Source organism: Triticum urartu, chromosome 5A, assembly GCF_056163025.1.
Source record: "Triticum urartu cultivar PI428250 chromosome 5A, HENAU_Tu73, whole genome shotgun sequence".
Classification (NCBI taxonomy): Eukaryota; Viridiplantae; Streptophyta; class Magnoliopsida; order Poales; family Poaceae; genus Triticum; species Triticum urartu.
The window spans coordinates 319,934,512-320,006,600 of record NC_141877.1 but is presented as its reverse complement, the minus strand read 5'-3'; the positions used below and the strand labels follow the sequence as shown (position 1 = coordinate 320,006,600).

Below are 72,089 nucleotides of genomic sequence, written 5' to 3'. Positions count from 1 at the left end.
CGGTGGCTATCGTTATGTTCTCACCCTCATTGATGACTTGAGTAGATATGGGTATGTCTACTTAATGAAACACAAGCCTGAGACCTTTGAAAAGTTCAAGGAATTTCAGAGTGAGGTTGAGAATCAACGTGACAGGAAAATCAAGTTCTTGCGATCAGATCGTGGGGGAGAATACTTGAGTCACGAATTTGGCACACACTTAAGAAAATGTGGAATAGTTTCACAACTAACGCCGCCTGGAACACCTCAGCGTAATGGTGTGTCCGAACGTTGTAATCACACTCTATTAGATATGGTGCGATCTATGATGTCTCTTACCGATTTACCGCTATCATTTTGGGGCTATGCTTTAGAGACTGCCGCATTCACTTTAAATAGGGCTCCGTCGAAATCCGTTGAGACGACACCGTATGAATTATGGTTTGGGAAGAAACCTAAGCTGTCGTTTCTAAAAGTTTGGGGATGCGATGCTTATGTCAAGAAACTTCAACCTGAAAAGCTCGAACCCAAGTCGGAAAAATGCGTCTTCATAGGATACCCTAAAGAAACTGTTGGGTATACCTTCTACCTCAGATCCGAAGGCAAGATCTTTGTTGCCAAGAATGGGTCCTTTCTAGAGAAAGAGTTTCTCTCGAAAGAAATAAGTGGGAGGAAGGTAGAACTTGATGAAGTATTACCTCTTGAACCGGTAAGTGGCGCAGCTCAAGAAAATGTTCCTGAGGTGCCTGCACCGACTAGAGAGGAAGTTGATGATGATGATCATGAAACTTCAGATCAAGTTGCTACTGAACTTCGTAGGTCCACAAGGACATGTTCCGCACCAGAGTGGTACGGCAACCCTGTCTTGGAAATCATGTTGTTAGACAACGGTGAACCTTCGAACTATGAAGAAGCGATGGCGGGCCCGGATTCCTACAAATGGCTGGAAGCCATGAAATCCGAGATAGGATCCATGTATGAAAAACGAAGTATGGACTTTGACTGACTTGCCCGTTGATCGGCGAGCCATAGAAAATAAATGGATCTTTAAGAAGAAGACAGACGCGGATGGTAATGTGACCATCTATAAAGCTCGGCTTGTCGCTAAGGGTTATCGACAAGTTCAAGGGGTTGACTACGATGAGACTTTCTCACCCGTAGCGAAGCTGAAGTCCGTCCGAATCATGTTAGCAATTGCCGCATTCTATGATTATGAGATATGGCAAATGGACATCAAAATGGCATTCCTTAATGGTTTCCTTAAGGAAGAATTGTATATGATGCAGCCGGAAGGTTTTGTCGATCCTAAGAATGCTGACAAGGTGTGCAAGCTCCAACGCTCGATTTATGGGCTGGTGCAAGCATCTCAGAGTTGGAACATTCGCTTTGATGAGATGTTCAAAGTGTTTGGGTTTATGCAGACTTATGGAGAAGCCTGCATTTACAAGAAAGTGAGTGGGAGCTCTGTAGCATTTCTCATATTGTATGTGGATGACATACTGTTGATGGGAATGATATAGAATTCTTGGAAAGCATAAAGGCCTATTTGAACAAGTGTTTTTCAATGAAGGACCTTGGAGAAGCTGCTTATATATTAGGCATCAAGATCTATAGAGATAGATCGAGACGCCTCATTGGTCTTTCACAGAGTACGTACCTTGACAAGATATTGAAGAAGTTCAAAATGGATCAGTCAAAGAAGGGGTTCTTGCCTGTATTGCAAGGTACGAGATTGAGCATGGCTCAATGCCCGACCACGGCAGAAGATAGAGAATAGATGAGTGTCGTCCCCTATGCCTCGTCCATAGGGTCTATCATGTATGCTATGCTGTGTACCAGACCTGATGTAAACCTTGCCGTGAGTTTGGTATGAAGGTACCAAAGTAATCCCGGCATGGAACACTGGACAGCGGTCAAGAATATCCTGAAGTACCTGAAAAGGACCAAGGAAATGTTTCTCGTTTATGGAGGTGACGAAGAGCTCGTCGTAAAGGGTTACGTCGATGCTAGCTTCGACGCAGATCTGGATGACTCTAAGTAACAAACCGGATACGTGTATATTTTGAATGGTGGGGCAGTAAGCTGGTGCAGTTGCAAGCAAAGCGTTGTGGCGGGATCTACATGTGAAGCGGAGTACATGGCAGCCTCGGTAGCAGCACACGAAGCAGTATGGGTGAAGGAGTTCATTACCGACCTAGGAGTCATACCCAATGCGTCGGGGCCGATGACTCTCTTATGTGACAACACTGGAGCTATTGCCCTTGCCAAGGAGCCCAGGTTTCACAGGAAGACCAGGCATATCAAGCGTCGCTTCAACTCCATTCGTGAAAGTGTTCAAAATGGAGACATAGAAATTTGTAAAGTACATACGGACCCGAATGTAGCAGATCCGTTGACTAAACCTCTCCCTAGAGCAAAACATGATCAACACCAGAATTCCATGGGTGTTCGATTCATCACAATGTAACTAGATGATTGACTCTAGTGCAAGTGGGAGACTATTGGAAATATGCCCTAGAGGCAATAATAAAATGATTATTATATTTCCTTGTTCATGATAATTGTCTATTATTCATGCTGTAATTGTATTATCCGGAAATCGGAATACATGTCGGAATACATAGACCACAATGTGTCCCTAGTGAGCCTCTAGTTGACTAGCTCGTTGATCAACACATAGTCACGGTTTCCTGGCTATGGACATGGGGATGTCATTGATAACGGGATCACATCATTAGGAGAATGATGTGATGGACAAGACCCAATCCTAAGCTTAGCTCAAAGATCGTGTAGTTCATTTGCTGTAGCTTTTCTGAATGTCAAGTATCATTTCTTTAGACCATGAGATTGTGCAACTCCCTAATACCATAGGAGTGCTTTGGGTGTGCCAGACGTCACAACGTAACTGGGTGACTATAAAGGTACATTACAGGTGTCTCCGAAAGTGTCTGTTGGGTTGGCATGAATCGAGACTGGGATTTGTCACTCCGTATGACGGAGAGGTATCTCTGGGCCCACTCGGTAATGCATAATCATAATGAGCTCAATGTGATCAAGTGGTTGATCACGGGATCATGCATTACGTACGAGTAAAGTGACTTGCCGGTTACGAGACTGAACAAGGTATTGGGATACCGACGATCGAGTCTCGGGCAAGTAACGTACCGATTGACAAAGGGAATTGAATACGGGATTGATTAAGTCCTCGACATCCTGGTTCATCCGATGAGATCATCGAGGAGCATGTGGGAGCCAACATGGGTATCCAGATCCCACTGTTGGTTATTGGCCGGAGAGCCGTCTCGGTGATGTCTACGTGTCTCCCGAACCCGTAGGGTCTACACACTTAAGGTTCGGTGACGCTAGGGTTGTAGACATATGAGTATGCAGTAATCCGAAAGTTGTTCGGAGTCCCCGATGAGATCCTGGACGTCACGAGGATTTCCGGAATGGTCCGGAGGTGAAGAATTATATATAGGAAGTGTAGTTTCGGCCATCGGGAAAGATTCGGGGTCACCGGTATTGTACCGGGACCACCGGATGGGTCCCGGGGGTCCACCGGGTGGGGCCACCCATCCCGGAGGGCCCCGTGGGATGAAGTGGGGAGGGGAACCAGCCCATAGTGGGCTGGTGCGCCCCCCCCCCCTTGGGCCCCCTGCGCCTAGGGTTGGAAACCCTAGGGTGGGGGGCGCCTCCACTTGCCTTGGAGGGCACTCCACCCCCTTGGCCGCCGCCCCCCTTGGGAGATCCCATCTCCAGGGCTGCCCCCCCCTAAGGGGGCCTATATAAAGGGGGGAGGGAGGGCAGCCGCACCTGAAGTCTTGGCGCCTCCCTCTCCCCTGCTACACCTCTCCCTCTCGCAGAAGCTCGGCGAAGCCCTGCTGCGATCATTGCTACATCCATCACCATGCCGCCGTGCTGCTGGATCTTCATCAACATCTCCTTCCCCCTTGCTGGATCAAGAAGGAGGATACGTCATCCGCTCCGTACGTGTGTTGAACGTGGAGGTGCCGTCCGTTCGGCACTTGGTCATCGGTGATTTGGATCACGGCGAGTACGACTCCATCATCCTCGTTCTCTTGAACGCTTCCGCTCGTGATCTACAAGGGTATGTAGATGCACTCTCCTCTCGTTGCTAGTTGACTCCATAGATTGATCTTGGTGAAACGTAGGAAATTTTTTTGTTTTCTGCAACGTTCCCCAACAAATGGATGTACGATGACCGATGCTCTCCTGAGTTCATTAATGGCGTGCAAACTTTTCTGCATGCGGCTGAGGCAAACAAGCAGGCGGATGGTTTTATGCCTTGTCCATGTGTTGGTTGTAAGAATGATCTAAATTACTCTAAGTCAAGAACCATTCACGTCCACCTGTTTAAGTCCGATTTCGTTCCCCACTATAATGTTTGGACTAAGCACGGAGAAAGAGGGGTTATGATGGAAGACAATGAAGAAGAAGAGGACGACGACAGCTATCCTGGCCATGTGTTCCCTGAATACGATGATACAACAATGGGGGAAGAAGCTGAGCCGGTAATGCGGGAAGAAGCTGAGCCGGCAATGCGGGAAGAAGCTAAAGAAGAGGCATCAGATGAGCCCGTTGATGATCTAGGTCGGGCCATTGCCGATGCAAAGAGAAACTGCGCAAGTTATTTGGAGAAGAATAAGTTGTAGCGCATGTTAGAGGATCACAAAAAAATTGTTGTAGCCGAATTGTGTAGGTGACAAGAAAAAGTTGGGCACCACACTGGAATTGCTGCAATGGAAGGCAGAGAATGGTGTATCTGACAAGGGATTTGGAAAGTTGCTGGTAATGATAAAGAATATGCTTCCAAAGGACAGCGAATTGCCCGAGAGTACGTACAAAGCAAAGAAGGTTGTCTGCCCTCTAGGGTTAGAGGTGCAGAAGATACATGCATGCCCTAATGATTGCATCCTCTACCGCGTTGAGTATGAGGATTTGAATGCTTGCTCGGTATGCGGTGCATTGCACTATAAGATCAGCCGCGATGACAATGGTGATGTCGAGGGCGAGCGGCCCAGGAAGAATATTCCTGCCAAGGTGATGTGGTATGCTCCTATAATACCATGGTTGAAACATTTGTTCCAAAACAAAGAGCATGCCAAGGCGATGCGATGGCACAAAGAAGACCGTAAGAAAGATGGAAAGTTGGGAGTACCCGCTGACGGGTCGTAGTGGAGAAAAATCGAGAGAAAGTACGGGAAAGAGTTTGCAGATGACGCAAGGAACGTATGGTTTGGTCTAAGCGCAGATGGCATTAATCCTTTTGGGGAGCAGAGCAGCAACCATAGCACCTGGCCTGTGACTCTATGTTTGTATAACCTTCCTCCCTGGTTGTGCATGAAGCGGAAGTTCATTATGATGCCAGTGCTCATCCAAGGCTCTAAGCAACCCGGCAACGATATTGCTGTGTACCTAAGCCCATTATTTGAAGAACTCTTACAGCTGTGGAATGGAACAGGTGTACGTGCGTGGGATGAGCACATGGGGGAAGAATTTGACCTAAAGGCATTGCTATTCGTGACCATCAATGATTGCCCTGCTCTCAGTAACCTTTCAGGACAGAAAAACAATGAATACCGCGCATGCACGCACTATTTGGACAATACCGACAGTATATATTTGGCTAATTGTAAGAAGAATGTGTACCTGGGACATCGTTGATTTCTTCCGAGCAGGCATGCCATAAGAAAGAAAGGCAAGCATTTCAAAGGTGAGGCGGATCACCGGACGACGCCTCGCCCCCGTACTGGTGCTGATGTACATGATATGGTCAAGGATTTGAAGGTAGTCTTTGGAAAGGGTCCTGGCGGACAACCTGTTCCGAATGACGCTGACGGACGTGCACCCATGTGGAAGAAGAAATCTATATTTTGGGACCTGCCCTATTGGAAAGACCTAGAGGTCCGCTCCACAATCGACGTGATGCACGTGACGAAGAATCTTTGCGTGACCCTGCTTGGCTTCTTGGGCGTGTATGGGAAGACAAAAGATACACCTGAGGCACGGGAGGACTAGCAACATATGCACGGAAAAGACGGAATACATCAGGGTCATGCCAGCTACGCTCTTACCAAAGAAGAGATGGAAATATTTTTTGAATGCATGCTCAGTATTAAGGTACCGTCTGGCTTCTCGTCAAATATAAAGGGAATAATAAACATGGCAGAGAAAAAGTTCCAGAACCTAAAGTCTCATGACTGCCACATGATTATGACACAACTGCTTCCGGTTGCATTGAGGGGGCTTCTACCGGAAAACGTTCGATTAGCCATTGTGAAGCTATGTGCATTCCTCAATGCAATCTCTCAGAAGGTAATCGATCCAGAAATCATACCAAGGTTAGAGAATGATTTGGTGCAATGTCTTGTCAGTTTCGAGTTGGTGTTCCCACCATCCTTCTTCAACATCATGACGCGCGTCCTAGTTCACCTATGTGAAGAGATTAACGTTTTGGGTCCTGTATTTCTACACAATAGGCTCCCCTTTGAGAGGTTCATGGGAGTCTTAAAGAAATGTGTTCATAACCGTGCTAGGCCAGAAGGAAGCATCTCCAAGGGCCATGAAAATGAGGAGGTCATTGAGTTTTGTATTGACTTTATTCCTAACCTTAAGCCGATTGGTGTTCCCGAATTATGGCATAAGTGCAGACTGGATGGAAAAGGCACGCTTCGAGGGGATCAAATAATATGTATGGACGGACATTCTCTCACTTAAGCACACTACACAGTTCTACAGAATTCCGCCTTGGTGGCTCCGTATATGGACGAACACAAGAATTTTCTACGCTCCAAACACCCGGAGCGGTCTGATGACTGGATTACACGTGAACAAACCAGGAGTTTCGCCGGCTGGTTGCAGACACGTACCATGCATGACGCCTCTAGTGAAGATGACATATACTCGCTATCCCAGTTACCATCTTTGAATATAATGACTTTCAAAGGGTACGAGATAAATGGTAATACATTTTACACGATCGCCCAAGATAAGAAGAGCACCAACCAAAACAGTGGTGTCCGCTTTGATGCAGCAACCAAGACGGGAAAGGAAACATATTATGGTTATATACAGGACATATGGAAACTTGACTATGGATGTGGTTTGAAGATCTCTTTGTTTCGGTGCAAATGGGTCAATATGACACGAGGCAGGGTAACGGAAGACCCGTAGTACGGAATGACAACAGTGGATCTCAACAATCTTGCGTATGCAGACGAACCATTCGTCCTAGCCAATGATGTGGCACCGGTTTTCTATGTGAAGGACATGTCTACCAAGCCAAGAAAAAGAAAAGATAAGGAAGTGAATGCATCATACGATGAGCCAAAGCGGCACATAGTTCTTTCTGGGAAGAGAAACATCATGGGAGTGGATGACAAGATAGACATGTCAGGAGATTATGAAAAGTTTGATGAAATTGCTCCATTCACAGTGAATATTGACCCGAGCATCCCGTTAAATGATGAAGATTTTCCATGGTTACGGTGCAAAGGGACACACGTGAAGAAAAAGTTTCACACCCAAAGATCTGGGATGTGATCGGCTTCACTATCATCACTTTCTGCTGTGTTTCACACCCAGGAGGGAATCTCTATAATAGTTAGGGTAGTTATGTGTTTTGGCATTTGAAACACAAAGAAATTTTATGTGCAAACAAACTCTTTCATGCATTTACTGATTTTTTAGCTAAATTGAAAAACACTTCAAATGAACTCCGAAAAGGTTGAAAGTTGGCATGGTATCATAATTTCACCCACATAGCATGTGCAAAAAAGTAGAGAGGGTTACGGCAAAAACTGGATGCACTTCGTGTACAAAATGGACAATCTCTTTCGAACTATCAGGGTTTCGGACGAAAACTCATCTGTTACAAAGACATTTCAATTTTTAAATAACCTAAGTATTACCAAATTGAATATAATGATAAAACACACTAATATTAAACATAATAAAAAGAATCACTCAAAAATGTATTTTTAAAGTTAAGTTATTCACAAACTAGTGATTCACACAAATTTGAAATAATTCAAAATTTAAACTATTCAAATTTGAAAACTACCGGTACTAACTGAAAGTTTAAATTTTTTTTGTACCTAAAGCAAAAATATTCACAAAGAAACTCTAAATACAGCAAAAACACAACTAAAAATAAATAAAAGAAAATAAATAAAGCAGAAAAGAAAAAACTAAATGAAAAAAGCCCACCTACTGGGCCACAGCGGCCTGCATACGACTAGAAACCCAAATTCTGATTGGGCCAGGATGCAGGCCCGGCCCGCTAGCCCAATAGGCCCATCAGGGCATAGCAGCAGATGTAGGCCCGGAAGGCCTGCTTAAGAGAGGAGCTCGAGAGAGCTACCGCACTGGGGATTATAAACCAGTGCGGGCGCCCCTCGGCTAGCGAGGTGGGACTAAACTTGCCGCACCGCACCTGCGCCAGTGCACCACCTTTAGTACCGGTTGGTGGCTGGAACCGGTACTAAAGTGTTGGTCTTTAGTACCGGTTCCAGCCACCACCCGGTACTAAAGGTGTGCTCTTCCCGCCGCTTGGCCTGGCCAAATTTGACGTTTAGTACCGGTTGGTGGCTCCAACCGGTACTAAAGGCTCCTCCTATATATAGCACTTACAAAAATTTCGTCTCCTCTCACTTCTCTCTGCTTCATCGCTGTCGCCCCGTCCCACGCCCTCGCCGCCGCCGTCGCGCGGTCCCCATCGACTCTGCGCCACCCTCGTCCTCGTCGCGCCGCCCCCGTCGCGCCGTCCGCATCGCCGGCCCGTCCCCGTCCCTGCACCGGCCCGCGTCCCCGTCCCCGCACCGGCCCACGTCGCCGTTGCCGTCGCCGTTGCCTCGACCTCGCCCGCGCTGTGAGCCTCAGTCCCCCCTCTCCTCCCTCAAATCGAAGCCGCCGCGCGCCGCCGGCGCCGTCGATCGCCTTGGCTCGCCGTCGCGGGCGTCCCCGTCCCCGTCCCCGCACCGTCGCCTGCACACACAACACACACACATACAGAATTTTTTGTTCTATTTTTAGTTTTTAGTTTTTCTGTTTTTAGTTTTTAGTTTTCTGTTATTAGTTATTAGTTATTAGTTTTTCTGTATTAATGTTATAGAAATGTTAGTTATATATAGAAATGTTAGTATAGAAATGTTAGTTTTTTCCGTATTAATGTTATAGAAATTTTAGAAATGTTAAAGAAAAAATTTGTTATAGAAATGTTAGAAATGTTAGTTTTAGATATGGTCAATGTTTTTTTAGTTTATTATATTTTTAGTTATAAAATTTAGAATTTGCATATATGAAATCACAATCCATCATTTAAAAAATATTACTTTACTTTTGCGGCATATAGTATTTGTTGTCGACGATTATATTTGATGATGCTTCTTATGTACTATGAGTGATTCAGTTTTTCCTTATTAATTGATTTCATCCATGCATTGTAATTTGAATATATTTCTTTTGGATTAGTTAAATAAAAGCTATGCCGGACAATACCGGCAGAGAGGGAGAAGAGGCCCTGTTCAATATCATACGCAATCCTCGTGGGCCAGATGATGATCAGAATGAAGAAGATTATGACGGCTCCGAATATCTAAACAACACCGGGGAGGGTGATATGATATTCGATCGCGACGACCGAATTGATGAAGTCATGAACTATGAACATGACAAAGAAAATGTTGATCTTGAAACAACAAAGACCGGCGAGGTATATTTATATAAGCAGGCATCTGGTGATCATCACATGTTTTAAATGACTTGAAGATATATTAACGAATCGATCTTTCTTCTTTCAGCCATCCGGATCGAGCAAATCTTCAGGCAACAGGACAGTACGAGGCCCAAACAAAGAGTTGAAGGAGGGCGTAAAGTACAATATCGAGGCCATCAAACCTAATGGCGAACCATTAGTGCCTAAGAAGATTGCGGACAAGTTCATTCGTCAGTGCGGAGTTCTTGTGAAGGACCAACTCTCGATCTCCCTTCAAGAATGGAGAGAGCCAGCAAAGCCACGTCCAGATCTTACTTTTGTCGGCGACAGACAAAAAGTTCTGCTTTGGGAAACTCTCATGGAACATTTCACCCTACCAGATCATTTCACAGATGCAGATGTGGAGAAAGTCAAGGACGCTGCTCTTAGGAAGATGGCGGTTGCATTCAACAACCACAAGAAATGTGTATGGGACCAGTACGTGAAGGGAGGAAAGAAGACTCCAGTATTCAAGGGAACACTAGAGAAGCAAAGTGCTCATTGGGACGATTTCGTGAAATTCAAGGAATCGGAATTATCTAAGGAACGGTCGAGAATAAACAAGGCCAATGCCGCAAAAAAGGATAAGTTCCATAAGCTGGGGCCAGGTGGCTACGCGGTGGCAATGCCTAAGTGGGATAAGTCTGGGAAAGAGATGGAGGATGCAGGTGTCACTCTAGTTACATTGAGCTGGCCCCCCAGGTGCAGGACTTGGTTCTATGCGCATGGGGGGGAGTTGGACCCAAAGATAGGCTTAATTTCGAAGAAGGCATGTATGAACGGAGCCAAAAATAAGATACTTGTTGCAATAGAAGAGGCTCGATCGGGGGTGTTCGAGCCCAACTGAGAGAACGACGAGCTTACGCGTGCCCTGGGAAATCCTGAACACCCGGGAAGAACACGAGGCAAGGGCGTTATTCCATGGTATGAGGGGTTTTCGGACTGGAACGCCGACTACAGAAAACGTGCGAGAAGGAAGATTGCAGAGGAGAAGAAGAGGAAGATGGAGGAGGAGCAGAGGAAGCGGGACTATGAACGCCTTCAAGGCCTAGAATCAACGCACGCGGACTTGGCATTCAAATTTCAGCGGCAGCAGGAGCAGATTGACTCACTTAGCCAGCAAATGGGGTCTCAGTAGCGACAGCAGCTAGCGGATGATCCAGCATTGGATAGCACCGTCCCATCCATGCCGAGAAGCAACGTGGGTTCCGCCCCGGGCGACGCATTGCTGGATACATACCCCGTGGATGACATCATGGAGAACACTAACTGCGAGCTACACTTTAAAATAAAGAACATATCCATGAAGCTGGCGGACGCCGTTGCTTTTACAAATCCCCCCGAGGCAACCTTCCATTGCAACCCGATTCCAGCGGGCTATGCTCGTGTCTTGGTTGATGAGGTGGTGGACCAATATTCGGGGCTAGAGCTTGACATTCCTGGAGATGACGAGGAGCACACACTGGGAGAGGCCAAACATCGTATCATCCTATGGAGAAAGGATTGCATCATCTTTCGAAGGCCACCGACACCGCGTCAGCCGACTCCTCGTCGAAGTCCGCCATCGAGTCAGCAGACTCCCGCTCCTCCAAGTCCACCAACGCGTCAGGCCACTCCTCCTCCTCCAAGTCTGGCAAAGCGTCAGGCCACTCCTCCTCCAAGTCCGACACAGTGTCAGACCACTCCTCCTCCAAGTCCGGCACAACTTCAGGCCACTCCTCCTCCAAGTCCGGCACAGCTTCAGGCCACTCCTCCTCCTCCAACTCAGCCACGTCAGCCGTCTCCGCCGCCTCAGCAATCACGGAAGAGAGCCGCCGCAGCTATGGTGCGTAGCGGTACAAGTCGAGGTAGTACGGGAGGTACAGGCGGAGGCAAGCGATTTCAATATGGTCCAAGCCCCGCGCCTCTTCCGCAAAGGCCTTACGACAAGTCCAAGGAGGAAAACGCAGCCATAGTGAAGGCCCATGTGGAAGCCCATTTTGCACCGAAACCGCCACCGCCGCCAAGGAAGAAAGTGCCTGAGGAAAATATTGACCACTTCATTCGTATGGCTAGAGCACCAGCTCCCAAGCCTGTTGACACAGACTATGAGCGCCACCTCAGGAAGTTAAATCGAGCATGTCTACAAAATGAGGCGAGCTCGAGCTCGAGCAAATCAGCTGGCAAAAGGAGCGGTAAAACCATTCCCCAACTGGGAGAACAGGCGGCGCAATCAATCCCCCCGCTTGTTGTGCCAACAACACATGAGAGTACGCGCGCCCAATATTATTATGGGCAAACCATTAACGTTCCCGAGCTGGGCGATGTGGTAATAACCGATGAGCATATTGAGCAGGCTGAAAGGCTCATAATCACTGTTGGACAACTCCTCGATATCGAGCCCATGTCTCCGTTTAGAGAGGAGGAAATAAAACGGAAATATTTTCGGGGCCAACCTTTGGTCGAGCCAGACGAGGTCAAGAAGCTCCCAATGAGAATGTATGAATTGCATCAATGGTACATGAACATTACCAAGATTTCCAATCGAGAGTCCCTCATGGTGAATGTCAAGAAGGATCATTACTTTCATGAGAAAGTTGTGTCCGTTGAGTATTCAGAACTATTTCGGTTATACAATCAAGACGCACTTGACACATCTATCGTCAGTTGCTATTGTCTGTAAGTGGTTTCTTTCTGTAATTTAAGTCTCAAGCTAGCTGTAGTGATCATTTTGATCAATCATTACATGTAATTATCCTCACTATATTCTTTTCCGTGGTATTATGCAGGATGAAGATGTATGAAATGAAAAAAGGTGCACCTATGGCATTGGGTTCATTGACCCAAATACCATTAATGAATACACATGGAACTTAGATACATATTATCGAGCAAGTGTAGAGGAAAGCATGCTAGAGTTCTTCAAGCGCCTCAAATACAATGAAGATATACTACTTCCTTACAACTTCCTGTGAGTCACATTGTCTTGTACTACAAATTCTGTTTTTGCTTACTAGGTAGCTACATGTTTTTGCTTACATATATATGCCCGCTTAATTAAGACATGCAAACGTGTGTGCATGCAGTTTTCACTGGATCTTGTTAATCATTAAAGTTGATGAAGGAACAGTTGAAGTACTGGACTCACTACTTAAGAAACAAAGTGACTACACCATCGTGAATGGGATAGTAAACAGGTAATTTCAATCATTATTAACTATATCTCGGCCTATTTAATTAGTTCGTCATTTCCTGATAACAACTTTTTGATAACCCCTTTATTCATTTTCTTTGTCGGCGGGTAGGGCTTGGGCAAAATTCATCAACGTCACTCCAGGCCAATGAAAACAAAACCTGAAATGGTATCGACCCAATGTAAGTAATTAAGTAGTACTAGCTAGCTAGCTGCCATCTCTTTAATTATCATGCTTGATTAATTATTATCTGATCAAATTCCATTCTCGTAAAGGCCCTGAAGCAGGCGCCGGGGAATGATCTGTGTGGATACTACGTTTGCGAGAACATTCACATGATGGCGTCCGAAAGGAGCAGATCTCAAAGACAGGAATGGGTACGTTTGTCAGAACACTATTCACAATTTTTACACCATTATCGATATCTAGTCACACAACTAATACACATGCATATTGATCTCCTTCTTAACAGTTTAGAGAGGTGCGGGACAAGCTCCTACCAACGGAGCGCATACAAGCAATTCAAGAGGAAATAGCAGGATTTTTGCTCGACCAGGTCATAGATATGAACAGAGAATACTATTACCCGCTACCGCCCCCATGAACCACTTTCAATTGTCATCGTGCTTCGAAGGCACCAATTAGGCTAATGTCACTGGCTCCGAAGACACCAATTAGGAGAAAATGTATATATATATATATATATATATATATATATATATATATATATGATCGGTTCTACTCAAAATTCTATTTATATATATGCATAACGTGTACAATATGCAGTATCGTAAAATACCAGCAAACGAAAAATAATTAAATGGAAAACACAAAATTAAATGAAAAATAAATCATAAACCCAAAACCCTCCAACCTTTTAATAACGGTTGGTGTCACCAACCGGTACTAAAGGGCTCCCTGCCCCCGGAGCTGACTCGTGCCATGTGGTTGCCCTTTAGCACCGGTTCGTGCGGAACCGGTACTAAAGGGTGGGGGGACCTTTAGTCCCCACACTTTAGTGCCGGTTACCGAACCGGCACTAAAGGGCCTTACGAACCGGTGCTATAGCCCGGTTCTGCACTAGTGGATGGGAGCGTCCAAAGGTGGGGCGGTGGCCCCTAGAATGGGCCGGGCGCGTGTGCAGGCTGCGACGACGAGGAGGCGGTGGTGCTGGTGGTGGTGACCACGGCGCCCATGTGCGCTCCTCCGTGGGCTCCTCCTTCACCTCCTGCTTGACGTCTAGCTCCGGCACGTACACATCTTCGGAGGCCGACAGCTCGAGCATCTGCTGCAGGACCACCCATTCCTCCTCCTGTTGGCGCCTATACTCCCGTTCGGAGTCCTCCATGACGGCATGTAGGACCTGCTCCTCCTCCTCGGCCGCCATGGCAAGAGGTTGTGGGGGTGGCAGCGGCAAGGATGGAGACGGCGGCAGCGTCAGGCCGCGCACCCGTGTGCGGCCGTGCACTCTTGGCGGGCTCGGTGCGCGCACACGGGGTGCACTCTGGGGGCACACAGGCTGGGCTACGACCACGGTCGGCAAAAAAGGTTTGTCGGCGCATGTTGTGCTCATCCTGGAACCATGTGTCCCAGAGGGGCGAGTCGACGTCGTACATGCGGTCAACGAGGACCTAGCGCGGAATCCTGGCGCAACGATGGGCGATCTCCTGGAGGAGGGCATGGCCGCTCATCGAGACGGGGGGAATGGCCACCTGATCCAGGCTTAGATGACACCCATTGGGAAGGTGGGCATCTGACCACGGCAGCGGGGTGTCGGTCTCCCAGTACCGGCGGCAGACTTGACCTTCACGTATGGCCTGTAGCGTGGCGCGACCGTGGAGGGGAAATGTAGAAAGACGCTGGCGAGGTGGAGTGCCTAGTCGCACTTCCAGACGAGGCGGGCGACGACCCCGCCTCGTGATCGTGCTTGGTCTTCTTGCTGAGGTGCCACTTCCAGCAGCCCATGGTCGGTGGGGAGCGAGGTCGACGACGGCTAGGGTTTGGTCTCTGGTGGAGGGGGCAATGGTGGGGAAGTGGATGGGGATGGGAAAGTGGATGGGGATGAGGAAGTGGAAGTGGCAGTGGCAGTGGAAGTCCACGGTTTTCGCATAAAAAAGGACATGGTCGGGGGTCGTCTGGGTCGCTGACTTGTGGGTCCAACCATCTGTGCGCATTGACTAGGGTCGGTGGGAGATGGTTGGATGACCGACGCGCGGGCCCAAGACGGACGCCGAGACGCCGCGTGCCCGTCCGTTCGTTGTCCGCATGACCGCAAAGCTCGTTTAACTATGCGCCTGGAATAGGTCGAGCCAGACAAAAAACAGACACATTTAAGGATGAGGATGCGCATTGAGCCGGCTCGTCTGTTCATTTACGCCCAAACTGACATGGTCGAATCATTTGGAGTCTGCGTTGGAGTTGGCCTAATCCACTGCCAATCCGCGCAAAGTAGTTTCACCAAACATTGCCAGTCACCTCGTCGTCTTTTGGCTCACAATCCCACTCTGAGCCCACCATCGCCCAAAACAGCTGGTCTGACTGCACTACTCTAACGAGCCTACCCCACCGTCGCTTGCGAGCCGCCGATCCGCGCAAAGTAGTTTCACCAAACACTGCCAGTCACCTCGTCGTCTTTTGGCTCACAATCCCACTCTGAGCCCACCATCGCCCAAACCAGCTGGTCTGACTGCACTACTCTAATGGGCCTACCCCACCGTCGCTTGCGAGCCGCCGTGGAAAACGCCTCCTTAGTCGCGAGAGCGATTCCGTACAGAAAACAGTTCACCATCTTCTTTTTTTCTTTTTTTGCGGGGGACCGTCTGTTTTTTTCGTATGGGTATTTTTTTTGCGGGGGAAAAAGGATTTCTATTAATCAACCTGAATCAAGCTGATCCAGTACACAAAGATTTACAATCCCTTCAAGGCCAGAACCCAGCCAAACTGCAGTTTTTATATCTGTACGAGCTATACGAGCAAGCTCGTGACTAACCTGATTCCTCTCACGTTTAATAGCCTTCACCTGGACCCTCCTATCACCCCTGGTTAGCATTTTGATCTCCTGGACTAGTGCTGCATCCTTAGATCGATCAACAGCAGCTTGGCTGATCATCATTGTAACCACTGAGCTGTCCGTTTCAATGATAAAAGGCAACGAACTCCATTCCAGCGCAAGAGAAATTCCCTCTTTGCACGCCTCCAACTCAGCTCGTAGTGCATTATCACATGCAAACAAGTGTCTGCATGAAGTGAAGATAATGTTGCCGTCGCTGTTCCTCAGGACCATACCAGCTCCACCATTACCTGCGTGCTCGGAGAAGGCACCGTCGACGTTCAGCTTTAGCCATCCATCAGGGGGAGGCTCCCACTTCTTTGTTGGTCGCGGATCTGCGCCTCTCGTGCTCGGCGCCGGCGCAGCAACTACACCAGCTAGGCATGCCGGGTCTGTGAGCACCATTTTGCCTTTTACAACATCTCCCGTTGGGTGCTGCTGAATACAGAGAAGTGAAGAAATATAGCTATGCAAGAATCTGCAGGAAACTTCTGTGGGGGGCGGTTCCTTGTCATGAATGATCTCATTACGAACGTGCCATGATCTCTAGAATATCATTAGGGCCACCATGCGAGAAGTATCTGAGAGGGGCTCCAGAACACCGAATAACCACTCCGGCCCCGTGTTCTGGATCAAACTGATGTCCGGAAGAATCCAGTCCTTCGCCATCGCGCCCCATAGGTCCTTTGCCCGTGGACATCTGCACATAGCATGGAAGACATCCTCGCGTTCCACACCATAAAGTATTTAAGCTGCATTGATCTATGAAAGAGATTTGAAGAATTCCCCACTCAAAGAGAGATCAAGTGTCAAACTTTGACAATTCTAAACAAGATTTGTCCAGTTTAGAGTATGCGATTGCATGCTGGTACAATGTCTTTTTTTTTCTTTTTCTTTTAGTTTAGTCTTTGGGTGATTGGTGGGTTGTTTGTGCTGGATTACATCCATAAGTTTTATTTACATTCGTAAGTTTCACATTTTTGGAAAAATAATCTCATCACAGTTGGTACCCACACCATATTGAAATCTGGTTTACTTACAAATAATGTCGCATTTGCTGTACCAATGTGCTACATGTCCAAGTAAATGCGTGAAACACTTTTGCTATACAATAATGTTCTTTGAACAAATGATTTTCGGTCCATAACGCCAGGAACAGTTAAGTACTCCCTCCGTTCATAAATATAAGATATTATAATAGCTTTTCTTTGAATCTGATGTATATAGACACATTTTAGTGTGTTTATTTACTCATTTCAGTTCCTATATAGTCCATGCGCATTGCTATTCCTATGTACTTGTTTATGAAAAATCCAACGCACTAGTTCAAAGCGCTGACCGTTATCGGAAATCATTTTTGCTCTAGGGAGCACATGCTCCTGCGTGCCAAAAAAGGAATTTACAAATGTCAAAATAAAAGAGAAAAATAGAAATGTTCATTGTCACACCCAAATGGTACAAACAAATTTTCAGGGAAAAAACTTAAGCACTTTGATTTGTGCAAAAGAAAAAGAAAACAAGTCGAACGCCAAATGTTACACTTAATTATGTTTTTTCATCGACAAAACACTGCTATCCCATATGGCATGAAAATTGTCAAACACACTTGGTACACTAATATGAACATTTACAAAAAGTTTCAGAATTTTTAAAACTTACTGTATTTATTATTTATTTTGATTTTGCCGAAAAAGGCTTTCACCCCGCTTTATATATAAAGCAAAGATCACCAACAACCCAGTACAACACACGCACACACCCAAGGCAGGATACATAGACACTAAGCGCAGCAACACCACCCCTAGCACTACAAGAGCCCTCGGGGCCTCAACCGTGAACACGCCACCGTGTAGAGAAGAAGCTACATATGACGCACCGTGGGCTCCAAGGCGGTACCTACAGGAAGGTTACGACACCGAAGCGCCGCCACCGCCCGACCCAAGGATCAGAGTTTCCCCCGGAGCAACACGACGGGCAGCAAGAGTCGCGGGGACGCCTTCAAGAAGGGAACGAGCTTCGCCGTCGCCGGTCAATCCGAAGATAGAACAGGTTTTCACCCCGACCAATATTCACCGCCACCGAACGCCACACCCTGGCTACCACGCCGACCACACGGCCATGGCCACCAGGCAGCACCAAGTCACGGGCTTTGCCCAAGAGCACCGCGACACCACCACCAGGGCCGCCGCCCTAGCATCCAAGACCTTGACGCCACCTCACCCTCCACCCACCGCTACCCCAACCAAAGATATGGGCAGAAAAGGACCCGCCTTTTGCACCCCTGAGCCGCTCCCAATGCCGAAACCCAATAGGCCGGCCAAAACTGGCTGCCATCGGCCCGTCCAAGACACTGGCGCGAGACGAGCACTGTCCTACTGCCGGGCGTGAGACAAGCATGGTCCTACTGCCGGGCGTGAGACGAGACACTGGCGCGAGACGAGCACTGTGCTACTGCCGGGCGTGAGACAAGCATGGTCCTACTGCCGGGCGCGAGACGAGGCCGGTCCTGCTGTCGGGCGCGAGACAACCTTGGTCCTGCTACCCGGCGCGAGACAAGCTCAGTCCTGCTGCCAGGCGTGAAACGAACGATGGCCCATAGTCAGGGAAGGGTCGAACCTTCGACGAAGGTAGCATCCGGACGACGAGGAGAGGGATCGAAGGTCGACACACGCCGCCTGCGGGCCAGCCGACGCCGGAACATGCCTGCCGCTGCCGCAGTCGACCTGCCAAGCCACCATGGTGAAGGAAATATGCCCTAGAGGCAATAATAAAGTTATTATTTATTTCCTTATATCATGATAAATGTTTATTATTCATGCTAGAATTGTATTAACCGAAAACATAATACATGTGTGAATACATAGACAAACAGAGTGTCACTAGTATGCCTCTACTTGACTAGCTCATTGATCGAAGATGGTTATGTTTCCTAACCATAGACATGAGTTGTCATTTGATTAGAGGGATCACATCATTAGGAGAATGATGTGATTGACTTGACCCATTTCGTTAGCTTAGCACTTGATCGTTTAGTTTGTTGCTATTGCTTTCTTCATTACTTATACATGTTCCTATGACTATGAGATTATGCAACTCCCGTTTACCGGAGGAACACTTTGTGTGCCATCAAACGTCACAACGTAACTGGGTGATTATAAAGGTGCTCTATAGGTGTCTCCAAAGGTACTTGTTGGGTTGGCGTATTTCGAGATTAGGATTTGTCACTCCGATTGTCGAAGAGGTATCTCTAGGCCCACTCGGTAATGCACATCACTATAAGCCTTGCAAGCATTGCAACTAATGAGTTAGTTGCGGGATGGTGTATTACGGAACGAGTAAAGAGACTTGCCGGTAACAAGATTGAACTAGGTATTGCGATACCGACGATCGAATCTCGGGCAAGTAACATACCGATGACAAAGGGAACAACGTATGTTGTTATGCGGTCTGGCCGATAAAGATCTTCGTAGAATATGTAGGAGCCAATATGGGCATCCAGGTCTCGCTATTGGTTATTGACCAGAGAGGTGTCTCGGTCATATCTACATAGTTCTCGAACCCGTAGGGTCTGCACGCTTAACGTTCGTTGACGATATAGTACTATATGAGTTATGTATGTTGGTGACCGAATGTTGTTCGGAGTCTGGGATGAGATCACGGACATGACGAGGAACTCCGGAATGGTCCGGAGATGAAGTTTGATATATGGGATAATAGTGTTTGGTCACCGGAAGGGTTCCGGAATTCACCGGAAGGGGTTCCGGATGTTTCCCGAAATGTTTGGGTACGAGAACACTTTATTTGGGCCAAAGGGGAAAGCCCACAATGTTTTTGGAAAGCGTAAAAGGAAGTTTTGCGGAATCCAGGGGCCAGACGCCACGGTCCCTGGCGTCTGGGTCCAGACGCCAGGAACCCTGGCGTCTGGCCCTGGAGTCCGAGAAGGACTCTTGCCTTTCGGGCGAAACCAACTTTGTGGAGGCTTTTACTCCAAGTTTCGACCCCAAGACTCAACATATAAATAGAGGGGTAGGGCTAGCACCCAAGACATCAAGAAACACCAAGCCATGTGCCGGCAACCCCGTCCCCTCTAGTTTACCCTCCGTCCTAGTTTTCGTAGTGCTTAGGCGAAGCCCTGCGGAGATTGTTCTTCACCAACACCGTCACCACGCCGTCGTGCTGTCGGAACTCATCTACTACTTTGCCCCTCTTGCTGGATCGAGAAGGCGAGGACGTCACCGAGCCGAACGTGTGCAGAACTCAGAGGTGCCATGCTTTCGGTACTTGGATCAGTCGGATCGTGAAGACGTATGACTACATCAACCGCGTTGATATAACGCTTCCGCGAACGGTCTACAAGGGTATGTAGACAACACTCTCCCCTATCGTTGCTATGCATCACCATGATCCTGCGTGTGCGTAGGAATTTTTTTGAAATTACTGTGTTTCCCAACAGTGGCATCCGAGCCAGGTTTTATGCGTTGATGTAATATGCACGAGTAGAACACAAGTGAGTTGTGGGCGATATAAGTCATACTGCTTACCAGCATGTCACACTTTGGTTCAGCGGTATTGTTGGATGAAGCGGCCCGGACCGACATTACACGTATGCTTACGCGAGACTCGTTTTACCGCTGTGCTATGCACACAGGTGACTAGCTGGTGCCAGTTTCTCCAACTTTAGTTGAACCGAGTGTGGCTACGCCCGGTCCTTGAGAAGTTTAAAACAGCACTAACTTGACAAACTATCGTTGTGGTTTTGATGTGTAGGTAAGAACGGTTCTTGCTCAGCCCGTAGCAGCCATGTAAAACTTGCAACAACAAAGTAGAGGACGTCTAACTTGTTTTTGCAGGGCATGTTGTGATGTGATATGGTCAAGACGTGATGAGATATAAGTTGTTGTATAAGATGATCATGTTTTGTTGAAGTTATCGGCAACTGGCAAAAGCATTATGGTTGTCTCTTTATTGCATAAGATGCAAGCGCCAAATAATTGCTTTACTTTATCGCTATGCGATAGCAATAGTTGTAAGAGCAATAGTCGGCGAGACGACCATGTGACGACACATTGATATAGATCAAGATGATGGAGAGCATGGTGTCATGCCGGTGACGATGGAAATCATGACGATGCTTTGGACATGGAGATCAAAGGCACAATATGATGATGGCCATATCATGTCACATATTTTGATTGCATGTCATGTTTATCTTTTATACATCTTATTTTGCTTAGTTCGACGGTAGCTTTATAAGATGATCTCTCACTAATTATCAAGGTACAAGTGTTCTCCCTGAGTATGCACCGTTGCGAAAGTTCTTCGTGTTGAGACACCATGTGATGATCGGGTGTGATAGGCTCTACGTTCAAATACAACGGGTGCAAAACAGTTGCACACGCGGAATACTCAGGTTAAACTTGACGAGCCTAGCATATAATAGATATGGCCTCGGAACATGGAGACCGAAAGGTCGAGCGTGAATCATATAGTAGATATGATCAACATAGTGATGTTCACCATTGAAACTACTCCATCTCACATGATGATCGGACATGGTTTAGTTGATATGGATCACGTGATCACTTAGAAGATTAGAGGGATGTCTATCTAAGTGGGAGTTCTTAAGTAATATGATTAATTGAACTTAAATTTATCATGAACTTAGTCCTGGTAGTATTAGCATATCTATGTTGTAGATCAATAGCTCGCGTTTAGCTCCCCTGTTTTTTTTGATATGTTCCTAGAGAAAACTAAGTTGAAAGATGTTAGTAGCAATGATGCGGATTGGATCCGTGATCTGAGGATCATCCTCATTGCTGCACAGAAGAATTATGTCCTTGATGCACCGCTAGGTGACAGACCTATTGCAGGAGCAGATGCAGACGTTATGAACGTTTGGCTAGCTCAATATGATGACTACTTAATAGTTTAGTGCACAATGTTTAACAGCTTAGAATTGGGACTTCAAAAACGTTTTGAACGTCATGGACCATATGAGATGTTCCAGGAGTTGAAGTTAATATTTCAAGCAAATACCCGAGTTGAGAGATATAAAGTATCCAACTAGTTCTATAGCTAAAAGATGGAGGAGAATAGCTCAAGCAGTGAGCATGTGCTCAGATTGTCTGGGTACTACAATCACTTGAATCAAGTGGGAGTTAATCTTCCAGATAAAATAGTGATTGAAAAAATTCTGTAGTCACCATCACCAAGTTAGTAGAACTTCGTGATGAACTATAATATGCAAGGGATAACGAAAACGATTCCCAAGCTCTTTGTGATGCTGAAATCGACGAAGGTAGAAATCAAGAAAAGCATCAAGTGTTGATGGTAAACAAAACCACTAGTTTCAAGTAAAGGGACAAAGGGAAGAAAGGGGAACTTCAATAAGAATGGCAAGCAAGATGCTGCTCAAGTGAAAAACCCAAGTCTGGACCTAAGCCTGAAACTGAGTGCTTCTACTTCAAAGGGACTGGTCACTGGAAGCGGAACTACCCCAAGTAATTGGCGGATAATTAAGAAGGATGACAAAGTGAACATAGGTATATTTGATATACATGTTATTGATGTGTACTTTACTAGTGTTTATAGCAACCCCTCAGTATTTGATACTAGTTCAGTTGTTAAGAATAGTTACTCAAAACGGGAGTTGCAGAATGAACAGAGACTAGTTAAGAGTGAAGTGACGATGTGTATTGGAAATGGTTCCAAGATTGATATGATCATCATCGCACACTCCCTATACTTTCAGGATTAGTGTTAAACCTAAAATAAATGTTATTTAGTGTTTGCGTTGAGCATGAATATGATTGGATCATGTTTATTGCAATACGGCTATTCATGTAAGTTAGAGAATAATTGTTGTTATGTTTACATGAATAAAACCTTTTATGGTCATACACCCAATGAAAGCGGTTTGTTGGATCTCAATCGTGGTGATACACATTTTCATAATATTGAAGCCAAAAGATGCAAAGTTAATAATGATAGTGCAACTTATTTGTGGCACTGCCATTTATGTCATATTGGTGTAGAGCGCATGAAGAGAATCCATGTTGATGGGCTTTTGGAATCACTTGATTATGAATCAGTTGATGCTTGCGAACCATGCCTCATGGGCAAGATGAATAAGACTCCGTTCTCCGGAACAATGGAGCGAGTAACAGATTTGTTGGAAATCATACATACTGATGTATGTGGTCCGATGAATATTGAGGCTCGCGACAGGTATCATTATTTTCTGATCTTCACAGATGATTTGAGCAGATATGAGTATATCTACTTGATGAAACACAACTCTGAAACATTTGAAAAGTTCAAAGAATTTCAGAGTGAAGTGGAGAATCATCATAACAAAAAAAAGTTTCTACGATATGATCGCAGAAGTAAAATATTTGAGTTACGAGTTTGGCCTTCTGTTAAAAATAATGTGAAATAGTTTCACTACTCACGCCACCTGGAACACCACAATGTAATGGTGTGTCCGAACGTAGTAACCGTACTTCATTAGATATGGTGCGATCTATGATGTCTCTTACCGATTTACCACTATCTTTTTGGGGTTATGCATTAGAGACAGCTACATTCACGTTAAATAGGGCACCATCTAAATCCATTGAGACGACACCGTATGAACTATGGTTTGGCAAGAAACCTAAGCTGTCGTTTATTAAATTTTGAGGTTGCAATGCTTATGTGAAAAAGTTTCAACCTGATAAGCTCAAACCCAACTCGGAGAAGTGCGTCTTCATAGGATACCCAAAAGAAAATGTTGGGTACACCTTCTATCACAGATCCAAAGGCAAGTTATCCATTGCTGAGAATGGATCCTTTCTAGAGAAGGAGTTTCTCTTAAAAGAAGTGAGTGGGAGGAAAGTAGAACTTGATGAGGTAACTGTACCTGCTCCCTTATTGGAAAGTAGTTCATCACGGAAATCTGTTCTGTGACTACTACACCAATTAGTGAGGAAGCTAATGATGATGATCATGTAACTTCACGTCAAGTTACTACCGAACCTCGTAGGTAAACCAGAGTGAGATCCGCACCAGAGTGGTACGGTCATCCTGTTCTGGAGGTCATGTTACTTGACCATGACGAACCTACGAACTATGAGGAAGCGATGATGAGCCCAGATTCCGCGAAATGGCTTGAGGCCATGAAATCTGAGATGAGATCCATGTATAAGAACAAAGTATGGACTTTGATTGACTTGCCCAAAGATCGGCGAGCCATTGAGATTAAATGGATCTTCAAGAGGAAGACGGACGCTGATAGTAGTGTTACTATCTACAAAGCTAGAATTGTCGCAAAAGGTTTTCGACAAGTTCAAGGTGTTGACTACGATGAGAGTTTCTCACTCGTATCTATGCTTAAGTCTGTCCGAATCATGTTAGAAATTGCCACATTTTATGAAATCTGGCAAATGGATAAACAAAACTAAATTTCTTAATGGATTTATTAAAGAAGAGTTGTATATGATGCAACAAGAAAGTTTTGTAAATCCTAAAGGTGCTAACAAAATATGCAAGTTCCAGCGATCCATCTATGGACTGGTGCAAGCATCTCGAAGTTGGAATATACGCTTTGATAAGTTGATCAAAGCATATAGTTTTATACAGACTTGCGGTGAAGCCTGTATTTACAAGAAAGTGAGTGAGAGCACTACAGCATTTCTGATAAGTATATGTGAATGACATATTGTTGATCGGAGATAATGTAGAATTATTCTGCAAAGCATAAAGGAGTGTTTGAAAGGAGTTTTTCAAAGAAAGACCTCGGTGAAGCTTCTTGCATATTGAGCATCAAGATCTATAGAGATAGATTAAGACGCTTGATAAGTTTTTCCAATGAGTACATACCTTGACAAGATTTTGAAGTAGTTCAAAATAGGACAGTCAAAGAAAGAGTTCTTGCATGTGTTACAAGGTGTGAAACTGAGTAAGACTCAAAGCCCGACCACGGCAGAAGATAGAAAGAGAATGAAAGTCATTCCCTATGCCTTGGCCATAGGTTCTATAAAATATGTCATGTTGTGTACCTGATCTATTGTATACCCTACACTGTTTTTGGCAAGGGAGTACAATAGTGATCTAGGAGTAGATCACTGGACAATGGTCAAAATTATCCTTAGTGGAATAAGGATATGTTTCTCGATTATGGAGGTGACAAAAAGGTTCGTCGTAAAGGGTTACGTCAATGCAAATTTTGACACTGATCCAGATGACTCTAAATCTCAAACTGGATATATTTTGAAAGTAGGAGCAATTAGTTAGAGTAGCTCCATGTAGAGCATTGTTGACATAGAAATTTGCAAAATACATACGGATCTGAATGTGGCAAACCCGTAGACTAAACTTCTCTCACAAGCAAAACATGATCATACCTTAGTACTCTTTGGGTGTTAATCACATAGCGATGTGAACTAGATTGTTGACTCTAGTAAACCCTTTGGGTGTTGGTCACATGACGATGTGAACTATTGGTGTTAAATCACATGGAGATGTGAACTAGACTATTGACTCTAGTGCAAGTGGGAGACTGAAGGAAATATGCCCTAGAGGCAATAATAAAGTTATTATTTATTTCCTTATATCATGATAAATGTTTATTATTCATGCTAGAATTGTATTAACCGAAAACATAATACATGTGTGAATACATAGACAAACAGAGTGTCACTAGTATGCCTCTACTTGACTAGCTCATTGATCGAAGATGGTTATGTTTCCTAACCATAGATATGAGTTGTCATTTGATTAACGGGATCACATCATTAGGAGAATGATGTGATTGACTTGACCCATTTCGTTAGCTTAGCACTTGATCGTTTAGTTTGTTGCTATTGCTTTCTTCATGACTTATACATGTTCCTATGACTATGAGATTATGCAACTCCCGTTTACCGGAGGAACACTTTGTGTGCCATCAAACGTCACAACGTAACTGGGTGATTATAAAGGTGCTCTATAGGTGTCTCCAAAGGTACTTGTTGGGTTGGCGTATTTCGAGATTAGGATTTGTCACTCCGATTGTCGAAGAGGTATCTCTAGGCCCACTCGGTAATGCACATCACTATAAGCCTTGCAAGCATTGCAACTAATGAGTTAGTTGCGGGATGGTGTATTGCGGAACGAGTAAAGAGACTTGCCGGTAACAAGATTGAACTAGGTATTGCGATACCGACGATCGAATCTCGGGCAAGTAACATACCGATGACAAAGGGAACAACGTATGTTGTTATGCGGTCTGGCCGATAAAGATCTTCGTAGAATATGTAGGAGCCAATATGGGCATCCAGGTCTCGCTATTGGTTATTGACCAGAGAGGTGTCTCGGTCATGTCTACATAGTTCTCGAACCCGTAGGGTCCGCACGCTTAACGTTCGTTGACGATATAGTACTATATGAGTTATGTATGTTGGTGACCGAATGTTGTTCGGAGTCCGGGATGAGATCACGGACATGACGAGGAACTCCGGAATGGTCCGGAGATAAAGTTTGATATATGGGATAATAGTGTTTGGTTACCGGAAGGGTTTCGGAATTCACCGGAAGGGGTTCCGGATGTTTCCCGAAATGTTTGGGTACGAGAACACTTTATTTGGGCCAAAGGGGAAAGCCCACAAGGTTTTTAGAAAGCGCAAAAAGAAGTTTTGCGGAGTCTAGGGGCCAGACGCCAGTGTCCCTGGCGTCTGGGTCCAGACGCCGGGAACCCTGGCGTCTGGCCCTGGAGTCCGAGAAGGACTCTTGCCTTTCGGGTGAAACCGACTTTGTGGAGGCTTTTACTCCAAGTTTCGACCCCAAGGCTCAACATATAAATAGAGGGGTAGGGCTAGCACCCAAGACATCGAGAAAAACCAAGCCGTGTGCCGGCAACCCCGTCCCCTCTAGTTTATCCTCCGTCCTAGTTTTCGTAGTGCTTAGGCGAAGCCCTGCGGAGATTTTTCTTCACCAACACCGTCAACACGCCGTCGTGCTGCAGGAACTCATCTACTACTTCACCCCTCTTGCTGGATCGAGAAGGCGAGGACGTCACCGAGCCGAACATGTGCAGAACTCGGAGGTGCCGTGCTTTCGGTACTTGGATCGGTCGGATCGTGAAGACGTATGACTACATCAACCGCATTGATATAACGCTTCCGCGAACGGTCTACAAGGGTATGTAGACAACACTCTCCCCTATCGTTGTTATGCATCACCGTAATCCTGCGTGTGCGTAAGAATTTTTTTGAAATTACTGCGTTTCCCAACACGTGGAGCCATCCACGGCCAGAGCCGCGACCACACCGGGCTGCTGCCCAACCCGCGTCGCCCGACGAGCTCCAAGCGTTGGAGCCGCCGGGTACGCACCCGCGCGACCAGCCGCTGTTGCAGACCGCCACGGGCCACCACCACACCGAGCCTGCACCAGATCCGCGGCACCGGCCCTCCACCATCCACCAACGGACCGACGCCGGGAGAGAGTAGCGCCAGACCCACCACCGGCAGCGCCACCTACACCATGCAGAGGCCACTGGCCTGGGGAGACTAGCAGCCCCAGCCAGCACCACGCTAGCCAGGGCACACCACTGCACCTCGCCAAACACCAGCCCGGCCGAGAGGGTCGTCTCCGGCCAGGCAGGATGGGATCAGCAACTCCATCGCCGCCAACCAGAGCCGCCGGAGCCTCCACCACGCGCAGCCGCCCTGCCACCCACGCGGCCCAGGACGGCCAGCACTGCCGCATCCCGCCGACGGCGCGCGCCCGCCAGATCCGAGCAGAAAAGCCTCGATCCGCCGCCAACACGGTCAGCAGCCGCTCCTCCACCGCGAGGAAGACAGAGAGGAGGGGGCCGCCGCTCCCTGGGGCCGCCGCCCCAGCAGCCAGCACCACCGCGCCGCAGAAGAGGCCGGAGGGCCAGATCCGCGCCGGCGCGAAGCTCCACGACGCACGGCGCGCCGTCCAGGGCTGGCCTCCACGCGAGACGAGAGAGAAAAGACCCGCCGCCGCCGGCAGCCGCACGGGCTTTGCCCAGCGGGGACGCCCGACGGCGGCGAGGGGGGAGGGAGCATGAGGGGGTGGCGACGGCGAGGGGGGAGGGAGCATGAGGGGGTGGCGGCGGCGGCGGGGTTAGGTCACCCGAGCCGCTCCCCTGGAGAGCGACGCGGGTGCTTCCTGATTATGATCAAACATCTATTTTTTGATTTTTACTGTTATCCGAGAGTATATGTTTCCAGAGCCAAAAATCCAATGCCGTTATTCCCTTGTTTTTTCTCATAACGGTTACTGCCTCTCTCACGCACGCTATGTAAAGTTTTCGTAGAAGTTATCCGTAGGAATAGCAATTTTGATAATCCATATTGAAATGTCCAAAATATCTTATGTTTGTAAACGGGGAGAGTACTTTTACAAAATAAAGATGCTTACACAACATGTTTTCACGTATCGACTATTTAACTCATCCATGGACGTGATCAGAATTTTATTATTACCAGCCTCCAAACTTTTGGAGCCCATGCCCGCTCACATCCGTCGCCCAGGCCGTCCCCAAATCCAACGGCGAAAACGAATCCACGTCAAACAGCTGATCATACTGGTTCACCTCTGGAGTAGCCAAGTCTCCCGCCATGTCGAGCAGGTTGCAACTGCTCTCGAGGGACGCCGCCGTCGTCGTCTGGTGGTGGTCAACGACAATCGAAGAGCAAGTCACTGAGATATTGCTGCACTGGCTGTTGCTCCGTGCATGCTCCTCTCCCCCGCCTTCACCGCACCTACCGGTGCTTGCTGTCTCGACGACGGCAGCATCGGTCTGGCCGGGCTTGCAGGTGTGTTGACCGTAGTAGACGACGGCGTACATGGCGGGGTCATCGTCGACGCCGGCGTCTTGTTGCTGCTGTTGCACCGTCTTCGTTGCTCTGCAGTCCTGTTCTTGCTTGTAGGTGCATTTGTAGTAACTCCTGCTCAACCAAAACCACGCCAGTGAGTTGTTGTACCACGAAGGTATTCTTTTTGCATTTCCATTTGTGATCTTTGATGTATACGCAACAAAAATTATGCGTATATCTACTTGTATACCTTGGATGCTTTGTGTGGTTGATAATCTTCTGACCATACTTCCTCCATTGGTGGCCATCGTAGTGAGGAACAGGCGTTTCAAGCGCCACGGAGTCATCGGCTAATCTCCTGCTCACAGCATAAAAACCATTAGCTGTTTTTTTCTCGATTATTCAACATACCCAAATATGCAGTGCTCCTCACCTTCTCTTGCGCTGACGGCGAAGGGGCTTGGCATTGTCGTCGCCGTCCTTCTCTCCGTCACCAGTGACGATCTTCCTGACTCTCGTCTTGTCGTCCACCATCGCCGTCGGCAGCACCGCATCATCAACTTGAGAATGATCGAGACGAAGAAGCTTCAGCGTGGCTATGGCCTTGGCCGAGCAGTCCAGTATGCTCTCGAACATCTGGGCGACGACCTCGGCGCGCTCGCCGCCGGCTAGCTGGATCGCCGGCAGCACGACAGCGCGCAGCTGCGTCACCAGGGACTGCTCCCTGGCCATCTCCTTCAACGCCGCCGCCGAACGGTCGTCGCCGCAGACAAGCCTGGACGAGCTGCTGCTTTTCTTGATGTGCTTCATCTCTCTCAAGTTCTCAACTAACTTTCCTCGCCTCGATCTCAGAGTCAGATTAAGCAGCTAACTGTGCGTCCACGGTTTTAGTATATATGGTACCCCTATGTAACCGCGTAAACTAATGGGGCCTGCCACTTGCACATAAAATTGCGCCTTATAAGTTATAAAATCAGCTGCATGCGACGTAGGCAAGAGGGGTCAGGGGATGGATCGGCATCGAGCACATGCGATAATTGAGATGGCAACTAAACAAAACGACTGACACATACACATCGAGTACATCGGCAGCTAGGTTTTGATTTCATCTCTATGAGTGCATGCATGGTCAATGTCGTTTGTGTTCACCAGTTACCCTGTGAACAAATTAAGCAAGTATCTGGCCAGTAATCCATCGTGCTCAAGAGTTAATTATACGCACTCATGCACGCACGTTAGTGGCGTCAGGCTGGCAGAGGCAATCTCATGTCACCACGACCTCGTCACCACCATATGTGGCCATGCTCCAGATCGGGGTAAAATGGTAAAGTCCCATCGACGCCATCGGTCGTGCCAAATGTAAGTCGTTTTCATCCATATATGAGCTCGGTCTGCAAGCGTGTGTGGACTAATTGGAATAGCGCGCATTGCATAGTGTACTTATTTCTGTAGTGTACTGTAATTAACACGTTTACATGGTCCTTCTTTGCTCCTTCCGATTGATCGATCGACGGATTAAACTGTGAGCCCGAGCTCAGTGGCCACCTTCTTTTGCCACAATTTTCCATGAACCACAACAACGACCAAACCTAAGTACATTGACTTCGCCTGGACTAGCAATGCAGTCGGTATAAAATAGTACTATATGAATGAGCAAACACCGTGGATACCACCAGGGGATACCTGCCCCTCCCCCTTTCGCAAAAGAATTCGCGTGTTCCAAGCAGGGGCTAAATAATTGTGCCCATATTCTAGTATGCAAGTGTGGAAATTCATCTTTTTGCTAGGTTCTTTTTCACCTGGTGTGCAGTGGGTGGGACAGCTAGCCCTGCGAGCACAATCATAAAATACGAATGCGTAACGACCTAATAATTCAAAGTTATATATATTTTTGCATCAAAGGAGCTACGGTCACCATTTATGAAATCGCAGTTATGAAGCTTGTGGTCAAGTTTAATAATGAAACAGAGAGCAGGCAAAGAAGCATGTAATACACCTGATAAAGTCTAGCAAATGTTAGGTAATTATTATTGAAAAAACATAGATAATTGTGAACGAAAATTAAGAAGACACCATTTCAGCGAAAAAAATTCTGGCAATAAAAGGTTTATTGACCACAAAAGTACTCTCTCCGTTCCAAAATTTTTGTCTTAGATTTGTTTAGATATGGATAGTACGATGCACACTACCAAAACCAGCGGAACTCGGTTATCTACAGTTTGTCAAACAAATTTTCATAAATCATATTGGAGAAAACATCACAATTAGTGGCAGAAACTTTTACCTTATGGTTTTTCCCTCATCACCATGGCGTGTTCCCGCCACAAATTAGCCACCCTCTCCGTTTAAAAAAAAACTAATTAACCACCCTAGCTAAGCTATCATTTCTTTCCAAGTGGGGCCTACTGGCCGCCACAACCTTGTCGTATATGGCCGTGGATAATGATATTTGATCCAGACGACTTAATTAATTTGTAGCAGATGTATGATGTATAGATTCGTGTGCCTGGTCGACGCTGCCTGCGGCACATGCAGTGACAGAATGCACGACAACCAATTGTAGCAGACCTGAGCCTGAGCGTACATAATCCAACCGGCCGGGAATAGTCAACTATATATTTTTCTGGCCCTACCTTTCTGAAGGAACTTGCATGTGGTGATGGAAAAGGGAGTGGCATGGAGCTTGATCCGGGGGAGTATTACAATCAATAAGACAACAAGAAAATATGCTATTTGTGTATGTCCTAAATTATGCGCCTAACACACAGTATGATTAGGCCTAAACTAACCATATTTAGCACTAACAGTTGAGGCTGCCGATAAGATCAGCAACACCCAGGGACCAGGGTACCCGTGACATCCTATATACCTAATACCTAGAGCTGGTAATAGTGGGAACTAACTTGGGACGTTTTCAAGCCGACCCTCAAACAGCCTATATCTGTTCGGAGGCAACTCTTCAGACCCCGCAAGCCATTCATCTCAAAGGGCCATAGGCCTTTCTTTTATTAGAAGGAAGGGGAATACAAAAGGCAAGACAGTCTAGACGCTCTAGAGCTGTCTGCTGCCCATAAGCCATTCAATGGTGACCCAATTGATTCACAGAGCAGTTTAAACCGTCATTTCTGGCAAACACGAAACAAAACAGTGGGCTTTGAGGAAGTCCAGACACTAGCCACGTCAAATTTTGACACCCTAGACCCATCCAAAACTAAGGCGGAGCCACGCTTTGTAGCTGGCCACACTGTTTTCGCGGTAAAATCCCTCACTCTTCTCTTTCATCTTGCCGCTCTCCATCCAATTCCTATCCTTTTTCTCCGCCGCCGATGCATGGACCCATACGAGAACGTGCCTGAGAAGAATGTGTAGTATCATGCAAAGCCTTCATCTGTTTGGATGAAGACTCATTTTTCCATGAAATGCATTAATCATAATAACATATTATGTTACCAGAAACATCTCTCTCCTCATTAATGAGATGAACATAAGCAAACTTATTTTAAGGTGCATTATGTTACTACTCCCTCCATCCCGATGTATAGGACATGCACGTAGTTCTAGGTAATCTATTTAACTAGGTAAATATGCACTACTAGGGAAAAGTCTAGCAGTAGCGCAGGTATTTAGTGTATCTGTAGCGTGGGTACCCACGCTACTGATAAGGCGCTACAGCTAACATTTAGCAGTAGCGCGTTTTGATATGCGCTACTGCTATACCTACTTAGCAGTAGCGTTTTTTATACCAGCTATACTGCTAAGTGCTTTAGTAGTAGCGTTTTCCTGTCCAACGCTAAAGAGTGCTACTACTATATTTTCTCCTATCTTTTTTTGCTACGTATTTGCGATGTTTCTGTACAAGTTTCATACAGTATTCTATTCATATCATAAACATGCAATATGCTCATCATATCATACACATAATAGTCTCATCATATCATCTAACACAAATCATGTCGTCACATCATAATCACGCGATATAGCTATACAAGTTACATGGCATGTCTCATCATACATAATGTAGTACTTCTTGAGGCGTTGGTTCGTATCCCTGCTCCAATTGACGATAGCCGGAAGCAACACACCATACGAAGCTGTCATTTCCTCTTTTGCGGCAGCTACCACTGCTTTGACTGTCTCAGTTGATTTCTTATCAACCGCAATCGCAACCTTCTTATCGATGTTTTCTTCAGTTAACCTTCGTCTTTCCTTTCTCTCCTCCTGATCTCACGGTAGTACTTCTTCCACGTGGTGTCGTCTCCGACGTCGTGCACGTGCCCATACGAAGGCCGAGTGTCCAGCGGGAGTTCTTTCAATATGTTCAAGGCCCGGTTGAATGGGGTGTCCCACTTGGGCCTCGCCAACGCCTTTCGGCCGCGATCCTATGCTGCTCTCTCCGTAAAAGGAACAAGGATCGTTTATAAATATGACTAAACGTGCAGTCGAATTGATCAGAAACTAAAATTAGGGGGTAAATTTAAAATTACCAGCAGTCTCATGAACTCCTCGTGACCGCGTTCGTCTCGAAAACCTTCTTGACTGGGTCCCAATGGTACCGGGCTCTGAGAACGTCACGCTCCTGTGGGGCAGTGAACTCCGCCAAGGGGTTTGGGATGCCCAGACTTTCGCGTTCCGCGTCCTCCTTGGCCCATATGGACCTCTTCCCCGCGTAACCACGGCTTCCGAGGTGGTGGCACCCCATGTTCCTCTCTTGAACCCCTTCATATACTCCGACTTTTTTTGGCAGCTTCAGCAACGCAAGCCACCTTGAATATTTCAAACTGCTCTTTCGTAATTATCGGATTATCCTTTACAATCTCGGAGTAGGGTTCTTTTTTTGTCAATGATCCTTGCTTTCACCCTTACTTTCCAGACGGAGAACGCGCCGCTAAACTTGCCACTCCCGGGTCTGTTTATCTTCTTCATTGTCGAGTCTTTATCTGGATTTTTATATTTGCTTTCATCCCGGCCCGGGAATAAGAACACCTGGTGCAGCTTCGTTAGGAGGGACTTCTTCATATCTGGTATCTTCCTTAGTTTCACATAGTTGATGGTGGCGGTTGCCCGTAGGATACAGCCTATTTGATTGTCGTAGCACGAGCGTGCTTCCGCAGGCTCTTTTGACTTAAAATTGCCGTCGTCCACCTCCGTGACCACCACTCTAGTAGTGATGAGCTGGTTTGGGCGTCGTTGCCTCTTTGGTTTCGGTTCTATACCGGCTTCACGAGTCTCGGTGTCGGTCTCGGCGCCGGTGTCAGTCTCAGCGCCGGTCTCGATGTCAGTCTCAGTCTCGGATGTGACAGGTGGTCCCTGCAACAACCGTTGCTCATCGAGAAGGTTCAAATAGGCGTCTGTCGCCGCGTAGACATTGCAATCACCAGAACCCTGTCCTTCATCGTTGCTAGCCATGTTTCCTATGATTAAATCTAGTCAATTAATTCTAGACCTAATAAAATGAATAATGACACAAAAAGGCAAATGTTTCGTAGGAATGTTGATTCATTCCTGTTGTGGTAAATCCCGAGCACTCGATATGTCCTAGTTTGTAGCACAAGTCATGGCGAAATTCATGGAAAATTTTGGCAGGACCTTTGCTACAAACTGGACAAATAGAGCCTGAAATTTGCCAGAATGGAAATGAATCAACATTCCGGTAAAACATAGGCCACTCGGAATCATTACAACAAAGGGCCACTTGGGCACAATCGAACCACTTCAATGTTGCATATAATAGGACCAATTAAGAACATGTACATGAGCAACTACAACAGTAGATAAACATGAGCATACACTATTGAGGAATTTGCATATAACGTGGCCACTTCAAATTTGCATCTCCTAGTGTTTGACACTTCAAGAAAATCTACACAAATCTCATGCTCTCTCAAACTCAATTCAAAAACCAAATATAGATGGATGAACCCTAGAAACCTAGAACCTTTACATATTTTTGTCCTAATAAAAATTATCTCCTAGTAAATATTATGAACCCTGGAACTCAATTTCTGTCCTAATAAAAATTATGAACCCTAGAGCTCAAATTATGTCCTAAATTTTTGTCCTAATAAAAATTCACTAAAAAATAAGAATCTACTAGACTTGCGGCACTAATAGAAATTTATATTTTTATATTATTTTTTCTCTAAACTAAATCCTACTATACCCTAGTTAACATCTAGTTAAACCTTACTTTCCTAACATTTGTAATTAAGCCCTACAACCCTAACCCTACCGCCCTAGTTAAGCATATACAATTTTTTTCTAAAAATTATATTTAGTTAACTACTGAACTAAATTTTACTCTAAACTAAACCCTATTGCCCTAATTAACATCTAGTTAAACAAACTCAATTCAAAAACTAAACCCTACTGAACTAAATCTACATTATCTACTACTTAACATCTATTATTACCCTAACTAAAAAACTTCTACTATTAACCCTACTACCCTAGTTAACTAGTACCACCACCACTACTAATTAACATCTATTACTACTAAGAAACATTATCTATGAACCTTACTACTAATTAACATCTACTACTACTACTACTAAAAAACATGGTAGGAAGAACATGCAGAGGGAGAGGAGGGGTGGGGGCTTACAGAGAGTGGAGATACGGTGGCGGGGAGGTGCTCGGCGACGGAGGCAGGGGCGGCAAGGGCGCGCGGCTCCGCTGGCGGCGACGGAGGCAGTGGCGACGAGGGAGGCAGGGAGGCGAGGAGCGGACGAGGGAAGTAGTGGCAGCGATGGAGGTAGGGGCGTCGAGGGCGCACGGCTCCGGTGGAGTAGGGCCGGCGAGGGAACGACGGCGGCAAGGGAGCAGGGGCGGCGAGGAAGAGGCGGTGATGGAGGAGATCGATGGGGATTGGGGGAAAGGAGTTAGCAAAATTTTGAGCCCGCGCGAAGTTAAGTCAAAATAGCAGTAGCGCTGGTGGGCAAAAGCGCTATAGCTAAGTTAGCTATAGCGCTTTCCACGAAAATGCGTTACTGCTATAGGAAGTAGTTATTTATTTTCCTTTTTATTTTCTTTTTATCTAAGAAATGTAGCTATAGCGCGGGCCTATAAAACGCGCTACTCCTACAGTAACTACAATGCTTTGTGGCAACAAGCGCTACTGCTATGCCTTTCTCTTTTATTTTTATTTTTCTTTTGTTTATATTTATATTTTATTTTATTTCATTTCTCCTTTTTCTACTTCTTTCATTTTCATTTATTTTTCTATATTTTTTCCATTTTATTTTCCTTTTTTAGCAGTAGCGCTCTATGCAGGAAACGCGCTACTACAAGGAACTTAGTGATAGCGTGCTTTTTGCAGCCTCGCTATTACTATTCCTATCCTACCGGCAACAATGTAAGAATTACAGTAGTAACGCTTTTACGTGCAGACGCGCTACTGCTACAACCATAGCTGTAGCGCGCTTTATTGACACGCGCTACTACTAAGTAGCAGTAGCGCTCTGTTCTAACCAGCGCTACTGCTATACCTCTGTGTATAAGGTTTTCCCTAGTAATGATGTATCATATGTAACAAAAAGAAATATAAACTACATTTGCATATGTACCCAATGATATGATTTTGATGACATATAACACATTTTCAGTTAGTCAACTGGACGACCTACAACTACGCGCATGTCCTATGCACGGGAGGAAGTAGCTAACTAAATTACTCCCACTATGGCCAGCTTAAGATAGTCATCCCCACCAATTTATTTATCTCAACATGCAAGTATACCAACTCACCATAAAACTATGAATAGGATAAGGCTCACCTCACCATGCAATCATGAATAAGAAAATACTCACCACAAAATTAAAGCATGTATGAAAAATGTTCCCATTCAGTTATACTACTTATGTAAAATAAATATTGTTCCAAGTATATATAATCAATTATAATAAGTCGTATGTGTTTTAAATTTTTATTCTCATGTCATCAATCTAAATTTTTATGAACCAATTCAGGCAGTAACACATGGGGTATCATATAGTTTTAGAAAATCTCATCCACATCCATCATTAGGGATGGCAATGAGGACAATCCCCTATGAGGATACCTACAACACCCTCATCCCATCTATTCCCCATCATCCCCATCCCCTATTACATGACTGGGAATGAAATTTCCCCATACCCATGCCCCACTAGGAACTGGCCCAATTAGGGTCCCCATCCCCATAAACAAATACTCATATACATTGTATGACACCCTATAATCAACATATATACATGATGTTGTCCTTGTCCTTCTAATGCCGATCTAGGTTGTACTGACTTCTTGGCCATGGTGACAGCTGAGGTGAGGATGTGAGATAGGTTTAAGGTTTCGTTAAGGGCCTTTTTGTTTTGGCAAGTTTGTTTGTGAATATTTTAAGGTTGACAGCAGTGTCATAGTTAAAAACCGGGTCGCCGATGGCTATTGGGTATCGGGAATAGGATATCGTCCCCATCCCTGTTCTACCCTAATGGAATAAATTAGTTTGGTAAATATTCCCATGGGGATGTGTTTCGCTCATCCCCGCCCCCTAATATATGAAGTCCCCATGGGTTTGGCGTGTATGGGGCCCCGTTGCCATCCCTACCCTCATCAAGCATATGGTGTGATGTCGTTGCCGAAGGTTTCCTGCATTTTTCAGAAGAAGAAAAAACACACAAACAAGGCAACTACGGAACCTTGTTTGGTATGTTTTGTTATTTATCTCAACATGCAAGCATTCCACCTCACTATACAACTATGAATAGGATAAGGAACGCTTCAACATGCAATCATGCAGGGGAAAAGACACACCACAACATTCAAGCATGCATGGAAACATGTTTCCCATTGATCAGTTATACGACTTATATTAAATAAATATTGTTACAACTATACATGATCAATCATAATAAGTCATATGTAATTTCATTTTTTTTGTTCTCATGTTATCAATCCAAACTTTTATCAACCGATTCCCAGAGCAATGTGTGGGGTATCCTCTAGTTTTAGAAACCCCCCAAATAAGCATATGATGAGATGTAGTTGCTGGAGATTTCTCGCCATTTTCAAAAGAAAACAAGTACACAAACAAGGAAACAGTGGAACCTTGTTGGCTATGTTTCTTTTCCTTCTGTTCGAATCTTCTTTTGTACATATTTTTCTTTCACAGTGGGTCCATCCACCAGTTGTATATTTTATTATTTTGATAAAAGCGTGGCTTGCTATGTTACAAATTAATAATCAACAATAAAGTACTAACGCTTCATTACTTGGATAGATCATCATCTTTAAGTCTCTCTCTCTCTCTGCAACTCACAATGCAAACTTTACTCTATATATAGTTCTTTTTCCTCTTTCTCATTTGTGCAAATATTTACCTACTTTGCAGTAAGATTATAGTATGACCTTGCCTTACTATTTTGGATAATAATAATAAATACTAACAGACAGAGTTCAAATCCAAACTCTGCATAACAAGATGCACACATGGCTAGACATCCAAAAACAAGAAAAAAATATGTGTGCCATGATTTCACAAAAGAGTAAGGCCACCTAGGATGCTGGAGTAAACCATGTGTAGACTAAACAGCCGTCTATGCGGGGTAAATACATCCATGGTTCTATGATCCAACTATGTACATATCATGTAAACAACTCCCTGTAAGCAGGCTGATGCAAAGTCGACTAGGTACAAGGTCTATGACTACGAAAATGTATATATAACATGCGAAGAAGAAGTCTTTTATTCATAAAAAAAGAATTTCATTTCTCTCACTCTCTGCAACAATTAGTATGCACACAACCTTTGAAAACATTATAAATTTTGTGCTGAGAATATAGCTTCACCTAATCTCAATCTACACATATCCTTTGAAACGTGGATACAAAAAAATTTATCTTGGTTGGTGGAGTAGTTTTGAAAAGTGCATCCCCAACCATTGTATATTTGAGTAATACAATACTATTGTACCCTCTATCTAGACCATTCAGTTTGCGTCAAGATTTGTGTTGTCCTTATATAGAAATCTATCTTTTTTGTTATTCCAAACAAGAGAACATTTGACCTTAAAGCTTTGAAGATCAAGTATACACAAGTGCCACTATTTGTATAAAATGTTTCCAATTGTTTTGATGATTTTTTTTGTCAAATTTCAAATTTCGGATGAGTTGTATCATCTTTAAAAATTTATGTTGTGCCAAAAAATCTGAACACATTTATGCACATCGTAGTACTTGTGTGATATTTATCTGCAAAGTTTCGAGTGCAAATGTTTCTTTTGTTGGGAGAAACAAATAAGAGAAGTTTGCTTGCATGAACTTTGATGTAAAAATGGGCGGTCGAGACAGAAGGTACAGTGGTATGGTATAGTACAATCCCTTCTTTCCCATTTGAGTATTATTCATTCTTCTTCAGTTCGTCCAAACATTCCCTGTCTTTCCCATGGACTTGGAGAAGGAGAGAGCATCTTGCATTTTCAAGTGACTGAGCATGCTTGCATTTTAAAGTTAAAAACGTATTGTTCTAGATCTATTATCTGGACCCAATTTATTTAGGAATTTTTTTGAACCAATTTATTTAGGAAATATACCATAGACAAAAGGCATAACTCGATCTATTAGTACTTCTTTTATTGCGACAATTCCCATGGGAACTAGGAAAACCCCAATGTTCCAAATAGAGAGTTGAATCTGGTCAATATGTAGAAGACACGAATCGGCGAAGTCGACAAATGAATATCTAGAGACCATGGAAAAACTTCAAATAAAATAAATGCCAATTTAATTGGAAGCAGGTTTAGTTTAATAAAGGAGTTTATCAAACCATAGGTTCCCTTTTTATTGAACCTTTGATTATAGGCATGTTGAGTAAGATATTTGCTAGCATTGCAAATTCGCAATCAATATTCATCAAGAACTTGGCATAACTTAGATGGTTAGCTTTCCTGTGGTGAAACCAACGTCCTAGACATGGCAGGGATGCTCGCATTATTATTTTTTGAAACAAGGCAAAAGGCTTGCCATTTTCATTGAATAAGAAGAAGGTTTAAGAGTCTTGGCCAAAAGACCAGATTACAAGCATCACTCTCGCGGCATTATATTGCACAAATATTTCGCCCCGGCAAGGCACCACAGCGAAGCTTCCGCTTTGACGCGAGTCACAAGCACCCCGACCGGAATTGCCGTGCTGCGGAACACACGTGCATTTCGCTCTTTTCAAATTTCCCAAGAGATAAGAAGCATAAGGGAAAGAAGTGCCCTTCGAGATTGTGACCTCCCGGAAGCTATGTTGCGCCACCACTCCTTGACGGAAACCATGCCTCTCCAATCCGTAGGATGGACATCGTGTAAACCTAGCCATGTTTTGGTCATTCCCCAAACTCTAACCGTGTAACGACATTGGCCTAGCCATGTTTTGATCATTCCCCAAACTTTTGGGATGCTCGCATTATTAACTGTATTTATTTCAGGCTTTGTGGTAATATTTTTTTTACCCATATGACATGCCCGTCGACTATAAGGTGATTGTGACTACTTCGTCAATCTCAAGAGATGTCGGCTCGGTCTCTCGGAGATGCTCATGAATACAGCTTTTATGTGTGCATTCATAGGGTTGTGTATGCATGCGTGTTGTAAACGTATGTGTCGGTACTGTGTTTCTAAAGAATCATTCATCAAGAACCATTGAAATAATTTACCATCAAATTTGAGCACTCACCCAAACATGCTTAAGTTAAACAAATATGTCTACTAACTGGCTAGCATACGACCTCCCAATTCAGCTGAGAATTGTTGAACACCTCTAGCAGAGCCGGCACATCTAATTCCATGTCGAACTCTGAAATTTCTGCCGTTACTCGCTCTGTTTCACCCCTCCGAAGATCTATATCTACAAGATTGGGCAGATGATCGATAATGTTGTTACTGATGTTGTCGCCGGCCTTGCATGTGTGATCACCGTAGTACACGACAGTGTACTTTGCACCCTGATCCTCACCAGCGTCTGCGGAATAAATAGAACCGCCGCCATCTCGATCTTGTTGCTGAACTGTCTTAGTTGCTGAGCAGTTCCGTTCTGTGTAGGTGCATCTGTAGTAGCTCCTGTTTAATCACAAGTTTAATCTTAGCGCATGATTGGTTGTCCATAACCAGCTATACTCTTCTGCTAACGAAAGATGTACTCCCTCCGTCCACGAATAAGTGTACATCTAGGTTTTCTCCTAAGTTAAAGTTTTAAAACTTTAACCTAGCGCATGATTGGTTGTCCATAACCAGCTATACTCTTCTGCTAACGAAAGATGTACTCTCTCCGTCCACGAATAAGTGTACATCTAGGTTTTCTCCTAAGTCAAAATTTTAAAACTTTGACCAATTTTATAGAAAAAAGTAGCAGCATTTAAGGCACCAAATTAGTATCGCTAGATTGGTTTTGAAATGTACTTTCATAATGTATCAATTAGATGTCATACATGCTATTATTCTTTTCTATAAAGTTGGTCAAAATTTTAAAATTTTGACTTAAAACAAAAGCTAGATGTACACTTATTCGTGGACGAAGAGAGTATGTGTGTTTTGTTTAGTGTAATTAGTTACCTAGCATGTTGCCTTCCGTTGATGTTCTTCTGCCCATATTTTCTCCACTGGTGACCATCATAATGCGGAACATTGGTCACGAGTGATCTTGATCGCTTGCCGTCGTTCCTCCTACAAGATATGAGGTATTTGTTTAGAAGTGATCTTGATCATGCGAATTGAAGATATATAACATGTCCCAATTGAATTTAGAATCGATTAGCCTGATCGACGACCTACTATTGTGTGCATGCACGAGCCATGAGATTAACTGGAAACGATGAATATCCATGCATATCACATATACACGCACCTTCTCTTTCGACCAACGATGCAGCTAGGCTTCGCCTGTTCGTCCATCTTGTCATCGATAGCAGCAGCAGCAGCAGTACTAGGGCTTTTCTTCCTCACTAAGGACTTGTCGTCGATGAGCTCGATGGTCGCTCCACTTCCAGCAGTGAAGAGCTTAGATACGACGCTGGTGCTGCAGCCGATCACGTCGTCGAAGAGCTGGGCGGCGAGCTCGGCCGACCCGCTATCCACGTTGTGGAGTTGTGGAAGGATGAGCGCTCGGAGCTGCGTCACGAGCTCCTGCTCCCGACGCAGCAGCGCTTCGATCTCTGCCAGGCCATGGTCGCAGTTCTTGCTGTGATCCATATGTTTTGCCGTTGCGTTTTCTAGGGTAGTGCGGGTGTCAGGCTGCTTGCAAGCTCTTGATAGCTATATATGGGAGAGAAACACCAGCGGAATATATCGGTCGATTTGTACCTTCTGTGTATTTGATGTGTACCTTTGAGTTTAAACTGTAAAGAACAAGTGAGGAGTCCGTTTCACAGTGTGAGTGCATGGCATGTTGGCAACGCGTTAGTGAGACTGGGTGAGCACGAGGGGGTGGAGTGAGACTTTTGACCAGGGCGAGGGTTTGTGGCTAGCTACGTACGAATATTTTCTTCTGATGGAAAGAATAAAGAAAGAGCTGGAAAATTGGACCAGAGACCCATCATGTTGACATAGAGCTAGAAGGGGTGTGTCTATGGTTAGCGCACAAAATTGCCAGATACATGCATCTTTGTTGTCCTACCTGGCTACCTCTATGCATGGATTGTTAATTTGTGACTGAAGCTAACACCGCATGGGGAAATTCAACCTGGCACGTTGTAGTAGATACTGAGCTTAATGGTAGTCAACATGCTAGTCAATTAAGGAGCATGCATGGACGGAATTGCAGAATTTGGCAGCTTCGACGTACTCGTCTGCGGCACCGAGATCAGTATTTTTCATGGACTATTATGTGTCTATAATGACTTCGTCAATCTTAAGATGTTATGTCGGTTCAATAACTAGAGGTGCTCATATAGATAAGATGTGCATGCGTGCATTTATAAATGAGTGTATGTGCGTGTATGATGAGCATCTATGATTGTACTGTGTTAGAAAAGACACGTGACACTTTTATGGTATTGAGGACGGACTCTCAAGTAGATTGTTAGAATAAAACGCTAATGCAAGATCAAAGACAACACAGAGACACGATATTTGTTAACGAGGTTCATCGATATGGCTACATCCACAGGGCATGGCTAGGGGCGCTCCTTCCCAAGATACCGCAACACCGGCCGCTCGGGCGTCGGCACAAAAGCCGTCGGCTCCCCCGCGTACCTGTTGCTATCAAATCGTCATGGGTTACAACGTGTGGTGTTCTTCCGTACATAAGAGGCCTAGGATACAACGTATCCGACTCCTACACGACTCGTACCTAACCGCACCAATTACAACTCCAAGTCCACGTAACCCTTTACGTACATAATATTCGACACAAATATAACAAACTCCACATTGACGAATATTCTCCACCACCTAGAAGTCATCCATACTCGAACCTCAATGTACTCCGGACTTGGGTTGTCTTCTTTGTAGCTCACTGAGAGCTACCCGACGGGTTAGACCCGCCGCCACCGTGGGACTCCATTGCTACTCCTGCAGCTTCACTCACCATGGCTCCACCTGCAATAGAGTTCCCTTGCAACTTGTAAAGATGTGAAGCCGTTCTTTCTCCTATCATCGCAGTCACCCCATCCTTCATAATTTTCATGGTTTCCTTATCCCGATCACAGCAGAATTCCATACCACTATCATGAAGAACACCAAGCGAAATTAGATTTCTCCTTGGCCCTGGCACATGCCTGACTCCCCCAAGCATCCGCTCAACTCCGTCAAACATGTTGATTTGAATGTCACCTACTCCAGCAACACGATGACCTGTGTCATCGCCCATATAGGCTAAACCAAACTCACCAGACTTGTACGAAGAGAACCAAGAAATGTACTGGAGCCAAGAACCACCGGAGGGGGGACCCTGGGTGAGCACAACCCACCAGGGCGCCCCCCCCTCCTAGCGCGCCCAGGTGGGTTGTGCCCACCTGGTGGCCCCACAGACCCTGATTCCAACCCTATAAAATCCTATTTTTTGAGAAAAAATCGGAAAGAAAGAATTATCGTGTTTCATGAGACGGAGCCGCCGCCTCCTGTTCTTCATCGGGAGGCCAGATCTGGAGTCCGTTTGGGGCTCCGGAGAGGGGGATCTTTGATCTTCGTCATCACCAACCCTTCTCCCTCGCCAATTCCATGATGCTCCCCACTGGGAGTGAGTAATTCCTTCGTAGGCTCGCTGGTCGGTGAGGAGTTGGGTGAGATTCATCATGTAATCGAGTTAGTTTTGTTAGGGATTGATCCCTAGTATCCATTATGTTCTGAGATTGATATTGTTATGACTTTGCCATGCTTAATGCTTGTCACTTTGGGCCCGGGTGCCATGATTTCAGATATGAACCATTTGTGTTATCACCATATCTATGTTCTAGATCTGATCTCGCAAGTTATGGTCACCTATTACGTGTTATTATCCGTAAACCCCGGAGTGATAGAAGTCGGGATACTTTTAGGTGATGACCATAGTTTGAGGAGTTCATGTATTCACTATGTGTTAATACTTTGTTCCGGTTCGCTATTAAAAGGAGGCCTTAATATCTCGTAGTTTCCAATTGAACCCCGCTGCCACAGGAGGGTAGGACAAAAGATGTCATGCAAGTTCTTTCCATAGGCACGTATGACTATTTACGAAATACATGCCTACATTATATTTATGAACTGGAGCTAGTGTCGTATCGCCCTAGGTTATGACTGTTATATGATGAATATCATCCAACGAATCCACCGATCCAATGCCTATGAATTTCTCTTACAATGTTCTTGCTAAGTTACTACTATTGTTGTTTCTATTACACTTGCTACAAAATCATTGATATCACTGTTACTATTGCTATTGCCATTGCTACTACTATCAAAATTATCATATTACTTTGTTACTGATCACTTTGCTTCAGATAATTAATCTCCATGTGTGGTTAAATTGACAACTCAGCTGCTAATACGTGCAAATATTCTTTGGCTCCCCTTGTGTCGAATCAATAAATTTGGGTTGAATACTCTACCCTCGAAAACTGTTGCGATCCCCTATACTTGTGGGTTATTAGCTCTCTGTTGCCCTTGCCATCAGGTCATCAGGCGACAGTGTGGTCGGGTGGACCACGTCCTCGCCCGTGTCCAGGTGCAACTCAGCGGCCACATCATCGCATCGCTAACGTCTTCGCTTGCATCTTGCTGGTCGGTTTGCTCCCTCTACACCTCATGTGCCTCAGAACAGATGACGTCCAGGCTCGGCGTGACGTAGGTCATAGGCAAAACCGCCATGCCCACATCACCGCCCGGCGCATTGCCCGGCGGGCCACCCGCCTCATGCCGGCGAAACGCCGCGGCTCCGGGTTGCAGACAGAGGCTTCCCGGCATTGTGCCGGCCTGCGCATGCTCTGCCAGAGCTTTTTGCGCACACCACCACGCTTGGCGCAATGATGGCTGGAGCCACCATCATCGCCCACGTCGTCACTTCGTCGGCCAGCGCCGTTGTGTCACGACGCCTCCAAACCAACACAGCGCGCCCCATCGGTGCCATCTCTAGTTCCAACACTACTAGGAAAAGGCCTACTAATGGCGCACCGGTTTTGCCTACTAATGGCGCATCACCGGTGCGCCATTAGTAGCACGCCACTAGTAATTTTTACTAATGGCGCACCACTGGTGCGCCATTAGTATCTGGTATACTAATGGCGCACTATCCAGTAAACAGGTAGTGCGCCATTAGTTTTGCTCACGGTGCGCCACTAGTGTCTGCTATACTAATGGCGCACCACATGGTAGTGCGCCATTAGTAACAATTTTTTTAATTTTTTTTCTTAATATCAGGTCACTATTTCACCTATGAGATATCCAACACATATATATACAACAAGCATCCATATAACAATCATAGCCAACACACAAGTTCCATCATATATACATACATAGCCAACACATAGTTCCATCGTTACATATTACAAAAGTTTCACATTGTTCATCCAACACCGTTATCCATCAATTCACAAAAGTTTCACATTGATACAAAATAAAGACACAAATGGAAAAGAAGCACTCCATCCATGCAAGCTTCCCTGAATTAAATCAAATCTGCAAAATGATAAACAAGAAGTTAGAAGAAGAAAAAGAAGAAGACTAGAAGAATACTAGAAGAAGAAGAACACTAGAAGAAGAATAAGAAGAATTTTGGAAAAGAAGAAGAATAAGAAGAAGACTATAAGCTTATTATGTAAACTTGATCATTTTGTGCTAACATAAGTTATTTTGGAGCTAACCTATAGGAAACTAAGCATATAAGCTCTAAGTTAGTATATTAGAGCCAACTTAGGTAAAATGAAGCTAACCTATGTCATTTTGGAAAAGAAGAAGAATAAGAAAAAGACTATAAGCTTATTATGTAAACTTGATCATTTTGTGCTAACATAAGTTATTTTGGAGCTAACATATAGGAAACTAAGCATATAAGCTCTAAGTTAGCATATTAGAGCCAACTTAGGTAAAATGAAGCTAACCTATAGGAAACTAAGCATATTAGAGATAACATAGGTAACTAAGTATATATATATATATATATCATTTTGGAGATTTGACATACCTGACAAAGTTCAGTTCTCATGCATTGTTCTTCTCCTTCCTCAGCCTGATGCACCAAGAGCGGCGAGGCGGTGGAGGCAGTGGGATGTAGTCTTCTACCTCAATTGGCGTGGTCATGTCGCCCAGCTGTGGGATCGCCGGTGCCACCACCGGTGCGTGGTCATTGTCAGGCACCACCACCATCGCGAGGCCACCTTCAGGCACGACCATCGCTAGGTCATCCTCAGCCACCTCCATATCTTGCCCATGGTCAGCCACCACCATCTCTTGCCCATGGTCAGCCACCACCATCTCTTGCCCTTGGTCAGCCACCACCAGCGCTAGGTCATCCTCAGCCTGATGCCCATCGTCATCCTGCAGCTCCTCATCCCCACTCTGCTCCTCTTCTCCCGCACTCCAGTTCGGATCATCCTTCTTGTTGTCTATGCTGCTGCCAGAATTGCTGATGCTTTCGCTACAGCCAGAATCGCTGCTGCTTTCGCTACAGCCATAGTCGCTGCTGCTTTGGCTGTAGCCATTGTCGCTGCTGCTGCTCCCATTACCTGTCCAAATGCAACAATGACCGTTAACAATCGATGTGAGACAAAGCCAAATGTAGAGGAATAAGAAGAGGCAGAACGTACCGGCATCATAATCTTCAGCGTAGCGCATGCGACACATAGTCACGTTGAACACCTTCACGATGAGCATGGTGGCGTCGTCGTCGTACCTGAAGAGAAGGAAGTACCCCAGCCGCAGGTCGTAGGCACGGTAGAACTTCTCCCACCCACGAGACAAGTACATGTGGCCCTCCTTGATCACCAACTCCACATCCCACAGCCTGCGAAACCCGCTGTCGGCCTGTCGCAGCTTCACATTATTTGGCGGATCTTCACCCATCAGCATGTTCATAAAACTGTCAGGCAGCCTCTGCAGTTTGGGACAATGAGTGTTGTAGCAAACAACAGATATCATAATGAGATGGGTGAAGGGGAGATCTCTCGTTTTATATACCTGCGTCATGGATGATACTAAAGTCCCAAGTATGATAGTGAAGAACTCGGAAGCATCCAACTCGTACTGCGGTGTCGCAGAGCGGCGGTGGCTGCTTCCCACCATCTCTGATAAGCAGCAGAAGAGACCAATTAGTACCCTTACAACAGATCATAAAACATGCATGATAACAGGCATCACAAGTAATTCAGAGGCATCACAAGTAATTCATAAATTGTGAAACAAGCCTTTCAATGTACGAACTTGAAAGAACTACTGAGGCTTCTGCGACAGTTCAGAAAAGTAATGATCAATTCTCTCTATTTCTGTTTCTAGTTCACATAGTTTGATAACTTGGATGCACAAAGGCTATTGGTATAGTATCATAAGGTTCCATATCATGTAGAAGAAAAAAAGATAGGTGACAATAGCAAGCACACATCTGAGCAGACATTAGCAATATATGACAGAAATGTACATGCTGATTAACAAGCTTGGGCTTAGCAGTAATATTCTGAGAAAATATTTTCTTGAAGCCTAAACAAGTGGCTTTCCTTTTTAAAAACAGAACCAAAACCATGACACAATCACTTGACAACATCTATTGACTACATTAGATGGAGAACTACTCAAGCGGTGCAAGCAAGCAAAATTGCCAAGCTAGTGCACCAAGTCCAAATTCAGTTAAAGCAAGCTCTTCCTACTGCAAGGATATTGAGCTTACGAATTGTAGAGAATTTGTTGCTTTCACTTGCCATAATCTACTCCAGCTAGTTGCTGCAAGTGGGTGCAATTATAAATTGCATGGCTACAGAAAATATGAGGACGAGCAAGTGGGTGCAATTATAAACTCACTTATCGTAACAAGCAAGCACATCAAAATATGAACCAGTATCTGAGCTAGTACTCCAAACTGTATGTAAAATGTGCTCCTACTAAAAAAATAGGACATTGTGCCTGTCAAATATGCAGTTCTCCTTATAAACCTACCTAGCAGTAACAAAACCAAAAAAACTCATGCGGCACCTACATGAGTAGCAGGAGTATTTCTGAATTATGATGCTAGGTTATTAATTTCTTACAGAGTGCACCATTTAAAGGCATTGATGTGATTATTTCTCTGCAATTATGTATCCTAAACTAGCAAGGTTATATTTAAAGGCATTTACAGAGTGCACCATTTAAAGGCATTAATTATGTATCCTAAACTAGCAAGCTGTTAACATGTCACTTGATAAAACATGGAGAAAACTACCTAAAGCGATGCAAAGCCTGCTTTGAAGAACGATTTAGAGAATAATAAGAAGCCACACAAAGCTAACAGCAGCAAATTAGCACCAGGCAGAAGCAAAAGGGAACGAATTACTACTACCCTTTACACTAGCACTGACCCTTCACAGTAGCAAAAGATGTCTACATACTCACACCATTCGTCCATCCATCTAGCAAGCAACTAGCACAATTCAACCAACCATCTACTACCTAACATCAACACACATCCATCTATCCAACATCCATTGATCCATGTAAATAGCAGCATGGACAAGAGAGGAACAGGGAACAGAGAGATGAACAAGGAACATGGAGGTGAGTAAGGAAGAGGGGCTCACCACGGGCAGCGCGTCGAAGGAGAGCAGCCGCCGGCCACGCGTAGGGAGAGACGGCGGGAGGTGGCGACGATGGTCACGGCACCGTCCTTGGTTCGCCGGCTGCTGTTGGGGAGACCGGAGGCGAAGGACGGCAGGGGCCGGCGGGGTGGGCGCGTGCGTTAGGGCCGAGGTCGCCGGCTGCTGCAGGGGTCGGAAGAGGCGCTCACTCGTCCGAGGTGGAGGAGAGGAGCGGGCGGCGGGGCGAGGAACCCTAGCGCGAGGGTCGGGGCGGCGGGGGTGGGGGCGCGGGGGCGTGGGGGCGGCGGGGGTGTGGAGTCCGGCGAGGGTCGGGGTGGCGGGGGTGGGGCGCGGGGGCGGCGGGGGTGGAGTCCGGTGAGGGTCGGGGCGGCAGCGTCGTGGGTCGGGGCAGCGCGCGGGTGGATCTGGTGGCGAGGGAGAGAGGGTCGAAGGGGATCTGGCGAGGGAGAGGGAGGATAGCTTACTAATGGCGCACCACTCCTCGGTGCACCATTAGAGATCTTTTTTTAGATAGCAATGGCGCACCCCGCAGCGGTGCGCCATTAGAATGTTTTTTTATTACAGTTCGAGCACAGGTTATATTGCACCTAACGCAATCCACATCAGAACTCACCCACTAGCTCGATTGGTCAGCACGCAGCACACACACCTGGAGGTCCTGGGTTCAATTCCCAGGCTCCGCAATATTTTTTTTGCATTTTAAATGATGTTTGATATTTATTTGTGTTTAAATATGTTCAAACTTGTTTAAATCATAATAGTAATATTTTTTATAAAAACAGTAATAATTTTTTTAAAATATGTTCAAATTTGTTACTTGAAAATATCATCATCGGCGGCGGTGGAGCGGGGGAGGGTGCGGGGGGTGCCCGTTGGCGGCGGTGGAGCGGGGGAGGGTGCGGGAGGGCGGGTGCTCGTCGGCGGCGGTGGAGGGGGATCGAGATCGAGTGTCCTCACCACTGGCTCGCATCCTTAGGCTGACTCAGCATCTTGTCTTTTTTATTTATCTCCGGATCATTTCCGTCATCTTCCCGCTTCTTCTCCTCCCTATCCGCGTGCCAACGCAGGAGCTTTGCTACCTTAGGGTCCGCGAAATACCGCTGCAGACGAGGAGTGATCGGAAAGTACCACACCGATTTTCAAGGAGCTTTCTTCCTCTTCTTGTATCGAGTGACGCCGCACACCGGACATATGGTAGACTCTGCGTGCTCGTCCCGATAAATGATGCAATTGTTCATGCACACATGGTATTTCACGTGCGGTAAATCCAGAGGACACACGATTTTATAATGAAGTGCGCCATTAGTAGTTTTGCAAAAAAGTAAAAAAAAAATTATACTAATGGCGCACTGTGCAACGGTGCGCCATTAGTAGTTTTGCCAAAAAGTAAAAAAAAACAAATTACTGGCGCACTTTGTCGCCGGTGCGCCATTAGTAGTTCTAACTACTAATGGCACACTTTGCCTGGATGCGCCATTAGTATGTTTGAAAAAATGGAAAAAAAATTGTTACTAGTGGCGCACCTTTTGTCTGGTGCGCCATTAGTGTCTTCCACACTAATGGCGTACCTCCACCTGGTGCGCCATTAGTATATAGTAGTGGCACACCACTTCTCTGGTGCGCCATTAGTGTCAATCCTATCTTTAGCCCTTTTCCTAGTAGTGCAAACCGCTAATTTGCTTTGAAGCGGTAGGTGTGCGGCCACTCTTGCCGCTCGCCACAAGCCGGAGATGCAGCAGGCGAAAGTGGTGTGTAGTCCTTGACGATGTCCAGGTGAATCAGCACCTGAAAGTGTGGCCCTTCCTTGCCTTCCTCTGCCAGCGTCCCCTCCAGCAGCGAGTCCCTAGGCCTTGCGATGTTCGCGCGGTTGAGTATGGTGAAGTCACACGCGCGAGGGATCTTGTCGGGGTTCCACGTCCAGAGCCAGGCCAAGAGCGCCGAGCAGTTGACATTGGAGGACGACTGACGCTCATTCAGGTCAAGCTCGCAGTCCTTGCCGATCACCTATTGCACGTTAGTCTAGTCCCAAGCAGTGAGAGGAAGTCACTCGATAGCAACGCGACAGTAGAACCGCCAAGCATGGCTGCCACTGGGGGTGGTACCCATGGACGAAGCTTGAATTTGATGCCGGCCACCTCCAAGAAGCGACCCTCCAGAACTAGGTCCCTTTTGAAAGGGCTGGAATAGGGTGAGCAGGAAGTCATCTGGGAACAATGGAGCAATGATGCGGCTTGAACTACGTCGGTATTTCCCCAAAGAGGAAGGGATGATGCAGCACATCTACGGTAGGTATTTCCTTCAGTGATGAGACCAAGGTTATCGAACTAGTAGGAGAACCACGCAACACTACGTGAAATGGTACCTGCGCACAAAGAACAAATGCTTGCAACCCGACGTAAAATAGGGGTTGTCAATCCCTCCCGGGTAAAAGATAGGTAAAATTGTAGTGGATTGGATAAATAGATATCGCGGGAACGCGAGATAAAATAAATAATAAAAAATTGCAGCAAGGTATTTTTTTGGTTTTTGGATTAATAGATCTGAAAATAAAAGCGAATAAAAATAGATCTCGAAGGAAAATATGATAAAGAAGAGACTCAGGGCCGTAGATTTCACTAGTGGCTTCTCTCGAGAAAAATAGCATATGGCAGGTAAACAAATTACTATTGGGCAATTGATAGAACTTCAAATAATTATGACGATATCCATTCAATGATCATTATATAGGCATCACGTCCAAGATTAGTAGAACGACTCCTGCCTGCATCGACTACTATTACTCCACACATCGACCGCTATCCAGCATTTATCTAGTGTTGTTCTAAGCAAATTTCTATGTGCCATCTCTAGTTTTCAAAATAAATTTCCTTTTTGTGTGCTCGTACCTCTCATGAAACGGTAGGGGATGCCTGATATTTTTCCTAGATCTAATTAGTCAACTAGGACCCAACTAATCACTGCTTTCGGACAAGCTTAACACTCGAATCATGCTGAAGAGAAGACACTACAACATTGGAAGTAATTTTGGTTGCATCCTCTACACCACCTGCCTAGAAGAAATTGTGGAACATCTCTTTTTTGAGTGCCCCTTTAGCCTAAACTGCTAGAATGAGAATCGCATGCCGGGTTGCAGACTAGGTATATGTCTTGAGTAGGTGGAGGCAGCAAAAAACTCTTGGAATAAACCTCTGTCATGGAAATCTTTCTTCAAGCTGCTTGGAGCATTTGGAAGGACAGAAACAACAAAAAGTTTAGAGGTGTGCCACCCTCAAGATACTCCTGGCGTTCAAGACTAAAATAAGACTTGTCTCTCCTTACAGATAGGGTAGGAGAGAAGCAAAAACCATTCCTAGCTTCTTTTGTTAGCACTTTGTAGAGTCTTTTCTTCCCCCAACCCCCATCCCCAAAGGGGATGGCTTGTAAATAACCCCATGTAAAATATTGTTTCTTATTAATTAATTATGCAGTAGGAGCCTCTCCGACTGTTTCAAGTGTCAAAAAAAAGAACTAGAAGTAGAAGAACTAGACGAGGCTCCAAAACTTGTATGAACAAAAGAACACAAATCCTCATGTATATATAGGTTTGAGGGGAGCGGGAGGGCTGCCACCAAGGGGGAAAGTTCCCCCCTTGGTGTGCTGGCCTAGGAGGGGGAGTCTGACTCCTCCCCATCTCCCAATTCGGAGGAAGGAGGCACTTTCCCAAAGTTGCCTTCCACCTCTTGGCCTTTTTAGACCTGTTGATATTTAAATTAAATATAAAATATTCTAAGTACTTCTAGACCATTATATATATATATATATTAACATCTTTGAAACTTTTCCACCTATATATTTATCGGTAATACCCGGTATTACCCTATACTCACTCAAACCCTTCCAGTGACCCCGAAATGCTTCCGGATCCTCTTGGAACTATTCCGAATATTCATGAAATAATTCCACAAATATATTCATCACTCGCATCCTAGTAACACTCAGCAAATCATGATTTCCTTAAGCTTATGACCCTGTAGGTTTGGTAACTCACAAACATGGACGAAACCGTTCATTCAATGACCGACAGTGGGACCATGGACGTCCATATTGGTCCATGTGAGTATAGAATGATATTCGAGTGAACCTTTGGTTATCATGTGATGTTCCCTTTGCTTCACGATACTTCACAAAACCCGAGATGCATCGGTATCCTCCTAAGTCATCACCATGCTCACTATACCGAAATCCTCACTGCCGGTTTTGTTCTTGTTTCTCCTTATTGTGTTCCGGCCTCCCCATGACGAAGTCACGAGTGTCTGGCCAGACGATGATTGATGTCATCACACCAATAGGGCCATAAGAATATCCCTCCATCATCGAAGGAGAAAATCCCACTCTTGAGTTGTCTAGTCCCTTGTCAAACTTTCGATGAACCTGTAAGTTGTCGTTATGATCACCGTGTTACAGGTGATGCTTGAGCAACCCCAAAACCCACCGTACAGTAAGAAGTGACTACTACATTCTCATGGTCTAAGGAGTAAAATCACACATTAACACTCTGTATTATTACAATTGATTACAAACGATATTAACTCAATTCAGAAACAAACAAGACTGGGTCGATTCAATATGATCATTCTTCCAATGTCATATCTCAGTGTTGTTTTAGGATCATCGTTACACTTAATGATATCCTAATACCCAGAAAACATGATCACCAATAACACTTGACTAGTCTTAGAGGCGAGACTAGGAACCTTTTATTTACCGTTTATCATTCGACACATGCATATGAGTTTTCCACTGGATTGCATATTCCAGGATCATAGTAGATATAACATAGAATATAAACTCTTAATTATGAATATGGAAATATAATAATACAAATACTATTGCCTCTAGGGCATATTTCCAACATTGATATGATGTTGTCATCAGCTGCTATGTCCATCTCGACCATGAAGTTCTTGCGAGGGTATGAACGCTGATTGTTTGCCTCTATCAGCGTTGTCGTGGCTTTAAGCGCATCCTCAATTTCGAAGAGACTGTTCCACCGATCAGTGAGGTGGTCCTCTGCATCTCAAAATGTTGAGATTTGTTCTTTATTCTCCTGGTTGTACTCACCAGTCTTACACATAATGCGTCATAATTGGGATTCCCAAGAGATTCGTTCAGGATGTCTTCATCCTCGAGGCTAAGGCTTCTTTTGAGGTCGTCATCGAGATTGTAATCCTCGTCATCGTTGGGATTGTATTCTACTTCATCGTCGTTACCTCCTTTCCCCTATTGCTACATGTACAGCCGCCATCTTTGTTGTTTTTGCTGCCCCTCCATTAGAGATACCGTCGTTGCCCTTGCCACGACCATTTTTATTGGGTTTTCACTTCCTCTGTTCTTGGGGCTGTCGACCATGTAGATGTCATACGTGGATGATGTGGTCCACCAGCCTATGTTCTTGACGGCTGGTAGAGAATTGTCTGAAGACTCTCCCACATCGCCATCCATGACGGTTGCCTCACCGGAGGCGCTTGCAAGGACGTTGGTTAAATCTTTGATGTTGGTGACTAGATGGATAGTGGGTGGGTTAAAAATTCCGGCCTCTCCTGGTTTTTCCCATATACGATCGTAATTAAGTTCTCATCCTCCGAAATCACAAGCCATTGAATCCGATCTAACATCTCATTCAGAAGTAATTTATCATTTTCATCCATGGCCCAATCGAGCATCGGGTCCAGAAGGAGCTTCATCGAGGTCCGATCTGACATGGACCTGGGGTCTTCATCAGGAACCAGACTAGATGCATGGTCATACGGGGTTGTGCGCAGGTCATGGCTCAAGGTCGGGTCCGAGGCATAGGTTGTATCACCATCGAGCATTTGGATTGATCCTGAGGCCTAGACTAGTTGATCATTATGCTCCTCTATCTGGTTAGACACCCAATTGGAGAAAGCAAGCTCGCCGCAAGAGTCCACAGCATACTCCAGGTTGTCGAATCTAACGATCTGACCTAGAGCAAAGTTATCGACCTAGTTGAGATGGTTGGTCAGATCTGTGAAGAGGGTGATGTTGCCAAAGATAAAGATCTATCCCAGCAGAAAATTCATGCCATAGACGACTTGATTGTTGATCTAGAGGCGCGCCATCGAACCGCTTCCACTACTCAGAGGGACTTGCATGGGCCGCCAATGATGGAGTCAAATCCAATAGATCTCGGGTAGGGAGTCCCGAGCTGGTAGCCTTAGTGCCATTATGTTAGAGACACAGGTTTAACCAAGGTTCAGGCTCTCTCAAAGATATTATACCCTACGTCATGATTTGACTATATTTATTGAGGGGTTATAGAGACAGGTTGATCTACCACGAGATCATGTGTGCATAAGAACTGTCGTCTATGGTCTAACCCTTTGGCCTATAGATGCCAGTCTGCCTAGGGTTTACATAGGTCAGTTACATTTAAGGATAAACATGCCAAAGACGACTTCAAAGTATTGGAGTATGCGCCAAGATTCTTCAAGAGATATCCACCTTGGCGCTCCTGGGCCATGCGAGTGTGTCCCATCGGTTAATCATTTGGTGGTCCTTGGCCCGGCCAATATGATTGGGAGCCGACGTAGCAAGTACCCCCTAGTCCAGGACACCATCACTTGCTCACCGTCGCTGCTAGAGATTTGATTAGTGGGAAGAAGCCATCGGGTGGATCATGGATTTGAATCCATGTGTCCACCATTTCCAGAGCAATCATCGAGCGTCTCTTGAAGCCATCATATGGAGGAAGAACCACATCATTTCCTTTGAAGTTCCATGGACCTTCTTTCATTACTCGCTTGCTTTCTCCAAGATAGGAGAACTGCAAAGTGTAGAGGTTGTCATCGAGAGACCAAAATTTGACTTCCATTGCTAGATCCAAGCAACCCGCATGTTCCTGAAAAATAATACTAGCTATAGGGTTTCTCAATGTGGACACGCACACTCACCATCCACCTGCTTGCTTCTTCTGGTAGCTCATCACCCCGACATCAACATCCTCCATATCGCCCCCATGAGCCCTAAGTCCTTTCTCATTACTTCCACTTCGATCGTTGCCGAGCCCGAGCCGGAAACCGGTTCATCCATGATGTCCCTTGCCCGAGAAACTCACATCCACAAGCGTTTGAACCCTACTTTCCTCATCCTCAACCACAAAAGGCTAGAACTATGTGTGTGGTGGGGGGGTCCAAGTCAATAGCAGCTGGAGAGGACGCCGGGGGAGGTGACATCTTAATGCCAACGACAACATGATACGTCTCCAACGTATCTACTTTTCCAAATACTTTTGCCCTTGTTTTGGACTCTAACTTGCATGATTTGAATGGAACTAACCCGGACTGACGCAGTTTTCAGCAGAATTACCATGGTGTTATTTATGTGCAGGAGCAAACATTCTCGGAATGACCTAAAACTTCACGGAGCCACTTTTCAGAAAATAAGAAAAATACCTGCCAAAGATGAAGGTCAGGGGGCCCACCGTCTCTCCACGAGGGTGGGGGCGCGCCCTAGGGCGCGCCTGCCCCCCTAGGGCCCGCCCCCCTACCTCGTGGGCCCCCTATTGCCTCTCCGACTCCAACTCCACCTCCATATATTGAGTTTTGGGGAGAAAAAATCAGAGAGAAGAAATCATCGCATTTTACGATACGGAGCCGTCGTCAAGCCCTAAAACCTCCCAGGAGGGATGATCTGGAGTCCATTCGGGGCTCCGGAGAGGGGAATCCGTCGCCATCGTCATCATCAACCATCCTCCATCACCAATTTCATGATGCTCACCGTCGTGCGTGAGTAATTCCATCGTAGGCTTGCTGGACGGTGATGAGTTGGATGGGATCTATCATGTAATCGAGTTAGTTTTGTTAGGGTTTGATCCCTAGTGTCCACTATGTTCTGAGATTGATGTTGCTATGACTTTGCTATGCTTAATGCTTGTCACTAGGGCCCGAGTGCCATGATTTCAGATCTGAACCTATTATGTTTACATCAATATATGAGTGTTCTTGATCCTATCTTGCAAGTCTATAGTCACCTATTATGTGTTATGATCCGTTAACCCCGAAGTGACAATAATCGAGATACTTACCGGTGATGACCGTAGTTTGAGGAATTCATGTATTCACTATGTGTTAATGCTTTGTTCCGGTTCTCTATTAAAAGGAGGCCTTAATATCCCTTAGTTTCCGTAAGGACCCCGCTGCCACGGGAGGGTAGGACAAAAGATGTCATGCAAGTTCTTTTCCATAAGCACGTATGACTATATTCGGAATACATGCCTACATTATATCAATGAACTGGAGCTAGTTCTGTGTCACCCTAGGTTATGACTGTTACATGATGAACCGCATCCGGCATAATTCTCCATCACCGATCCATTGCCTACGAGCTTTTCATATATTGTTCTTCACTTATTTACTTTTCCATTGCTATTGCTATCATCACTACAAAATACCGAAAATATTACTTTTACTATTGTTACCTTTTGCCACCGTTACCACTACTATCATATTACTTTGCTACTAAATACTTTGCTGCAGATATTAAGTTTCCAGGTGTGGTTGAATTAACAACTTAGCTGCTAATACTTGAGAATATTCTTTGGCTCCCCTTGTGTCGAATCAATAAATTTGGGTTGAATACTCTACCCTCGAAAACTGTTGCGATCCCCTATACTTGTGGGTTATCAAGACTATTTTCTGGCGCCGTTGTCGGGGAGCATAGCTCTATTCTTTGAGTCACTTGGGATATATATCTGCTTATCATTATGAAGAACTTGAGAGATCCAAAAACCAAGATCTATCCCTCAACTACGAGGGGAGGTAAGGAACTGACATCTAGCTCTGCACTTGATTCACCTTCTGTTATGAGTAAGTTTGCGACACCTACACCTGCTTCTACTATTCGTTCTGATATGTCGCATGTTATTGATGATGCCACTTCTGCTATGCATGATACTTATGATGAAACTACCTCTATGCCTGATACTACTATGCCACTTAGTGATTTTCTTGATGAACAACTTGCTAGGGCTAGAGAGATTGAAAATATGGAAAATGATGATACTGATGATACTGATGAAAGTGATGATGAAGAATCACTTGTTATTCCTAAGGGTTATTGATACGTCTCCATCGTATCTACTTTTCCAAACACTTTTGCCCTTGTTTTGGACTCTAACTTGTATGATTTGAATGGAACTAACCCGGACTGACGTTGTTTTTAGTAGAATTGCCATGATGTTGTTTTATGTGCAGAAAACAAATATTCTCCGAATGACCTGAAACTCCATGGAATATCTTAGAAAAAATAATAAAAAATCCTCGCCAAAGATGAAGACCAGGGGGCCCACACCCTGTCCACGAGGGTGGGGGCGCCCCCCCCCCTCTAGGGCGCGCCCCCTACCTCGTGGGCCCCCTAGATGCCCTCCGACGCCAACTCCAACTCTATATATTTGCTTTCGGAGAGAAAAAGCAGGGAGAAGAAATCATCGCGTTTTATGATACGGAGCCACCGCCAAGCCCTAAAACCTCTCGGGAGGGCTGATCTGGAGTCCGTTTGGGGCTCCGGAGAGGGGGCTTCGTCGCCATCGTCATCATCAACCATCCTCCATCACCAATTTCATGATGCTCACCGCCGTGCGTGAGTAATTCCATCATAGGCTTGTTGGACGGTGATGGGTTGGATGAGATTTATCATGTAATCGAGTTAGTTTTGTTAGGGTTTGATCCCTAGTATCCACTATGTTCTGAGATTGATGTTGCTATGACTTTGCTATGCTTAATGCTTGTCACTAGGGCCCGAGTGCCATGATTTCAGATCTGAACCTATTATGTTTCCATGAATATATGTGAGTTCTTGATCCTATATTACAAGTCTATAGTCACCTACTATGTGTTATGATCCGGCAACCCCGAAGTGACAATAATCGGGACCACTCCTGGTGATGACCATAGTTTGAGGAGTTCATGTATTCACTATGTGCTAATGCTTTGTTCCGGTTCTCTATTAAAAGGAGGCCTTAATATTCCTTAGTTTCCGATAGGACCCCGCTGCCACGGGAGGGTAGGACAAAAGATGCCATGCAAGTTCTTTTCCATAAGCACGTATGACTATATACGGAATACATGCCTACATTACATTGATGAATTGGAGCTAGTTCTGTGTCACCTTATGTTATGACTGATACATGATGAACCGCATCCGGCATAATTATCCATCACTGATCTGGTGCCTACAAGTTTTCCATATACTGGTTTACGCTTATTTACTTTCCCGCTTCTACTGTTACAATCACTACAAAATACCAAAAACATTACTTTTGTTGTCTTTACTTTTGTTGCTGCTACCACCACTATCATATTACTGTGCTACTAAACACTTTGCTGCAGATACTAAGTTTTCAGGTGTGGTTGAACTGACAACTCAGCTGCTAATACTTGATAATATTCTTTGGCTCCCCTTGTGTCGAATCAATAAATTTGGGTTGAATACTCTACCCTCGAAAGCTGTTGCGATCCCCTATACTTGTGGGTTATCAAGACCAATTTCTGGCGCCGTTGCCGGGGAGCATAGCTCTATTCTTTGAGTCACTTGGGATTTATGTCTGCTGGACACTATGAAGAGCTTGAAAGACGCTAAGACAACAATTTATCCCTCAACTACGAGGGGAGGTAAGGAACTGCCATCTAGCTCTGCACTTGATTCACCTTCTGTTATGAGTAAGCTAGCGACACCTAAACCTGCTTCTGCTATTTGTTCCGATATGTCGCATGTTATTGATGATGCCACTTCTGCTATGCATGATACTTATGATGAAACTGCTTCTATGCCTGATACTACTGTGCCCCTTGGTGAATTTCTTGATGAACAAATTGCTAGGGCTAGAGAAAAAGAAATTATTGAATCTGAATACGATGATGATAGTGATGATGAAAATATGCCTGTTATTCGTGAGGGTTATCTTTTTGATATGGAATCTTCTAGCGCTATTTTAGCTTGCAGGGATAGGTATGAGCTTAAGAGGTTATTAGTTAAATGGAACAAAGAATCACTTAGAGATAAAATGAAACCCGACCCTGCTTTTGCTACTTCACCTATATGCTGATAAGGATTATGAATTCTCTGTTGATCCTGATATAATTACTTTGGTTGAATCTGATCCGTTTTATGGCTATGAATCTGAAACTGTTGTGGCACATCTTACTAAGTTAAATGATATAGCTGCCCTATTCACTAATGATGAGAGATCGCGTTACTTTTATATACTCAAAATATTTCCGTTCTCATTAAAGGGTGATGCTAAGATATGGTTTAATTCTCTTGATCCTGGTTGTCACAGCCCTAGCTTTACCCTGGCCTCGGACTAGTTTGGTTGCTACATCATGTTTAAATTCAATTGAAATTTGAATTGAGGAATTTTCCAAGCCTCAGAAAACCTCTAAAAAAATAACCAACATTTAAATCTCATCAAATGAGTCCAAGAAAATGTTCCTGTTATTCTGTGAAAATATTGGCATGAGGTGAAATTCAAACCAATAATTTCGGAGTCACAGAAATAATTTATTTGGGCCTTTGATTTAGATCAATAATATATTTGGGTTGGAATTATTTCTGTATTATAAGAAATAATGTCCAAATAATCCTAAACTGAAATGTTCCATGTTGGGTTTATTCCATACAGTGAGCATGAGTAGTTTGGTGATTTTTGGAAGTGTCTAAGTATTTTTAATAAAGCCCTAAAGACTATAGAATAATAGAAAACAAAAATTAAAGGAGAAAGAGGGAGAACCTACCTGGTGGGCCAACCGGCCAACCACTGTAGCAGCCCAGCCGGGCAAAGCCAGCCCAGCCCACCTCCACCTCCCTGTCGTCTTCCACCTCCTGCCAGTAGGCAGGAGGGCGTGTCACCGCGCGCGCTTGCCCCTGGCCACCTCCTGCTTCCTCCCCGGGCCTTCTAGAGACGCCATGGAGACGCCCCGTGACCCCTCGCTCCTCTCCCTCACTCTCTGCTCTCCCCCCTCGCCCTCTGCTCCCTCTCCCGAGCACACTCGAGCGGAGCTCGTCGCCATCGCACGCCGTAGACGCGACCTCCGTGCTCCCCTCGCCTCCCCGGCGTGTCTGCGAGCATCGCCACGCCTCCCTCGTCCTCTCCGTCCAGCCACGCCTCGCCGGAGGCCTTGCATCGACGTCATCTTCATCGTCTTCGTCGCCAGCCACCGGAGATGCCTCTCACTGCCCCACTCGCTCCGGTGCTTCCCCGAGCACGCCGAGGCCACCTCTGCATCCACCGTGAGCCCCTGCCCCTAACCCCCCTCCTCTACGCCTCGGTTGCGCCCCCTAGCCGCCATCTCCACCGAGCCCGAGCACTCTGCTCCGTCGGTGACGCCATCGACGTGGCCACAGCCACGCGGGCTCGAAATCGAGCGCGTCACCGCGTTTGCCACACTCCCAGGAGGCCGTAGCCCCTCTCCACGCCCCTGTTGTGCATCCCAGCGCCGAACCCGAGCACACCCGAGCTCCGGCCGCCACCGCGAGCCTCGTTCCGGCGAGCTCCGGCGCCCCCACGGCCACCCACCTACCTCCCTAGATGCGGGCGAGTCCGGGCTACGCCCCGATGCCCTTAGCCACCGCCCCCGTCGCCTTTAGCGCAAGTTCGGCACGTTGCCGCCGCGGGTTTGGTCGCCGCCGGCCAACTCCGGTGACAGCCGACGTGGCGGGGTCATTAGTGCTAATCCCCGCCAGCTGGACCTCACCTAGTCAGTGACAGCGGGCCCCGCAGTGGGTCAAAGCCCAGTTAGCGTCGGGTTTGACCCGAGGTTGACCTCTGTTTGACCCTTGAGTCACTGACATGCGGGCCTCGCCCGGCAAACCCAGTTAGTTAGAGCTAAACTTAATTAAGTTAGTTTAGTTAGTCACTGACCAGTGGGCCCAGTGTTGTTTAGTTAGTCTAGTTAACCCAAATAGTTAACTGTGAGACTGACTAGTGGGGCCCAGCAGTCAGGTTTGACCTGGACAGCCCTGTTGACCTGCTGACGCCAACATGACACAATGCTGACGCAGTTAATCATTTTCTGGATTTAAAATAATTCAGAAATTCCAGAAAATGCCCAAAACTTCTAAGAATCATAGAAATCCAACCGTAACTCCAAATGAAATAAATTATATATGAAAAATTATCAGAAAAATCCAATCTATCCATTTATGCTACTTTCATGCATGTTCAACCAACTTATACCCCCTGTATAAATGAAAACATGATAATGGCATTTTAAATGCTAAATATGGAGTTTGCATATGAACCCTTGGTCCATATGGACTTCATTTAAATTGTTGCTAGATGCATTAGTGCAAAACACATTCATATTGCCTTGTCATAGCATGCATCATATTGTTGCATATCGTCATGTGTTGATTGAGTTCCTTCTCAGTTACTGGTGTTTGTCCCCTCTCGATAGATGTTGTACCGACGCTGTGATCGTTGACACCGATGAAGACCCAATGATATCTTCAGAAGTGCTAGGCAAGCAAAACCCCTTGTTCATTCCGATACAATCCCACTCTCTCGCTCCTGCTCTCTTTACTGCATTAGGATAACAACGATTCAACCGTTACATGTTGCGGTAATTGAACCCCTTTCCTCTGCATGACCTGTCATTGCCACAGTAAATAGATGAAACCCACTAGCATGAGTAGGAGTTGTTTGAGCCCTGACATGCCTACTCATTCATGCTTGTTTATCATGCCTGCTATTGCATAGATTCGTGTCAGGTCTGGTTCATCGGGGATGAATCGGAGGTGTGTAAACATGTCCTACGGTGTGCGAGCTAAGTGTGTGAACACGATTTGGTAAAGGTATCGGTGAGAGGCCATGTAGGAGTACATGGTGGGTTGTCTCACTGAAACCGTCCTCAGGAACTGAGTTCTGTGTTTGTGATCCATGAAACAGCTACTACCACACATTGGGCCCTGAAATATGACCCCGCTCGACTTATTGACCCCTCTCGTCCTCTGTCCAGGAGTTGCAACTAGTTTCTGGTGTTTGTAGGTTATGTGTTGGCGGCCGTGCGTAGCGCTGACCCTAGGGGTGGGCTATGATGTGGTAGATACACTGTGGCCGGGTATGCCGGGCGCCCGTTTGGCGTCTCTGAACCCTGTACACATCGTTTGGGGCCGTTGAGGACACCCCGGCCGGATTTCCTTGCGGATGGAACCCGAATAGGCGATAAACCTGGACTAGAGACTTGTGTGGTTAGTCAGGTCATGGTCTACACCCACGTCGGTTTTCTCTTGAAGTCTGCCGAGCACATGTCGTGTGTAGACGCTAAGTGGTGGAAACATGTGTGACGAACTACACCCCTGCAGGGTTATAAATGATCTATTCGAATAGCCGTGTCCGCGGTAAAGGACTTCTGGGTTGCCTATAACAGTTCATAGACAAGTGAAAGTGGATACTCTAAAACTCGCAAGATAAGTGTGAGTGCTATGGATGGCCTTCTCGCAGGGAGACGGGAGCGGATCCATAGTGGTGTATTGATATGGTGAATATGTGGACTCGTGTGCGCCACCTCAAAAGAGTTACTTGTAGTCATAGTTCAGGTTAGCCACTGAGTCAAAGCTGGCTTGCTGCAGTTAAACTCCACTACCCCTTGTTGATACCGATGCATATGTAGTTAGTTCTGATGTAAGTCTTGCTGGGTACATTTGTACTCACGTTTGCTTAATTTATGTTTTGCAGAGAGACTTCAGTCTCGCTAGTAGTACCACGTGGACTTCGACGTCTAGCTTGATACCTCAGCTACGATCTTGTGCCCTCGGCAGGATCTGGTAGATAGTCAAACTTCTCAGCCTTTTCATTTGTAGATGTCTGTACTCAGACATGTTAAGCTTCCGCATGTGCTTTGATTGTATGCTATGATTGTTGGGTCATGAGACCCATGTTTGTAATATCTCGCTCCTTAGAGCCTAATGAATAAAGTACCTGAGTTGTAGAGTTTTTGTTGTGATGCCATGTTGTATGTACTCATATCGGGCATATTGTGTGTATGATTGAAATGCTTGGTATGAGTGGGATCCCACAATCTAGTTGTTTATCTTTGGCAACCTTTCTTATGGGGAAATGTAGTCTAGTGTTCCTCGAGCCATAGTAGTCCGCTACAGCCCGGTTCACCAGAGTCCTGCTAGCCCAGCACTACTGCTCAGGACACTTGACTGGCCGGCATGTGTTTCACTTCGTTCCTATGTCTGTCCCTTCGGGGAAATGTCACGCGGTGACATCCAGAGTCCTGCCTAGCCTGCTACAGCCCGGGTTCCCCGGAGTCCTGTTAGCCCAGTGCTACAACCCGGATTCACTCGCTGATGACCGACATGCTCGATGTGATTCATGTATGCCTGTCTCCATAGGTCTGCTCCGCCTTGGGTTCACGACTAGCCATGTCGGCCCGGGTTCTCTGTCATATGGATGCTAGCGACACTATCATATATGTGAGCCAAAAGGCGCAAACGGTCCCGGGCCATGGTAAGGCGACACCCGTGGGGATACCGAGCGTGAGGCCACAATGTGATATGAGGTGTTACCGGCTATATCGATGTGACTTGGAATCGGGGTCCTGACACTGGTTGTGTGCGTAGTCCCAAGGATATGATTTATTACTTCTCTGCTAAATATTTCCCTGCTCATAAGAAACAAGCTGCTTTGAGGGAAATATACAACTTTGTGCAAATTAAAGAAGAGAGTCTCCCACAAGCTTGGGGGAGGCTTCTCAAGTTCCTTAATGCTTTGCCTGATCACCCTCTTAAGAAACCTGAAATACTTGATATCTTTTATAATGGACTAACCGATGCTTCCAGAGATTACCTGGATAGTTGTGCTGGTTCTCTTTTCAGGGAAAGAACACCAGATGAAGCTGAAATTCTATTGAATAATATGTTGACAAATGAAAATAATTGGGCACCTCCTGAGCCAGCTCCTGCTCCAATTACTGAGTCTATTCCTAAACCAACTCCGAAGAAAAGAGGTGTTCTATTCCTCAGTCCCGAAGATATGCAAGAGGCAAAGAAATCTATGAAAGAAAAAGGCATTAAAGCTGAAGATATTAAGAATTTACCTCCTATTGAAGAAATACATGGTCTTAATATACCGCCTGTTGAAGAAACATATGATCTCAATTCTTTATTTACTGAAGAACCTCCTGATCCCGATATCCCGACACAGGTAGTAAAGGTAAATTCTCTCTATATATATGATAAAGCTGAAGTCCCTCCTACTAAAATTGCTAGTCAGTGCTTGGATGAGGTTGATAACTATATGTTTAAGCAAGACGACTTCAATGCTTATTTTGGTAGGCAATTAAAAGAAAATGCTTATATGATTAGACGCTTGGGTGATTATATGGCTAATATTAAAGGTGAACTTAAACTTGTTAGCAAACATGCTTCTATGGTTACCACTCAAGTAGAACAAGTACTTAAGGCTCAAAAAGAAGTGCTTGATGAAACGAATAGTAAGAAAAATGGTTATGCTGTTAGAGTGGCTACTAGAACTGGTAGAATGACTCAGGAACCTTTGTATCCTGAAGGCCACCCTAAGAGAATCGAGCAATATTCTCGAAGAAATAATATTGATGTTCCTAGTTCTTCTAAAAAGAAGAAGAAGAAAAATGATAGAACTGTGCAAACTTCTAGTGAACCTATTGCTGAACCACCTGATAATCCAAATGATATCTCTATGTCTGATGCTGAAACACAATCTAGTAATGAACATGAACCTAATGAAAATATTAGTGATGATGTTCATGATAATGCTCAACCTAGTAATGATAATGATGTAGAAATTGAACCTGATGTTGATCTTGATAACCCACAATCAAAGAATCAACGTTATGATAAAAGAGACTTTGTTGCTAGGAAACATGGTAAAGAAAGGGAACCTTGGGTTCAGAAACCCATGCCTTTTCCTCCAAAACCATCCAAGAAAAAGGATGATGAGGATTTTGAGCGCTTTGCTGAAATGATTAGGCCTATCTTTTTGCGTATGCGATTAACTGATGTGCTCAAAACAAATCCTTATGCTAAATATATGAAGGATATCATTAATAATAAAAGAAAGATACCGGAAGCTGAGATTTCCACCATGCTTGCTAATTATACTTTTAAGGGTGGAATACCAAAGAAACTTGGAGATCCCGGAGTACCTACTATACCATGCTCCATTAAAAGAAATTATATTAAAACTGCTTTATGTGATCTTGGAGCCGGTGTTAGTGTTGTGCCTCTCTCTTTATATCGTAGACTTGACTTGAATAAGCTGACACCTACCAAAATATCTTTGCAAATGGCTGATAAATCAACTGCTATACCTGTCGGTATTTGTGAGGATGTGCCTGTTGTGGTTGCAAACGTTACTATTTTAATGGACTTTGTTATACTTGATATTCCCGAGGATGATAGTATGTCTATTATTCTTGGAAGACGTTTTCTTAATACTGCAAGGGCTGTTATTGATTGCAACAAAGGCAATGTCACTTTTCATGTTAATGGTAATGAGCATACGGTACACTTTCCGAGGAAACAACCTCAAGTTCATAGTATCAACTCCATTGGAAAAATTCCATCGATTATAATTGGAGGTCTTGAATTTCCTCTTCCTACTGTCAAAAAGAAATATGATATACTTATTATTGGGGATGTGCATATCCCCGTTGAGGTAACTTAGTGTTATTCGAAATTTCTCCGGTTTCATGATTATCGGAATGAGTTTGTTAACAAGACTTGATCAACCTTGTTAGTGGATTCTTTTTGATGAGCATGAGATGGATGAAACTAGAAGCACAACCTTCTGTACGCTCTCTATATTTTCTGTTAATTAGTAGAAATAAAGTAAAATTAGTATTTTTCTGTCTGTTTCCTGACTTATCCGTGCAATATAAAAATATCTCGAAAATAAAAGTCCTCAGAATGACATGCCAATTTAATAAGATTTTTCGGGAATATTTGAGGATTTACTGTGCAAAAATTACCACGGGAGGAGCTGCCGCCTGGCCACGAGGGTGGTGGGCGCCCCCCCTCTAGGGGGCGCCCCCTACCTCGTGGGCCCACGGTGGCCCTCCTCCACTTATCCCATCACCCATCTTCTTCCTCTGTCTCACACAAACTCGAAAAACCAACTCAAGCACGAGTTCCAGCCACTTTTGCTGTGATTTTCGATCTCCTTGCTCAAAACACCTCTCGCAAAACTGCTTGGGGAGATTGTTCCTTGGTATGTGACTCCTCCATTGGTCCAATTAGTTTTTGTTCTAGTGCTTTATTCTTTGCAAATTTGTGCTGCATAGGTGACCATGTTCTTGAGCTTGCATGTCAAATTTATATGGTTCCAAGTAGTTCTAATGCTTGATATAGGCTCTAGGCACTTGTAGGAGTAGTTGCTATCAGTTTTATTGAAGTTGGTTCACTTTTGTTTGAAGTTACTAAAAATTTCAGATTATTTCAGAAAAATAATGAGGAGACTTTTGAGGGGTTCATCGAGCCGAAGCTCAAAGGATAAACAAAATGAAGAAGCTCAGAGGCCCAAATATAATTTGCCTCATACCACGGAGATCCGGCCGTGTGAATGGCCTTCTGATAATTTCTTGAGAGAGGCCGGGATTTATGAGGATTTCTATTCATTGATTAAGAATGCTGGCCTCACCAACTTCGTCCGCGACCAACGTCTACAGTATCTCACTCACAAATACTTTTGTGCAAAACTTCTACTTTTGCCCTAAGGAGTCACCTCCTTCAATAGAGTTTCATTTATATGATGTTGTGAAGAAAATGTCATTGTCTGAATTTTGCGCAGTCTGCAACATACCCCCTGATGGTATCTTAGAGGAACCACCTCGTAAAGAGTTGGAACCATTTATTAACCTTATCTCTGTGGGAGAAAACAAGAAGGTTTCTGATGCAAGAATCACTAGCATACATTTTCCTGTGTTACGCTATTTTGCTTTATTTGCTAGTCGATGCTTGATTGGTCGTGGGAACTGTGGGAACCTTAGTGTTCCTGATATTATTATTTTGTTCCATGGTTTATACCGCGACAACACTATCAGTATGGGCGGAATTATCGCTAGGCGGTTGAGCCTGAACCGTACTAAAGGCCCCATCTTTGGAGGCATTTATGCTTCTCGCCTTGCTGCACACTTTAACATAGCTATTAGGCATTATGAGAAAGAAGAAAAATTGTTGCCTAATGCTTATCTAGACTATAAGAGCATGATAGCCCATGATTTTCTTGTTAAGGACAGGAATGGAGAGCTCAAATATAAGTTATACTTTGATAAACATTATCCTGAAACTATTACGTTGCCTTCTCCTTCTTTGTTTAATTTTGTAGGACCCTACCTCGTTACGTGGGCTGTCGTCCAAGCTTACAAGAATCCTGCACCAACCCCGGAACAGGGACCACAAGATGAGCCTCCACGACAATCTGTTTATTCTTGGGATCCAGAGATGACTGTCAGCCAGTGGCAGTCAGAGTCTTCTTCTTCATCACAGTATGATCCCAACTATTCTTCGTCGCAGTACGACCCCAGCTACACCTACGGGTATCCGCCAGGCTATCCCTGGCAATAGACCAACTTAGGCCAAAAGCCTAAGCTTGGGGGAGTATGTATTTCTCACCGACATTACATTTATGTTCACACACACTCATTGCTAGATGTCGGTGCTCATACTCTTTCACTGTAATATCCATGCTAGTTTATTTTCTTTGTCCTGCTTTCTTCTTGTGTGTTTGTTAAACCTTAAGAAAAACCAAAAAAATTAGTAGTAGTTTATTTTTCTGCTGTAGTAGTAATAATTAAAAAGAAAACCCAAAAATATTTCCCATTCTTCTTTTGCTTGTTGGGAGCTTTCCCGTGTAAATAGTTTTAATTCTTTTCTTTGGGGGTCACTAGGAGAAGACCATAATTAAAGTGTTGAAGTGGCTCTTATATGCATTATTGTTGATTTAACCAAGAGCCCATATTGCCTTATCTTCTCCTGTTTATTGAATGCTCGCAGATTCCAGCTTAGTCCAATGCACGTACACTCTTATTATTATTCACATCGTTCGGTCGTGCAAGTGAAGGGCAATTATGATGATATATGATGGACTGACTGAGATGAGAAAAGCTGGTATGAACTCGACCTCTTTTGTTTTTGTAAATATGATGAGTCCCTCGTTCTCGATTCAGCTTATTATGAATAAACATGTTTGCAATGACAATTAGAGATCATAGTTTCTTGTGCCATGCTTTATTAGCTATGAGTTATAATGATTTACCTTGTGTGCCAACATGCTATTGCGATGATTATGATGTGGTATGATGGGGTGGTATCCTCCTTTGAATGATTTAAGTGACTTGACTTGGCACATGTTCACGCATGTAGTTGAAACAAAATCAACATAGCCTTCACGATATTTATGTTCATGGTGGATTATATCCTACTCATGCTTGCATCCAATGTTTATTAATTTTAATGCATGTACATGGCTGTTGTCGCTCTCTAGTTGGTCGCTTCCCAGTCTTTTGCTAGCCTTCACCTGTACTAAGAGGGAATACTGCTTGTGCATCCAATCCCTTAAACCCCAAAGTTATTCCAGATGAGTCCACCATACCTTCCTATATGCGGTATCTACCTGCTGTTCCAAGTAAATTTGTATGTGCCAAACTCTAAACCTTCAAATAAACATTCTGTTTTGTATGCTCGAATATCTCATGTATCAACCAAGGCTGTCCTTATCTTCCGTGTTAGGCGGGTTATTCTCAAGAGGAGTGGACTCCGCTCCTCACTCACGAGAAAATGGCTGGTCACCGGGATGCCCAGTCCCATGCTTTATGCAAACTAAATCAAAATTAATTGCAAACAAAACTCCCCCTGGGACCTGATGTATGTTGGAGACACTTGATGTTTCGAGCAAGTCATGGATTGATGCTTGTTGGTGGAGGGGGAGTATAAACTTTACCATTCTATTTGGGAACCGCCTATAATGTGCTTAGCATGGAAGATATCACCATCTCTTAGTTGTTACATTGACAACGAAAGTATACCGCTCAAAATACAATTTATCTCTATTTCAAAACCGAGCTCTGGCACCTCTACAAATCCCTGCTTCCCTCTACAAAGGGCCTATCCATTTACTTTTATGTTGAGTCATCACCCTCTTATTAAAAAGCACTAGCTGGAGAGCACAATTGTCATTTGCATTCATCACTATTAATTTATATTGGGTGTGACTATGATTGGATCTCTTTTACCATGAATTACAATGTCTAGTCAGTCCTTGATCTTTAAAGGTGCTCTGCATTTATGTTTTGCGGTCTCAGAAAGGGCTAGCGAGATACCATCTTGTTATATCATATTATGATTGTTTTGAGAAAGTGTTGTCATCCGAGATTTATTATTATGACTTGCTAGTTGATTATGCTATTGATATGAGTAATTATGAGACCTGAGAATTATTGCAAATGTGGTTAGTTATGATCTATGCTGAAAACTTGATTGCTGGCTTGACATAGTTACAACAACAAGAGCAAACAGAGTTTGTAAAAGTTTTTCTTTCTTTCTTTCAGTTTGTCAACTGAATTGCTTGAGGACAAGCAAGGGTTTAAGCTTGGGGGAGTTGATACGTCTCTGTCGTATCTACTTTTCCAAACACTTTTGCCCTTGTTTTGGACTCTAACTTGTATGATTTGAATGGAACTAACCCGGACTGACGCTGTTTTCAGCAGAATTGCCATGATGTTGTTTTATGTGCAGAAAACAAATATTTCTCGGAATGACCTGAAACTCCACGGAACATCTTAGAAAAAATAAAAAAAATCCCCGCCAAAGATGAAGACCAGGGGGCCCACACCCTGTCCACGAGGGTGCCCCCCCCCCTCTAGGGCACGCCCCCCTACCTCGTGGGCCCCCTGGATGCCCTCCGACGCCAACTCCAACTCTATATATTTGCTTTTGGAGAGAAAAAAATCAGGGAGAAGAAATCATCGCGTTTTACGATACGGAGCCGCCGCCAAGCCCTAAAACCTCTCAGAAGGGCTGATCTGGAGTCCGTTCGGGGCTACGGAGAGGGGGATTCGTCGCCGTCATCATCATCAACCATCCTCCATCACCAATTTCATGATGCTCACCGCCGTGCGTGAGTAATTCCATCGTAGGCTTGCTGGACGGTGATGGGTTGGATGAGATTTATCATGTAATCGAGTTAGTTTTGTTAGGGCTTGATCCCTAGTATCCACTATGTTCTGAGATTAATGTTGCTATGACTTTGTTATGCTTAATGCTTGTCACTAGGGCCCGAGTGCCATGATTTCAGATCTGAACCTATTATGTTTCCATGAATATATGTGAGTTCTTGATCCTATCTTGCAAGTCTATAGTCACCTAGTATGTGTTATGATCCGGCAACCCCGAAGTGACAATAATCGGGACCACTCCCGGTGATGACCATAGTTTGAGGAGTTCATGTATTCACTATGTGCTAATGCTTTGTTTCGGTTCTCTATTAAAAGGAGGCCTTAATATCCCTTAGTTTCCGATAGGACCCCGCTGCCACGGGAGGGTAGGACAAAAGATGTCATGCAAGTTCTTTTCCATAAGCACGTATGACTATATACGGAATACAAGCCTACATTACATTGATGAATTGGAGCTAGTTCTGTGTCACCTTATGTTATGACTGATACATGATGAACCGCATCCGGCATAATTATCCATCACTGATCTGGTGCCTACGAGTTTTCCATATACTGTTTTACGCTTATTTACTTTCCCACTGGTACTGTTGCAATCACTACAAAATACCAAAAACATTACTTTTGTTGTCTTTACTTTTGTTGCTGCTACCACCACTATCATAGTACTGTGCTACTAAACACTTTGCTGCAGATACTAAGTTTCCAGGTGTGGTTGAATTGACAACTCAGCTGCTAATACTTGAGAATATTCTTTGGCTCCCCTTGTGTCGAATCAATAAATTTGGGTTGAATACTCTACCCTCGAAAGTTGTTGCGATCCCCTATACTTGTGGGTTATCAGTTATGTCTTTGATCAAGAAGCTTCTTTAGCTATTTTAGCTTGC

The 72,089-nt window shown here is 45.0% G+C and overlaps 2 protein-coding genes across 2 annotated transcripts; both read right to left on the bottom strand.

Moving 5' to 3' along the window:
* Positions 1 to 28,315: 28,315 nt before the first annotated feature.
* On the bottom strand, positions 28,316 to 29,655 carry LOC125555930 (uncharacterized). The gene is made up of 3 exons (XM_048718736.2): positions 29,214 to 29,655; positions 29,031 to 29,138; positions 28,316 to 28,912 (listed from the first exon to the last, which is right to left on the bottom strand). The coding sequence occupies exons 1-3, from the start codon at positions 29,588 to 29,590 to the stop codon at positions 28,444 to 28,446; spliced, it is 954 nt and encodes a 317-aa protein (XP_048574693.1). The 5' UTR covers positions 29,591 to 29,655; the 3' UTR covers positions 28,316 to 28,443.
* Positions 29,656 to 40,413: 10,758 nt separating this feature from the next.
* Positions 40,414 to 42,032, bottom strand: LOC125507001 (uncharacterized). Its single transcript, XM_048671706.2, has 3 exons — positions 41,641 to 42,032; positions 41,349 to 41,459; positions 40,414 to 40,856 (listed from the first exon to the last, which is right to left on the bottom strand). Exons 1-3 carry the CDS (start codon positions 41,982 to 41,984, stop codon positions 40,514 to 40,516), a joined length of 798 nt encoding a protein of 265 aa, XP_048527663.2. The 5' UTR covers positions 41,985 to 42,032; the 3' UTR covers positions 40,414 to 40,513.
* Between the last annotated feature and the right edge of the window lie 30,057 nt (positions 42,033 to 72,089).

Bases quoted from the DNA above. Each gene is read 5' to 3' on its own strand.
- LOC125555930 (XM_048718736.2), bottom strand. From the start codon at position 29,590: ATGAAGCACATCAAGAAAAGCAGCAGCTCGTCCAGGCTTGTCTGCGGC. The intron at 29,139-29,213 runs GTGAGGAGCACT...TGCTGTGAGCAG, and splicing joins CGCCGTCAGCGCAAGAGAAG to GAGATTAGCCGATGACTCCG. The intron at 28,913-29,030 runs GTATACAAGTAG...TTGGTTGAGCAG, and splicing joins AACCACACAAAGCATCCAAG to GAGTTACTACAAATGCACCT.
- LOC125507001 (XM_048671706.2), bottom strand. From the start codon at position 41,984: ATGGATCACAGCAAGAACTGCGACCATGGCCTGGCAGAGATCGAAGCG. The intron at 41,460-41,640 runs GTGCGTGTATAT...CATATCTTGTAG, and splicing joins ATCGTTGGTCGAAAGAGAAG to GAGGAACGACGGCAAGCGAT. The intron at 40,857-41,348 runs GTAACTAATTAC...GTGATTAAACAG, and splicing joins AACGGAAGGCAACATGCTAG to GAGCTACTACAGATGCACCT.